Raw genomic sequence first — 62,861 nt, forward strand, 5'->3', positions numbered from 1 at the left:
CGGCCTCCTACGACCGCGCTACTTAACGAGTCCAACAGTGCCACTCGCCAAGCTCCATCACGTCCGAGCTCAATAGCGCTCTGGCACGACTGTGCTCCAGCCAAGTTAGGTCGGTCTGTGGAAGACCTTTCTCGCCGAGCTAATCATGCGAACAACAAAGCCTAGGTTGACAGAAAATCATCCTGGTTGAATGGGCCCTGGACTCCAACCGAGCAAACCAACCCTGGATTAGCCCAGGTTAGCTCGGCCCAAACACGCTCGGACCTCTTTCAGCCCGGCCTTTACCACGGCCCAAGGCCAAATTAAGAATCTCCCTCTCAGTAACCACAACCAATTTTGATTTAACCAGTTATTGTCCCACCACCACAATAGCCTATAACCAAATATAACAATGCTTATAACCAACACAAATTCAAACTATCACTTTAGAAGCATTGGCATTCAAACCATTTTTTATTTTTTATTTTTTTATTTAGTGATTTTTTTACAAGATTTTTAACAAATATTTTTGCTTTAAGTGCATCTAAAAATTAAAAATTAAAATTAAAACATGAAAAAAAAATCATCTCTTACTCTCCAGTCCACCTTGTGTCCTTCTGTCTCCATTTTCTCACCCTTGACACCTCCAATGATCAACCCCTTCCACCTTTGCCCCTCCCCAAGGCTAACTCCTTCCATTACAAGCAAACGACCTACACCACTTTCCCAGTGCAACCCTTGACCCTCGATTCTTCAACGACCTTAATTCATCGCCACATATAGATGACAAGAAGGCGGGTTTACAGTAATTTATCCCTGCTTCCGCTTCATATCATATCAGGATTAGAGCAAATCAAGGGGTAGTTGGGTGAGGGGGGGGGCAAAGGGTAAGTTAATTTTGTAATTTTAAGAATAGCAATAATACTAATAAAAATCATAGAAAATATGATTTATTATGAATAATAATTTATAATTAATGAAAATTAAAGGATATAAAATGATAAATAAATGAGTGAAAATAAATGTTTAAGTGCATTATCTTAGGTTTTTTAATTTTATTATAATATATTTTTTTTTAAAATTGTATATACTATAAATATATTTAATATAGATAATTAGAGTAGAAGCCAAGTAGAACAAAAGGGGAGAAGAAAAACCCATTCTTGATGCCCCACTTCTTTATCGGGGTGGAAAAAACACATGAGCGCAGAGTTGGGAGAAGATTGTCATCCTTATTGCCTCATTTCAAAATCTATTGGTGTTAATTTTCAATGGAAGTTTGCAATGGATGAGAGGAGAGAGGATGGGAGATAATGGTGTAGCGATGTAGGTGGGGTAAGATGGTGGCAGACATGTCACATTCTTTATTCCCAACATAAATTAAATTTTAAATAAATTAAAAATATATTTTTTAAAATTTGTTTAAAATATTGATTGTTTCTTCTGATTTTTTAAATTACAAAAACTTTTTTTTCAAAATTTTTTATTTAGCAAATTAATAGGAAAAAAATAAAATTTTTAACTATTTTCTTATCCAACAATAAAATTATCAAAATTGTTAATTAAAATATATTTATGACATCATTAGAAATTGTTAATTGACTTAATAATTTATTAATAAAATAGATAATTTGTTATGCGATTAGAAATTTGAATGGGGAAATGTAATTTCCAAAACAATTCCGGTTGGTAGCTCGAAAAAAAGGTGGCTCGAATGGCTCGAGCCCAAAATGACGTCATTTTGGATTTTTTTTTTTTTCTTCTTTCTCGTTTATCTGAAGATGAAGCAAATGAAGGTGAAGAAAGAAGAAGAAGAAGAAGAGCAACATCAACACAGAGAGAGAGAGACATCAACTAAGAGAGAATCAACAACATCTTCATCATCAACAACATCTTCATCATCAAAAACCTCACTTTGGCACTTTCGTGCCCTCTGCATAACTACTTGATTTATATAATTCAGGTCAAAATATGAGATTTGTCAAATAAAGATTATTTGGCTTTAGACTACTTATGTGCCCTACATCGTGTCCATTCACATTTTGTGAATTCATAAAAGAAAAAGAATAAGAAAAAATTGTTCACATTTTTTTTTTGCTTTCTATTTGATTAAGTTGGAGAGAGAAACTACTAGAAGTTTTCAAAATATAGAATGCTACAATATATACTTGCATAATAAGAAAGTTAAAAATATTTGTATTATGTTATGCTACTTCGTAATAAAAAAAAAATTATTAAAAACGAATCTATAATGTTAACTTGTGAAGTGAAAGTTACTAATTATTATAATTATAGTATGAATATTGTGGTCATGAACCATTTGATTTCTGTTAATGCCACTTTCCTTGTTTCATACGTACCCATCCATTTGTTTCAAGAATTACAAAGTCAAGTACACTATAACACCAAACTTTATGAACAGCAAATAACAAAAACAGAAAAATCAACTATGTAACATAGTTATACTTGCTATATTTGCTGTTGTCATTATACAAATATATCAAAATATGTTGTGCGACATATATATAATTTGTTAATTGGTTATCACCCCTCAATAATTGATAGAGATGCCTTACTGCCGGAAGATATTTTATTGCATCGTGACCGAAGATCGACATCTGACAAACTTTGAATAGTGAATGTAGGTTGTTTTGGCCGTGGAAGATCTATTTCATTACTTAGCATGAGAACCACAACAGACATTGTTGGCCTTTCCGCAGCGTGGTCCTGAACACAAAGAAGGCCAATATGTATGCATCTCATTACTTCAGACCAGGAACATGAATCGATCACTACCTCGTCTACTAAGTCTGATGCCCGGCTTTCATTCCACAATTTCCATGCCTAGAATAGTTCCACATATGTCCATATATGAATTAGTAGAACCACATATAATGGTGGTGACTAACAATATATGAAAGCATGTAAAGGTGAAATTAGTGCACTTACATAACCAAGGAGGTTCAAATATTTTTCACGATAATGGAAACACGTATTCCTCATGCTACTAACCATCTCTAATAGCAAAACACCAAAGCTATAGACATCCGATTTCTCTGAAAATTGCCCTCCCATTGCATACTCGGGAGACATGTATCCGCTGCATTTGATTAGAAACTATTGCATTTATGCTTACCCAAAATTTTAGGACATCCAGTCAGTAAATATAATATAACTATTCTAAAAACAATTAAAGATTAAAAAAAGAAAGGAGACAAACTTATTTATTGAATCACTTATATTTCCTCAATATATATTCAGTCATTTCACTAAATGATAAACAAAAATAAAATTGATCTACTGAAATGAAAACTACTTAGCCTCATTTGTAACTCTAGTCTCCATCCTAATCAAAGATAAATTTTAAGCTAATTTTTAAAGTGGTGAGCCTGTTGTGAACCTTACTAGTGGTTATTTCCATTATACTTTTATTTGTTGTATTTCAAACATAAAATGTTCCATATCAATACATAATTGCATCAGTTGAGAAAATTTTCGGCAAAAGTAAGCAAAATCTATTGAAGGAAAGAAAGGATCCTTACAATGTTCCCACAACTCTGTGAGTATTTGCCAGTTCTTGTGTCACTTGGAAAGTTCTCGCTAACCCAAAGTCTGAAATTTTTGAATTCATGTCATCATCTAAGAGAATATTGCTAGCCTTCAAATCTCTATGAATAACCCTTAAACAAGAATCCCGATGGAGATAAAGAAGCCCTCTAGCAATACCCTGAATAATGTGGAAGCGTTTAGCCCAATCAAGCTTCACCCTTTTTGTTGCATCTAAAGCATGAACAAGAAGAAAACAAGTTTGAAAATTTCTTTCCTCAGTGCTAGACATAGTTGTAGTAACAATACTGAATGCTATGAACAATTTACAGGAGGAAAGATGAGACTATAAACCAACCAAAGAGAAAAGTGTCCAAGCTTTTGTTTGTCATGTACTCATAAACCAATAGTTTCTCTTCCCCTTCAATGCAGCAACCCAAGAGCCTAACAAGATTCCTGTGCTGCAGTTTGGATATCAATATGATCTCATTCTTGAACTCTTCCACGCCTTGTCCTGAATGCCTCGAAAGTCTTTTCACTGCCACTAGCTGCCCATCTTCTAACTTTCCCTGTAGTCCACCATCTTTGTTAGTTAGTACATCGGATAAATGTCAACTTAATTCATATATTTAAGAACATAATTACCTTATAAACAGGTCCAAATCCTCCTTCCCCAAGTTTGTTTGTTGTGCTGAAGTTATCGGTAGCGGCTAATATTTTATCAAAGCCAATATTAGGTAGCTCTAAAGTGTCCATTGAATCAGCCATTTCAAAGTCCTTTCTCCTGTTTTCTTTGTTTGCTGATGTACAAAAATTGAACCACAGAACTGAAAATTATTTAGATTTCTCAAATTTGAAATATGTTAATAATAATCATAGTTGCTTGTTAGAATTCAATTATGTAGCTTTCTTACCTCTTTGATTTGCTCTCCACCTGTGCAAACCATACATGAAGGCACCCAAGAGGACAACCCCAGAAATTGTTGTAAAGCTGATGATGAATTTTTCATTATTTTTCTTATCTTTTGCTGAAAAAGAAAAAGAAAAAAAAAAGAAGAAAAAGATGATAATGAAAAACAAATTACAAAGTAAAAATGATATTGCTAATCCTAAGATATTAAGGCTCAAATAAATTAACTTTACCCAGCTCTGAATACGAAAGGCGAAGGTAGAGGTCATTCCCGGCAAGTGAAAACTGCTGAACATCCATGAGCCCTCCAGTCCAAACCACACAATCAATTCCAGTCACATATGCATATGCCACACAAGAACAGTTACTCAAGCACCATTGTTGGCAACCTGAGGAATCCTCGCTGTACAAATATTCAAAATGATCCGGCAGCTTCATACTTCTCAACTTCCAAAATCCATCATTTTGAGCCTTTCCTGATGATGCTAAGTTGCTAGTGTTCTTTTGGCATAACAAATCAGTTTTCCTCACACAACCACCTGCCCAATTTCCTTTCTTCCAATCCTCAATTGAGTTTGGTACAAACCCTTTCAAGCACTCACAATTTGGAGACTTATTCTTATTGCAAACCCCAAAAGGTCCACAAACCCCATAAATATCACATCTATTGACCGGAACCGTCCAAGAAACATACGGGTTCTTGACTTGTTCATCCATAAACATTCTCTTCAAAGTTCCATCTGGTGTTATGAACATAAAGTGGACATGAGAGGTGTTGTAAACGTGCCATGTCATATACACACTTCCCTGCTGATTATCGTGTATGAGGTTAAATCCATCGCCGTAGGCATTCTCAATGTCCAGTACCCCTATAAACTTCGATCCATCCCATGGACCGCTTCTCCAGTGTGGCTTGGAACCATTCCAAATGAAAACCTGCGGTGGTGTGTCCATTGAAAACCCGCAAACAAACTTTCCAGGAGATGGGTCATCTTCGGTCAGCCAGGAAGACATGAAGCGTTTCTCTCCTGTTTTGGAGTTCATTCCTAGCATCATTCCCGGTAAAAAAGTGTCATAAGGATAGTTAAAACTCTCCCACAAGATCAATCCCGAGACACTATCTTTAAGAGTAAGGTCTCCCCTGTCTGAAAGCATTGCAATTGAGTGGTTGGAATGGACAGAAACATCTGTCAACCTGACAGTGTTGTTCATGCCATCAAGTAGTCTCAGATTTCCATCTTTACCAATTGTTAAACTTGAAGAGGCAGAGTTTGTTGCTGTAACTGTAAGTGGATTCTCTCTGTTTGCCACCCATACGACTTTTCGATCATGTATTGGCATGTTCTTGTGCCAAATCCCAACATATTGCTTACTGGAATTGCTTGGAATGAAGAAACCTAACTCAAAGATTTGGCCAGAGGATGTGAGAGTTTGTCCTGCTGAGATTGGTTGGGATTGTGTCAAAGTATCAGTTGCAGTGGAGTGTTGTGATGGAATAGTGAATAAGACAAACAAAAGGAATGGTAATGAAAGAAAAGAAAAAGGAATTCTGTATTGGATACCCATTTCCTTTTAAATGTTCTTTCTGTCTTGTGCTGCTTTGCTAAATGGCTTCACATAACTTGATTTTTATGCTCACATAACTTATCTCTAATTACTATTATTGAGATCCACCTTTCATTGTATTTGTATTTCATTGAATATAGTAGTTATACTACGACATCACCACATGGGTGGTGCACTATCATTAAACGATTGCATTAAAAGTGTGAAAAGAATTTTTTTTGACTTTTGTCTTCTATCACAAATTACACTATTAGTGTCTATAGTTTGAGACTCGTGTCACTTTGGTCATTGACTTTTTAATCATGACACATTTAACTTTGTATTTTGAATCTTGTTCCAAATAAAGACAATTGAAGATACCATTGCTTAATTTCAAGGATAAAATCATCAATTTGATAAAATATAAACTAATTTGACAAAAATAAATGTTAAAAAAATATTTTAAAATTTTTAAAATTATTTCTACACTCTAAAGATAAAATTATGTAAAATTGATAAATCTTTTAGACATTTATTTATTTATTTATTTTACCAAATTAATTTTTATTATATGTTTAGATGATGATTATGTAATAGGTAGTGGTTAAACTTTTAATGTGTAATTGATACATTTAATATATGAAATATTTTTAGTTTTGGATTTTTTTTTTTTGATTTAATAGATTGGTTTAATAATGATATCAAAGTTGTTGCCATATTTGACTTTTGAAAAAATAGAAACTAATTTAATGAAAACAAAAACAACCACCCATTACATGATTATTATCCAAACACATAATAAAAATTAATTTGATAAAATAAATAAATAAATAAATAAATGTCTAAAAGATTTATCAATTTTACATCATTTTATCTTTAGTGGGTAGAAATAATTTTTAAAAATTCCAAAATATTTTTTTGATATTTATTTTTGTCAAATTAGTTATATTTTATCGAATTGACAGTTTTGCCCTTAAAAAAATCAAATGGTATCTTCAATTGTCCTTATTTAGAATAAGATTCAAAATTTAAAATTATATATGTCACAATTGAAAAGTCAGAGACCAAAATGACACAAGTCACAAACTATGCGGACCGTTAGCGTAATTCACCCATCATTAATTACTCTCCTTTTCGAACTCAACCACTCTTCTACTTTTAGTTTTTGTTTTAGATTATTTATTTATTTATTTATTTTGAGTGTTTCTTATTTATTTCTATAATAACTTACCATTTATCTCCCTCAATTATTGTTCTGTCACTTCACCTCTTGACCCAATATAACTTTATCCCAACAACTAAAGAATGATATACTTGTCACTTTAAATTATAAATTTATATCAATATAAATATTTTATTAAGAATCCGTCTCTTAAATAGATTAAAATTTGACATATGACTTACATATGACATCTTGAATGGAATTTTCAAAATGATATTATCAATCTGTTTTGTTTAGTTTTTTAAAACTATTGTTGAGTTTTTTTGAAAACACCAAATCAAACAGAGAAAGAATATTTATGAAGAAATTTTAAAAAGTTCACTAACGACAAAAAAAAAATATATATATATATATATATACCAATTTTTTTACTTACTTTTTATTTTCTCATCATTTTAGACATTTCATTTGAGATATCATGTATAAGTCACATGTCAAACTTTCATCTATTTATGAGACAATTCATTAACAAAATATTTATATTGATATAAATTTATAATTTAAAGTAAAAAAGTGAAAATATCATTAAAGGTGTGGAAAATTAAGATGGAGGCAGATCTCCTTCGCTTCAAAATCTGAACTAGAGGTCACTATTTGGGTCCGTGGGTGCCACCATAAGTCTCGTTTCGATAGTCAAAACCGTTCATTTTGTCGGGCATTTTGTGTATTTCATCTACAAAAAAAATTAGATCAATGTGATAATTATAACTTGTTTAATTTATCATTTTTTACCAAAAAGAGATGACAATTGTGTTTTTAAAAAATAAATCACACATTTTTTTTGATGATAAACGTAATAAATTGAACAAGTAATAATTATCGAATCGATCTAATTTTGTGTGTAGATGAAATACATAAAGTAACTAACAAAATAAATTGTTTGGATCATCAAATGAAGGCCCATGGTGGGGGCCAGAGTCTCAAACAGTGCCCGCTAGTCTAGATTTTGGACTGGAGGGATATTCTTTTAATTAAGATAATAGGAGAGAGAGAGAGAGTGAGAGAGATATGAGTGACAGGAAATTAGAACATGAAAGCTATTTAAGATGAGAAATTATTTAATAAAAGAGAAATTATTCAATAAATCAGGTATATCATGTCATTATATTAATATGATGTGTCCAATTAATAAAATTTTAAATAATGTGACAATTATTGACAAAATTCTTAAACTTACTCTGTATTTTGTGAGTTTTTTTCTCATGTATTTTTCTCATTGGTCAAGCACAATATTGATGTGGAATTCCAAAACGATAGAATAACTTATCATTGAATAGGGAACATAAAAGTCAAAGACCTTTTTATCATTCCCTTAAATACAATTGACTAATATTACGAACACACTTTCAGAAATGATTTAAAATTTTTATTATGTGATTCATATTTATGTTATATATAAATTTCATACTATATAAATTTAATTTTTATTATATAGTTATTCATCTGAAAATTTTTAAATGAATAAATATAGATTCCTAAAATTTTCCTTGTATAATAGTGATGGTATTAATTCCGCAGAGGGGTCACATCCGCAGAGGGGTCCCGTTAGACCACCTCAGCGACTGCATCTAAGTCGACTGCTGTTACATCACACTCCACCATTAAATGAGTAGTCTCGCATTAAAATATAACACTAAATAAGACAGTATTATTGAATATTCAAAACTCAAGTAATGTGACTATTATCGTATGGATAAGTGTTTTGTAAAGTTAGGTTCCAAATTTTATTTTTTATTTTTTTTGAAGAAATTAAAAATAATAATAATAAAAGCATCCAGAATTTGAACTTTATAACCAAATAAATTATGAGTTTTTTATCTTGTTAATTTAATCCTAAACTTTTGATTTGTTTTCAATTTAAATCATTTACCTATTTTCGTTATCTAAAATCAATAAAAAAAGGAGTAATTTAGTCATTAAATTCAATAAAAAAATATATTTTAGACATTTTATGTATATTTATATTGAATTTAATAACTAAAATACTCTTTTTTTCATTAGTTTTACTTAACGAAAGTAAGTGAATCGTTTAGATTTAAAAAAAAAAATTCAATAGATAAGGACTTAAATTGACAACGTAGGGTTTATTTTGTTACAAAGCTAAAATCATGAGTAGTTTTTATTTATTTATTTATTGTTTTTGTAATTGTCCCATTTTTTAGCCTCAAAGCTCCTTTCAACAACTTTTCTCTTTTCTTTTTTTTTTTTTATTTTATTTTTAGTAAAGCACGAGATTTACATTACATATCCAACAATAAGTTGTCTAAAAAGGTATATCATAGTACAAAAGATATTTAAAATGGATAAAAAGAACCTCCACGCAAGGAGAATACGCGTCTCGACATAGGAACAAAAATAAACTTCCACACATAGAGAAGAAAATCTCCATGAAAGGAAAAAGCCTCTACACAAACAGGCATTATTGCAACACAAAAAATAAATAAATAAAAATAAAATAAAATAAAATCAAAAAAATGAAAACAGTCACCACTAAACAAACATTACTAATCACCTTCATGGTTCATTTATTATCACAACTGGTAACTGTGATATGATCCATTTCACTCCAATACTTTTGCGGCCCTTTGGGAGAGTAGTTAACTCCCAAGTCTTGTTCTTCTCAATGGATTTGCTTTCTTCATCCATTGCTTTCTTCCATTTATCTTCATTGTTAGCTTCCTCAAAGCTAATTGGATCACAACTCATCAGTAGACAAAATAGATTGGTATCTTCATCTATTTTTCTATATTTTCATACAGATCTTGTAGATAGCAAATCCCTCTAGGCCTCATGTCTAAAATTTTTCGTTGTATTGGTGATTGAGTTTCATTCCTCTATGGTGAAGGAAAAATACGAGAGATATCTCTTGCTCTCTGGGTGATGCTGGCTTCCTAGTCATTTCTCTTGGCTGATCTGATTCTTCATCTTCAATTATCAACTCTGAATTTGTGAAAGATTCAGACTCGTCCCATTTCCAAGACCAATTTTCTTCAAAGATGACATCTTGGCTGAAAAACATTTTCTTCGTGATCAGATTGAATAGTTTGTACCCCATTGTACTGTCACCATATCCAACAAGGGTACACTTCTCTCCTTTGTCTTCAAGCTTTGTTCTTTGTGCTTCAGGGATCTTGGCATAGGCAATGCTGCCAAAGATTCTGAGATGACTGACACTCAGCTTGTGAGTGCTCCATGCTGCATGCGGTGTCTTCGTTGTCAATGATTTTGTGGGACATATGTTCAACAAATGGACTGCATACGAAATTGTTTCAGCCAAAAAACTCTTGGGCAGATTCTTATCTCTTAACATGCTTCTGGCCATGTTAAGGATCGTGCAATTCTTTCGTTTAGCTACTCCATTCAATTAGGGAGTATAAGCTGGTGTAAACTGTCGTTTGATTACTTTTTCCATAAGGAATTCTTCAAACTCATCCGTCTTGTATTCTCCACCTTGATCTGATCGTAATGTCTGGATATAATAACTACTATGCTTTTCCACAAGAGTTTTGAACTCTTTGAACTTTTCAAACACTTCTGACTTCCTTTTGAGGAAATACACCCAAGTCTTCCTACTTTAATCATCAATGAAAGTGAGAAAGTATATGTTCTGTCCATTTAATATTGGTTTCAACAGACCACACACATCTGTGTGAACTAGTTCGAGCGGCTTGGTTGCTCTCCAATTTGCTTCCTTTCCAAAGCTATTCCTGTATTGCTTACTAATAATATAGGTTTCACACATCTCAGTTGGTTGGTGAATGTTGGGCATACCTTTCACCATGTTTTTGGTTCCCAACTGCTTCAAGCCTTTAAAGTTGAGATGTCCGAATCTGAGATGCCAAATCCAGTCTTTGTCATTTATTATCGCACATAAACACTTTGGTGTGTCATGGTGAATCGTAAGAGGAAACATTCTATTCTCTTCCATCTTTACTTGAGTAACTAGCTTCCCTTGAATGTCTAGAATTGTGAGCAGCATATCTTTCAGGCTAATTTGATAGCCTCTTTCAAGGAGTTGTCTAAGACTCAATATGTTTGTCTTCATGTCTGGAACATAATAGACATTGGAGATCAAAGCATAGTCTCCATTCTTCCTCTTGATCAAAATATCACCTCTTTGTCAACGGACTCTATCTTTGCATAGTTATTTCTTTCACTGACTTCATTAGATGATTGCTTATTTTTGCTCTCGTTGCTGTAGTGACCAAACTTGTGGAAATGGTAACACTGGACATTGCTTTTATCAAAATTCTGACGATTGTTGTAACTACCTCTTCTTCCTGGTCCTTTTCCTCTCGAGACATAGCTTTGTTGTCCTCGTCTTCCTTTAGATGAACCTCTTCCTTCTCCTCCTCTAGATTAAGAATTTCTAGAACTTATTCCATGATAGGCTTGACCATGTCCACGTCCTCTTTGCGATGTCCCTCCTTGCTCAGATCTTTCTCAGATGAGGGACAACTTTGACTGTAGGGCTTGTTCCATCCCTTTGTCTTCATTTCTTCTCATCACTTTTTGTTCATGGGCTTGTAGTGAACCCACAAGTTCTTTTACGGAAACTGCCTCTAGACCTTTGGTTTCTTCAAGAGCAACAACAATATAATCAAATTTTGGATCCAAGGATCGCAAAATTTTCTCTGATATTCTCATATCAGTAAGGGCTTCTCCATTTCGCTTTAGTTGGTTTGCAACCACCATTACTCTCAAATAGTATTCGAAAATAGATTCTGAAGACTTCATGTATAGAGATTCAAATTCACCTCATAGAGTTTGAAGGAAAATCCTCTTTACTTTATCAGCACCTTTATGAGTCACATGGAGAGTTTCCCATATTTCTTTCACTATTTTGGAGGAGGCAATGATCTCGAATGTGGATGCATTAAGACCTTGATATATGATGGATTTTTCTTTGCAATCCTTCTTTCGTTCGGCTCAAAGAATTGTTTTCTCCGCTTCGGGTAAGGCAATTTCTTCTACTTTTTAGGAGGATTCTTCATATCTGTCTTCCACGACGTCCATGATGTCTTGAGCACCTAGCAGTGCTCTCATTTGGATGCACCAGCTTTCCTAGTTGTCCTTCGTAAGTTTTGGAATGAGGGCTTGCACGTTTCCGTTTGCCATTGGTTGAATTTAATCATCAAAAAAAATATTGTAAATTTTCAGAATGTAATTTACAAATTCTGACCGTACGAAAGGGTCCAGAATATTCCAAATAACTAGAAAACACTTGGATCATCCAAATCGAACTTCGAATGACTTAGATTAAGCCAAAACAATTTTTGTTGATTCAGATTTGTTGAATCTGTGACCCACAAAGCACCAAATAATTTCTTTTGAATTGTGGTATGATGAAGTTAGCAACGGGGATGATGATGTCAGTGACGGTCGTCCTCTCCGACAGAGTTGACTTTTTTGGATAAACTTTGACTGACCTGTGTAGCTTCATTTTAGATCTATTTTAGCTCTGTTTTTTACGCGATTTTTTCCAGAACATTCGTCTCAATGAGGGCTACACACTGGTATAATTGAAAGTTGATTTTGACAAATTTGAAAATTTCAAATTTTGAAATTTACTCTATTTCACAAGTTATTTTTTCGAAATTCGGCCAATTCTTGGGTTTTCTAGCTCTGATACCACTAGTTGGTTGGAGTAGGGTGTAAATCACATGTTGTGATTCACAAAGAGAGAATTAACATAGAACCAAACTCAATTTAAATTCACTCAAATTTTTTAGAAAAACAAACAGAGCATATATTACAAATCTCTCTCTCTCTCTCTCTCTCTCTCTCTTATTCTTCTTTCTCCCACACTTTTATCAAACAACTAAACACTCAATCTATTTATAGACTAATCCCACAATGTAACCAAACAATCTAAACACAAGAAAAAAACACATAACAGCAAACCAAAACCAAATTGAACTCCTCTTTCCAAGAGGTTCTTCAACCTTCATTCTTGACTTTGCAGCCTCCAAATACACAGTGATGGATGGTGGTGAATGTTCTGGTGAAGGCTTTGCTTGAATCAAGCTTACAATTCAACACTCATGCCACTAACCATCTCTAGTAGCAAAAACCAAAGCTAAAGACGTCTGACTTCTCTGAGAATAATCCTCCCATTTCATGCTCAAGGGATATGTAACCGTTGTATTTGATTTGAAATTTTTACATTTATGCTTACCCAAGATTATAGAACTTCCAATAAATAATATAAATATAATGTAATTGTCCTAAAAAATTAAAAATTAAAAAAAAGGAAGGGGAAAAACTTATTTACTAAATTTAGAACCTAGAGGGAGTTGAACTAGCCTCCCTTGCAAGCACTTATGTCATGTCCTCATGCCTGTAGTCACATTGTAACTCTAGTCTTTGGCTCCATCCAAGATATATTTTAAGCCCATTTCAAAGCAATGAACTTGTTGTGATCCCAACTAGTGCTTATTTCCATTAAACTTTTATTTCTAGTACTTCAAACATAAAATGTTTCCATGTCATACATAATTGCATCAGTAGGGAAAATAATTGGCAAAGGCGAGTAAAATCTGCCGAAGGAAAGAAAACATCTTTGCACTGTTCCCACCACCCTATGAGTGTTTGCTAGTTCTTGTATCACTTGAAAAGTTAGGGCTGGCCCAAAGTCTGAAATTTTTGGATTCATGTCATCATCTAAGAGAATATTGTTGGCTTTCAAATCACAATGAATAACTCTTAAATAAGAATTATGATGGAGATAAAGAAACCCTCTAGTAATACCCTAAATAATGTGGAAGTGTTTAGCCCAATCAAGCTACACCCTTTTCGTTGCATCTAACCAAAAGCATGAATCCAAAAAAAAAAAAATGCATTCATCAAAGCCATTTTTTTCCATACATTTTACCTCCAATGAGAATAAGAGAACAAGGATGGATACAAGTTTTAAAATTTCGTTCCTTAGTGGTAGTAACAATATTGAATGAGCTATGAACAATAAACATGGAGAAAGATGAGACTTTAAATTTTGATATTTGATTTATTTATTGATACATTCTCTAGAAAATAATTTTACTCCACTGAGAGTGTAAATAAAATGTGCCTAGTTAAGACAATTAATAAAGAAATGTTAAGAGTTGTAATCAATTAGACTAAATTAAGACAAAATCATAATTCAAAGTCAAAATCGAGCCAATTGAAATTACATGGATTAAAATGACACAATGATCAAAGTACAGAACTACCATCGTAATTTGCCATTATTAATTTTACAAGGTAAAAGAATGCACCAAGTAAAATTAACTGAAGAGAAAAGTGTCCAAGCTTTTATTTGTCATATACTCATAAACCAACAACTTCTCTTCCCCTTCAATGCACCAACCCAAGTGCCTAACAAGATTCCTCTACTAGAGTTTGGGGATCAATATGATCTCATTTTTGAATTCTTCTACGCCTTGTCCTGAACAGGGCCGGCCGTGGTCTAAGGCCACTAAGGCTTGTGCCTTAGGCCCCAAAATTTGGCCTAAAAATAGGGCCCCCAAATTCATTAGTAGTATATTCAAAATTTAAGTAGACCCAATTTGTTTTTGTTAATTTAGGGCCAGTTTAAAGGATTTCAAAAAAAAATCATTTGGGCCCAATTAAAAAAAGCATTTAATTACAAATGTGGTTAGGCCCAATTGAAAAAAAAATGTATTAAAACATAAACAAGTATAGTTGGCCCCAATAATGGAATAAATAATTTTGTCCTAATTTTTCTCTCTCATAAACTATCAAATTTTAATGGAATAAATAACTTTACCCAAATTTGTTTTCCCTATGTCTTTATCATATTTTAATTGAACAAAGTTTCCCTAATTTTTTTGCCCTAATTTTGTTTCATTAAATTGTGTTCCATAATTTCTTTGTTATTAGATATCAAACAATGAGTGGATTGTGTGTTTCGTGTGGAAAATTGATTATATAGTCATGTTTCCTTTTCATTTATGTTTGCTTCACTTAGCTGGTGAAGCAAAATTATTATCCCACTCTTCAATTTAACACAATGTGAAATCATTTGTGTTTGCTTCAGACCGCTGGAACATTTCATTAATTAGATTTGTTGATTAATTAATTTGTTTTGTTGATTTGAACTATACCTTTTCGTAACTTTTTTTTTTTTGTTTTTTTTTTCTGGTACTTTGGAATGAATACACTATTTTGGTGTCAATCGGCAGTAGTGGTGCCAAACAAGGTTTTTATTTTTTTATTTTATTTTTTTATAGTGAATATAGGCCTCATTTTTTGGTTTCGCCTTAGGCCCTTGAAAACTTAGGGTCGGACATGGTCTTGAATGTCTTGAAAGTCATTTCACTGCTACTTCTTGCCCTTCTTCTAACATTCCTTGTGGTTCACAATTTTTGTTAGTTTGTTTCATGATAAGGTGAGAGTGCCCTCACGCTTATCTACTTAACATTAGTTTAGTACCTAAGTATTGGATAGAACTCAACTCCAAAAACTAGGTAGTAATGTGAGGGTGCCCTCACATTTTTATACTATACATTATACTAGTACCCAAGCAATGGGAGATTTCGCTTCACACTCTCCCTCACGCCCAACGTGTTCACTCGACAACATCTACCACATGCAAGGGACACACACCCTACCCATTCCTAGTACTCCGATTGCAACCCTATCTTGCATGAAGAAAGACAAATAGATAACCAAACGAAAAAGAAACAAACAACTAAATAGAGAAGACGAAACCAAACGGGGATAGAATAAGTTATGCCAATAGAGAGACTTGAACCCAAGACTTCTCTCAAGGTGAGCTCTAATACCATGTCACTCACCCTATCCATCCTTGGCACTTCGTGAGCAACCTCATCTTGCACGTAGAGAGACAAACAGAGAAGAAACCTAATAGGGACAAAATACGAAATGCCACCAAATAGACTTGAACCAAAGACCATTCTCAAGTTGAGCTTTGAGACCATCTTACACGGTCTTGTATAGACCTCAACCCCAAAAGCTAGCTAGTCAGGAGAGGGTACACTTATGCTTATATACTTCACATGAAAATTGATGGCCAATAATTGCTTTAATACCTAGATGTAAGACTTTGCTTCAGAAGTACATGGGATACCTATGCATGTATTCAACTTCATAATTCATATATATACATGCAAGAAAAGAATATAATTACCTTATAAACTGTTCCAAATCCTCCTTCCCCAAGTTTGTTTGTTTTGTTGAAGCTATTGGTCGCGACAAATATTTTATCAAAGCCGATGAAGTCCTCTCTCCTGATTTTTCTCTTCACTGACGTTCAAAATTGAACCATAGAACAACAAATTATTTAGATTTCTGATATGTGCCTTCAAGACCAATATATTTGGAAAATGTTAATAATAATCATGGTTGCTTGTTGAGCCATATAGATTTCTGATGGTCGCTTGTTTTCATTATTGTCGCTTGTTAATTTTTCATCTAATATATTTTTTCTTAGTTATTTTCTGTTTGTTATTTTTTCAATTCTGGTTTTTTTTTCTTACTTCCCCCCCCCCCACTGCTTGTTATTTTCTGTTCTGGTTGTTATTTTCTGGTTGTTTTCTGTTCTTGGCTGTTCTATTTTATGGTTGTACTGTTCTGACTTCACTGGTTGTTCTAATTGTTATACAGTTTTGTTCTGGTTGTTCTGGTTTTTTCCTTAATTTAACTTATACTGTTCTGGTTGTATGGTAAATTATAAAATTTGTGGTTCATTAAACTTAAAGACTCTTTTAATTAATCTGAATATTAGAGTAGAATTGCTGTTGACAACAAAACTGAATTTTTACCATACTAAAAGAATAAAGAGCCCTTTGATGAAATAGAAATCATTATTTACTGTGAGAGGAGAGAGAAAATTGATGGATGTGTCAAATTAGTTTCAGAAGCAAATGGAATGTCCCTGTTGATTTACTCTGCATAAAATACCCATATCAAATACTAAAACATAAAATGAACAATTCAATTACATTATATCTTTCTTGCCTTTCTGATTTTCTCTCCAATACATGAAGGTTCCCTAGAGAACAACCCCATAAATTGTTGTAAAGCTGACATATGAATATTTGACTTCACTTATCTTTCCAAAAAATGAAATATAAAAAGAAGACAAATAAAATGAAGAACAAATTATAAAACAAATGATTTTACTAATCCAAAGTTATTAAGGCAGCAAAACAAGTGACTTTACCCAGATCTGAATAGGAAAGGCGAAGGTAGAGGTCATTCCCGGCAAATGGAATCTTCTGAATATCCATGAGGCCTCTTGTCTAAACAAACTTGAGCACCACTGTTGGCATCCCGAGGAATCCTCATTGTACAAATACTCATAATGATCCTACAGCTTCATACTTGTCAGCTTCCAAAACCCGTCATTGTGAGCCTTTCCTGATGATGCTAAGCTGGTAGTGTTCTTTTGGCATAGCAGTTCACTATTCCTCCCACAACCACCTGCCCAATTCCCTTTCCTTCGATCCTCAGTTGAATTTGGTACAAACCCTTTCAAGCACTCACAATTTGGAGATCGATCTCTATTACAAAGCCCTGAAGGTCCACATACCTCATAAGTATCACATGGATGCACCAGTACATTCCAACCAACATGCCATCTCTTGACTTGTTCATCCCAGCGCATTATGTTCATAGTTCCTGCCGATGCTAAGACCACAATGCTGACAGAAGAGTTGTTATAAGTGCCCAATGTGAGGTACACACTTCCCTGCTGATTATCGGGTAGGAGGTTAAATCAATTGGAATGTCCCTGGGCAGTGCCCAGTATGCCTATGAATTCGATCTGTCCCACGGACCACTTCTACTGTACGGCTTGGAACCATTCCAAATGAAAGCTTGAGGTGACGTCTCTGGTGTAATCCCACAAACAAACTTTTCAGGCGATGGGTCGTCTTCTGTCTTCCAGGAAGACAGGAAATGTTTCTCTCCGTTTTTCGTGTTCAGTCCTAGCATCATGCAGGGCTAAAAAAGTTTCACAGGGATAATTAAAGCTCTCCAATAAGGTCAATCCAGAGACACTATCCTTAAGAGTAGGGTCTCCCTTGTCTGAAAGCACTGCAATTGACTTGTTGGAATGGACAGAAGCATTTGTCAACCAGACAGTGTTGCTCATGCCATCCAATAGTCTCAAATTTCCATCTTTACCATTTGTTAGACTTGAGGAGGCAGGGTATGTTCTTTTTTTTTTTCTTTCTTTCTTCAGAATCATAGAAATGTTTCATCACTACTACGAAGTTCAGAGAACACAAAACTATCTGTATGATAAAATCAAATTGGGGAAAAACACATATCAACATTGTTGATGCATATCATAGAAACAAAAACACAAACACATGAAGAACACTCCCTGAGAGGCACTTAAGAATCTGAATTTGGGGATGAATAAGCTGTTACTACTCCCCCATTTTCTCAAGGATCGGAATTTGGGGATGAAACAATCGGGCTGTAGATTCATTATTTGAAAGCTATGTGCTTTTCTCTTAAACCAACTAAAGTTACTCGGTCAACTCTTTAACAACAGGTGGTTCAAGATCGGCTCAGTAAGTTTGAAGCCTCCGTTTGGCAAGAAAAAGTCCAGGCTTTTTTGGCTAAAATAGCCACAAAAAACAAAATAGGCTATTTTAGCCACAAAAAACAAAACATCAAATCCAACCCATAATCATTACAATCCTCTCTCACAAAAAAAGCCAAAAAAAGCCAAAAAGCCAAAAAACCCTTCCCAAACCAGGCTAAAATAGCCCAGGCTAAAATAGCCAAAAAGCCAAAAAACCAAAAAGCCAACCCACTTCCCAAACGGAGGCTAAATTAGTTTAATAAGATTCTCCTTAGAAATTGGTTATTTTAGCTGGGTTTTTTAGTTTGACTTTTTACCACAAAAACAAAAAATAAAAAAAACAAAAAAACTATGTACAGAAGATAAAAAGAATGATGCGATAACTTATAGTGATTTTTTAATTTTTTGACTACAAACGAAGCTTAAGGCCTCGTTTTGTAACTTGGTTATTTTAGTTGGTTTTTTTGCTATTTTATGAGATGGGAAAAAAGTTTTAATTGGCTTCTTAGCTATTTTATGGAATGAAAAAAATTTGTGTTTGGGATGATTTGTAATTTTTTTTGTAGTTGAATAAATGATTATGAGAAAAAAAATAATTGATTGATGTGTATAATGTGACATTTCGTCTTATGCCTCGCTTGGGAATAGATTATTTGGCTTTTTACAAAAAAAGATGTGTAAAAAACTAGAGAGAGTGATGTGATGTGATTTTTATTTTATTAGTTATTTTAGCTTGGGATGAGCTATTTTAGCCCATCCTGAACACCTCTTTATTGGCTATTTTAACATTTTTTTGTCTTTATTGACTATTAGTGTATGTCCGTACCTAAAGGTACGATGTAAATAATGTTGTGATCTAAAACTAGTTAAAATTTATATGTATATGTCGAAATTTGTGGAGTTTGTAATAGTTTTTATAAAGACATTAAAAAATATGAAGAAATATTCACCTTATTTGGTTTACACTGTTTTTCTGAAAATTGATTTTTTTTCGTTTTTTTATTTATTTTTATTTTTAGTGATTTTTTAATATTTTTCACAAAATTTTTATTTTTTATATGCAACTAATCTATATATATTTAAAAGATATAATATTTGTGACTTTTAAAAAAAAAAAATTCATCAAATACAAAAAATAACAAAAGAAATACAAAACTTTAATACATTTTCATATTTTGTTGTATTTAATTACTTTTGCTAAAGATTTTTGTACAAATTTTATACTTTTCAAGTATATCAAGATTAAATGGATCTAACAATTTTTCTTATACCACACATCTACAGAACTCAATTAAAAATAACAACTCTCTCTAGTCTCAATGCAAATTAAGGAGTACACATATACAATTTAGAGTTAATTACCTAAAAGTCCTATTTATAAATGTAATGGTAGCTCAAGTCCTATGTAAGATTTTTTGAACCAATAAATCCTATTTAGTAAAACTGAAAATATTATCAATTTTTTTTTTCAATTTTTAAAACTAAGAATATTATCAATTTTGTATAGTAATCCTCCAGATAATTATTTCACTAACTGATGAAAAAAAAAAACAGAGCATGAGATTAAATGTTTTTGCCTTTATACTTGTTGGTTTGATTCAATTATTCAATAAAACCGAGAATATTAATAGTTTTTTTTTTTTCAGTTTTAAAACTGAGAATATTATGTTTGTTTCCAATTTTTTGAAAACACTTTTCAGAAAATTCTACTTCCTTGTTTTTGTATTTTTTTTGTTTTTACCGATTTTTTAAAATATTTTAAGCAATTTTTTTTAATATTTAGACACGCCTAACATAAATACAGTTAAAAAATATAATTTTCCTGAAAAAAATCTTTAAAAGATTCACTAAATACGAAAAAAAAACAAAAAATCAATATATTTTTTGTATTTTTGTGTATTTATTAATTTTTTAAAATATTTTTTCACAAATATATTACTTTTTAGATACATCTAAATAAGTTGTATCTAAAGAAGTTTGAAAAAAATGTTTAAAATTTTAAAAATATATCTTTTTTCTTTTTTGTTTTTTGTTTTTTTTTGTTTTCAGTTTTGTACATCAATGTTCCAACATCATGCTCTTTTATAGATACAAAATTTTCAGTTTTGCACAAAAAAATAATTCTGTTTTTTTAATTTTTTCAAAAAAAAAAAAAAACATTGCACGTAATTTTTTTTAAAAAAGTTTTTGTCAATTTGAATGTTGATATTTTAAAGTTTTGAAAATCAAAATAAATGTCAAATCATCATGTTATCTTTATAGATAATTATAAATGATGAACAATCATTGCTTGAAGGGTAATTTCGACTATTTAAAATTTAATGGAACTTGAAGGTCCACAAAATCTTAGTTAAAATTTAATGAAGTATAAATTTATAAATTAAAACTTGTGTGTAAATGTCCCTACAATTTATTGCACACCATAAAATGGCATGCAATATATGGAAAAATATTAATTAAAAAAAAGGAAGAAAAAAAAAGTAAATAGTCTCAACAAAGTTTTAAATTTGCAAAAATTTAAAGAGTACGTTGCAACTTATGACTCACAACACAAACATGAAAGGAACTTGAGCTAAAAATGAACCAGAAAAAGCAAGAACCGAATTAAAATATCAAATTTATCGACTAATAATTTCAATATAAATATATAAAGCTTCCAAACAAAACAATGCACACCTTTATTGTTGTTGTGGGTCTCAAATTTAATTATTTTTTAAAGTTATGAACAATTATGAAACAGTTGCTATTTAGATATGATCCATTGTGATGGTTTTATTATAACTAAAAGTGCTTTGTCTACTTGAGCACACCTATACAGCAAATATTTTAAACTAATTTCATAAATTAAAACCCATTTCATAAATCAAAAGCTTTTCAAAACCATAGGAAATCAAAATCCATTTAAAAAATCAACACACATTTCTCATTAAAGAATCAAATCCATTTCATAAATCAAAACCATGTCAGAAATCAAATTGAAAATAAAAATTCATTTAAGAAATCAAAACCCATTTTAAAAATGAAACCCATTTCTTGATGATCAAGTAACTTCCGAACCAAAACTGTTTAAAAAATTAAATCCATTCAAAACTTATTTAAAAAATAACAGTACTAGAGACCCACATTTTACACTTAAATACATCAACAATCATGTGGCAAGGGTGGTGAATCCTATATCATTGAGTGTGTAACTAATCAAAAACTAATACTTATCAAATCACATCATTGTGGATTGAATCATGAAAAATGTATGAGAGTTTCAAACATTTTCTTTTCAAAAATTAACACCCATTTCCTATTAAAGAATCAGACCCATTTCATAAATTAAACCCATGTTAGAAAAATAAAAAAAAATCGTTTAAGAAATCAAAATCCATTTAAAAAATGAAACCCATTTCATAATGATCAAATATAATTTTGCACCCAAAACCTTTTAAAGAATTACATCCATTTAAGAAACAAAATCTATTTCAAAGTTCATTTCTCATTTCAAAATCAAACCCATGTCAAAAATTAAACTATAAATAAAAACTCACACAATGATTAACCCAACCAAACACCCACCCATGTCAGCAGTGGCGGAGCCCAGAAATTGAGTTAGAGGGGCACTATTAATTATAATTGTTTATTTAAAAAAAATATCATGACGAAAATTAAGATAATAATAATTTTATGAGCTAAATTTAAGCATAAAAAATTACATATTCATTATTAATAGGAACAAATTAAAATTCTATAATAGTATAGAATAGCTCAGTGTGGAATGGTGATGTAAGTTTGTAATTTTAGCACAAAAAATTATGGATCAAAATTCTTAATTTTAGAAAATAAGAACACATCGTTTATAGCACAAATTATTATAAAATCTATTTAATTTTTATTTGATAGAAAAATATTAAAGAGATGACATTGCTTATGAATGATGTGTTTTGAATGAAAATTATTAAACAGTCTTAGAATGCCATAAAGCATTGCCTACGTGATGCTCAAAGTATGAGAAATCACAAATCACACTAAGCAGTCTGTCAATTGCTTGAAAATAATGAGTTTATTATATCCAATCTATAATATTTTTCGCCATACTATTGGTTTAAACTATTATATAAATAATATCACACAGTGTTCTTAAAGTATCAAATAATTATTTGTTATGAACAATACAATAAATTCTTAACCAAAAAATATGTTACAAATAAATAAATACATTTTATATATGACAAAAGACAAAAAAAAAAAATCTCAAAACTTAGGGGGCACGTGACCCCCTTGTCCTTCTTTGCCTCTGCCAATGCATGTAGAAAGATTTATGGTTTAAAATTGATGAATTGTAATTACAACACCAATTTCAAACTGAATACAACACAACTTTTAGTTAAAGACAAACGATCGCATAATAACCGACGCGAACGGCATAACACCTTCTCTTTCACGGGAGGAAAAGTTTGAGAGAGACAGGAGGGAGTGTCGTTCACTTGGATGGAACCAAAGCTTGATTGGTAGGTGTTGTTTATTTTAGGATTGATCTCAACCATAACCATTGATAAGAATTGGTTAGATTCATCTCAACCATTAAAAATCATTGTATCTCTAAGACAATTGCAGGACATTTTCAAAAATCCTCGTCTTATTACATTGATTTTGTAAATGTTCATATCCAGTGGTGGAGCCAAGAAAATAAATCAGAATGGACACTTTTTAATTACAATATTGAAAATATTTACAAAAATATTTCACATAAATTTTTACAAACTTCGAGAAAGATAAAAAAAATAAAATAATAATCAATGTGTTTGGTTTGAATTTTTTGAATTAAGTTTTTTGAAAATTAAGTTTTTTTATTTTTTATTATATTATATTTTATTTGTTTTTAGTGAATATTTTTAAAATTTTAAGCATTTTTTTTAAACTTTTTTAGATGCATGATGTATCTAAAAAAAATAAAATATTTGTGAAAAAATATTTTAAAAAATTAATAAATACATAAAAATACGAAAAATGTACTGATTTTTTGTATTTTTTTAAAATTTTGGGTATTTACTGAATTTTTAAGGATTTTTTGCAAAAATTATACTTTTTAAATATATTTATGTTAGGTGTGTCTAAAAATTAAAAAAATTGCTTAAAATATTTAAAAAATTCAATAAAAAAAAAATACGAAAAACAAAAACATAAAATTTTTTGAAAAGTATTTTTAGAAAACTCAAGCCAAACAAAGTGAATATGTTATTTGTAATTAGTGTATCATGGACAACATTAAAAAAGTCATGGATATAAAGTTTTAAAATAAATTATATAATGATAAAGGAATTTTTTATACAAAATATGCATAAAAATTCAATATAATAGTCATACCACGTAATTATTGACATGTGATATTATCAACCAATAATAAAGAAACACATGGAGGATGAACCTTGCATATTAAATGTAATTAACAATTGAATAAATTTTATATTTTCATTGAGATTAATTATATTTGCATATCAATAATGATAAAGATTACCATTATATTGAAATTTTCATAGATAATAATATCGTAGTATCTTTATTTTCAATCAAAACAATCATTATTGTTCTTATAATTTTAAATATATCATTGACATTTCACTCTAAATAATATTTTTATAAATTTTTTTATATAAAATATTTTCTTTATGTGTGAAAAAAAAAAATCCAAAACTCAGGGGGCACGTGACCCCCCTGGGCCCACCTTCCCTCCGCCCCTGTTCACATCATGGAATTCGTTGACATTTTCTCGTTATGGTATACGAAACCTAAGGGGTTGTGGCACTTTGGTAAGACTTTGGGGCATAAGCCATGAGATTCTAGGTTCCACTCTCCCTAGGGTTAGTCACCCGGGCGACAACACGTATGATGGGTAGAATAACCTTCCAAGTTTGGGCGAACTGTACTCAGTGTCAGGAATGTAGGTTCAAATATCCCTGCCTGTGTGCAAGTCCGTGACTTACCACTATATGATTGAATGGTCATACTATGTAGCAACCACCTAAGAATGACCTCTGGGGCCTCGACTTCTTATAGGGTGTAATCCTAGAAGTTACCCATATGTGGTTAGTTAAACCTTTTTATTGTAAGTTGTCAATCTGAACATTCATATTGTAAGTTGCCAATGTAAACATTCATATTATGATTTGAATAGTTGGGTAAATATTCACACTGTTGCACATTCATATTGTGAAATTTATTTTTTTTTATTTTACATAATTACTTATTCAAGTGAGATCTTATTTGATAGATCTCGTTAAATAGGTTTCAAAAATATATAAATTTCATCAAAAATAAAATGTAGAACCAAAAGTCATGAATTTTTTAAGTTTAATATACAAAAATTAAAAATAAAAAAAAGGGTTCAAATAAGACACTACAGGGAAAAAAGGAATATGGTAACTTTTTTTTTTTTTTTTTTTTTTTTACAACGTTTATGAAAACACCGCTATTTTTCAATTAAAACAAAGTTCAAATTAGACCACATCATAAGCGCTAAGGGCTACAAAATATCTATAAGGGTAAAATTGTTCATAAAAGACCCCAAATTTGAAAAATTAGGATTTGGTAGATCAAATTTCAAAATAATAACAATTATTGGAATACAAAAATATTTTATGGACTAATTGGAATACAATCTCATGAAAGGAGATTTTCTAATAAATTCTACTTTTTTATTTAGCACACTGACACAGTAAAAATGAAATTCCTAAATATTTTTCTATGCATGTAACAACCCTTACTCTATTCTAGTCATGCTTGCATATATTACATGATCTTGTCTTGATATGTTGCATTTTTGCAAACCTTGATTCGTTTTGCTTAAGTGTCTCTTGCATGTTTTGTACCTTGCTTGGTGTGAGTTTAGCCGAGGTCATCTTCAGTCTAGAATTATCTTGGAACCACTTTGTTTGACCTCCACACACGCCCTGACATATTGGCCGAGATGTCATTATCTAGGCCGAGGTGTTCATCACCAAGGCCGAGATGTGTATTATCTAGGCCGAGATGTTACCTTTGCACCTAAGTGACCTTGTCCTAGAGTGGTATGACCTAGACCGAGGTGTGGTACATCTAGGCCAAGGTGTGGCACAGCTAGGTCAAGTGTTGTCTTTTCTAGCCGAGATCATTGTTCCCCTACTTGTCGATGCCCTGTTCTTAGTCGAGATTGTTACTTGCCGGAGTACCTTTGCCATCTTACTTGTTGAACACACTTTGTCATGATCTTGTCTTTTCACTCAGTCACCTTTTTCAGTAGAGCCAACCAACCGTTGCCACGTGTCCGAGCTGAGTGTTAAATCAGCCGGCAGAAAGAGAAATGTATCATTTGTTGTATGTCTTTGTTCTTGAGGAGAGAGAAGCTCTAGAAGAGGGAGAAGGAGTTCTTAGAGGAGGAATAGATTTCCAAGCCTGATTCTTAGAGTTCAAACCGTTGGATTCGTGTTTTGAGGTTAGAATCTTAATCTACTCTTGCTGTTCTTATTGATCATCTAGCTGCATTGCATGATCGAACCTGATTTGCAAGCCATGCATCGATTTAAAGTCGGGTTTAGAAAGAGAAAGTGGTATTCATGTGTTCTTGAATAAAAAGCCTTGTTAGATCCGAGAGTTTGCATCAAGATTCATGTTTTGTGTTTGTTTTCATAAAATCTTCGTGTATGGGTACCCAGGTCCATGTTTTTGAATTCATAGCATGAAATCTCAGATTTTGTAATGATAAGTTATGATCTTTTCATCCATGTTCTTCATGTTCATGTTCTTTAAGAAAGGGAAACCCAGATTTTCCCGACTTCATTTCCTTAAATGTGGCCATCGGGACCACACCTCGGCAAGGAGGTGTGGGACCTCGGCCAAGATCTGGTTGGTGCCCATTATGTCTTCCCGAGATGAGGAACAGTGTTTTGTTTTGGTTCAACTTGGTTTTTGAAGGAATGCCGAGATCATTTGCATTCATGTAAAGCTTGTTTGAAAGTGCATTCAATAGACTTTGCCATGTGTTTGTAGGACTTGGACTCTCGCTTGACCCCGACATTGAAGAACTATGTGAGTGGTATTTTTAATAAAGCTATGTTATACGTTTTGATAAAGGCTTTGCTTTGCTTTGTTTTGAAAGTATTTGTCAAGCATGAATGATATCCCTATTTTGTGTATCAAGTGCTAGTCTTGTTTTGGATAACAACCTTTGAAAGCCCGTACGTGCTAGGGGACTATAAGCATTTGTAGCACAAACCTTTGAAAGTCCGTATGTGCTAGGGGACTATAAGCATTTGTAGCACAACCTTTGTTAACGTCACCCCTAGGAACTTGAAAGCCTTGAAAGACTTTGATTGATGAAGCTTGAAAGATTTGTTAGATGAACTTGATTCCTCCCTTGTTGGTTACAAGCTATGATTACGTATTGTTTTTTTAAAGGTCTCGGATATCATGCATGCAAACCCTTTATTACTTGTACCATTCACTGAGTATCCAAGCTCACCCTCTCTATATATATGTAGGTGATGAGCAGGTCGGCGGCGACGCCTAGATGTGCCTTGCAACTTGTTTTGGATTCGCATTTTGTAGCATCTTGAAGATCATGCTTCTTAGCTTGCATTTCTTTGTACTTCTTGTATGATGGCTCAAGAAGCCTTTTGGTCAAGATGTATTTTGTATTTCATTTTATTGTATCCAAGTCGTAAAGCTATGTAAAGATGTAGGCCATTTCATTTGACTGATGCATTGCTCTTATGGACCACTTGTATTGTAAATTATTGCTTCCGCGCTTGTTAGCCCCATATGTAATACTCTGATTGTGTGTGAATTTTGAAAGTTGGCCTTCGGTAATCTCGGATTACTGGCCATCACGGCACCATTCTACTAGGGGCGGAATGGGGTCGTGATAGATTGGTATCAGAGCATTAGTTTCTTATAGTACGTTACCCACACACTTCGAGTCCGAAAGAGTATAGGATTTCCCTTAGAATTGATGTTAGGATTGCGTCATAATGCTTGCTACTTGACAATGTGTGCATCATCTCGGCATGACTATTTGTTATTTGCATGCATATTATTTGATCGTGTTGTTTTAAAGTCACATTTTGCATACTTTTAGCATCATGAGAAGGGGTAGACCACCAGTTGGCCGAGATCATCCTGAAGACAGATTGGACAGGTTAGAGAGATTGGTCGAAGGTTTGGTCCGTGAGTTGAGACAACCTAGGCCACAAGACACTAGTACTACTTCTACCCAAGCTGAGCAGACAAACGGCTGACATGCTGTTCTACCACCACCTCGTCCAGCGCCACAAGTGCCTCCACAGCAAGCTTTATATGGGGATGACACCATAGCCCTAATCCGAGAGTTTAAGAAAATGAAACCGCCGAGATTCTCTGGGGGTATTGAACCGATGAAAGCCGAAGCATGGGTTTTGGAAATGGAGAAGTTATTTGAGATTTTTCCCAGCACCGACGCCAGAAGGTGTCATTAGCAACATTCACGTTGGACGACGACGCACGAAGATGGTGGATGATGACTAGGGAAGGTAACCCAGGTTTGACTTGGGCTAGATTTTTGGAATTATTCTACAACAAGCATTTTCCCCTTAGTGTCCGAGATCGCAAGACCACAGAGTTCTAGACTCTGACACAAGGCAACAAGACAGTGGCAGAATACGACTTGCTTTTACTGAGTTAGCGAGATATGCGCCTCACATGATCGATGATGAATATAGAAAAGCCAGGAAGTTCGAAAGCGGGCTTCGTGGGCCGATACAAGATCGAGTTAACATGCTCAACATGCCGACCTACGCCGGAGTATTGGATAAGGCCATCCTTGCAGAAGCTAATTTGAACCGATACCAAAATTTAGGAGAGAGCCAGAGGAAGAGACAGAACTACGACACCTGCCGAGTTCCGTTTAACACCAAGAAGAAAGCGAATGTGGGTAGCTCCAGCAACTCGAACCAGGAAGGTAATGCTAAGCCGACGTGTGCAAGTTATGGGAAACCGCATTCTGGAGTTTGTCGTTGGGCATCAGGAGCCTGTTTCGAATGTGGTGAAATGGGTCATTGCGTGAAAGACTGTCCGAAGGCAAGGACTGATGATGGTAAGAAGAATGGGAATTCCTCGGGCTCTGCACAGAGAAATAACATCGGGAGACCCCAGACGAGATAGGGTAGAGTTTTTGCATTGGTACCAGGAGACACTTAGAATGTTGAGACAGCCGTGTCAGGTATACTCCCAATCTGCTCTCAAGATGCATATATATTGATTGATTCGGGCTCCACACATTCATTCGTATCTGTTAAATTTGCCGAGAAGTTAAATAGAGAACAAGAACCCCTTGATTATGTGTTATATGTGTCTACTCCAACTAGGAGAACCATGATTGTTGCATCCATTTATAAGGCGTGTGTTGTTGTGATTGAGGATGTAGAATTATTAGTTGACTTGATGCCGTTGAACATAAGTCACTTTGATGTCATTTTGGGAATGGATTGGTTAATAGCAAATCATGCCTCCATAAATTGCGTCTCTAAGAGTGTCACATTGAAACCCCCAAACCAAGCTGAGGTTATTTTCCAGGGTAAATGAGTACTATCCCCACCTTACTTGATCTCATCCATGAAAGCCTATAAGTTGATCCAAAAGGGATGCCATGGATATCTGTGTAGTATATTAAGTAATTCGAATGGAAATGTTGAGTTAGCTGACATCCCCGTGGTTAGAGAATTCCCCGATGTCTTTCCAAATGACTTGCCTGGCCACTTAGTCGATAGAGAAATAGAATTTTCCGTTGACATCATGTCGGGAACGCAGCCTATCTCCAAAACACCCTATAGAATGGCCCCAGCTGAGCTTAAGGAACTGAAACTATAATTGCAAGAATTGCTGGATAAGGGATTCATTAGGCCGAGCACTTCACCATGGGGAGCACCCGCTCTATTTGTTAAGAAGAAGGATGGCACACTTCGCCTTTGCATTGATTACAGAGAGCTTAACAAGGTGACCATTAAGAATAACTAATCGTTGCCTAGGATTGATGATTTGCTTGATCAACTACAAGGAGCATGAGTCTTTTCAAAATTGACCTTAGGTCAGGCTACCATCAGCTTAAGGTTAAAGCCAAGGACGTTGAGAAGACTGCTTTTCGGATAAGATATGGTCACTATGAATTCCTGGTAATGCCTTTTGGGGTGACTAATGCGCCTGCAGCATTCATGGATTTGATGAACAGAGTCTTTAAGCCGTATCTAGATGAGTTCGTGGTTGTTTTTATTGACGACATATTGATCTATTCCAAGAGTGGTGATGAGCATGAGCAGCAATTGAGACTAGCCTTACAAATCCTAAGAGACAGGAAATTATATGCCAGGCTTAGCAAGTGTGAGTTTTGGCTTTCCAGCATTTCATTTTTGGGCCATGTGATTAATGAAGAAGGAATCTCTGTTGATCCAAGTAAGATTGAAGCCGTCGTGAATTGATCGATGCCGACCAACATGTCTGATGTTCGTAGTTTTCTGGGTTTGGCAGGTTATTACCGGAAATTCGTGAAGGATTTCTCAAGGATTACAATTCCATTGACACAACTAACTAAGAAGGGAACGGCGTATGAATGGACCGATGATAGAGAGTTAGCTTTCCAAGGATTAAAGACGAGGTTAGTCACAGCACCAGTTCTTGTCCTACCATCAGGTAATGAGGAATTTCAGATCTATAGTGATGCTTCACATAAGGGTTTGGGTTGTGTATTAATGCAAGGCGGTAAGGTTATAGCATACGCATCTCGTCAGTTGAAACCTCACGAAAAGAATTATCCTACCCATGATCTAGAACTAGCAGTCGTGGTCTTTGCTTTGAAGATTTGGCGTCATTACTTGTACGGAGCTTCTTGTCAAGTTTTCACAGATCACAAGAGTTTGAAGTACCTGTTCACCCAGAAGGAACTAAATATGAGGCAAAGGAGATGGCTTGAATTACTAAAAGATTACGACATGCAGATTTAGTATCATCCAGGTAAAGCAAACTCAGTGGCCGACGCGTTGAGCAGAAAGTTAGTTGGGAATTCAGCATGTTTGTCAATGATTTCAGTGGAGCCGACCATCATCGAGGAAATAAAGAGCAGACAGATGGAAGACAGATTCTTCAGGAAAGTAATTGATGAGATTATCTCTAAGCCGAGGTCAGGGTATGCCATTGAAAATCAGCTACTTAAGTTTGGAGGAAGATTGTGCGTGGACGACGTCCCAGAGTTGAAAAATAAGATTTTGCAGGAAGCCCATGGTTCCAAGTTCGTCGTTCATCCAGGGAGCACCAAAATGTACCAGGACCTGAAGCAGACTTTTTGGTGGCCAAACATGAAGAGAGAGGTAGCAGAGTTTGTATCCCAATGTCTGTATTGCCAGCAAGTGAAAGCAGAACATCAAAGACCAGCAGGATTTCTTCAACCTTTGCCAATCCCTGAGTGGAAATGGGAGCACATCTCCATGGATTTTGTTGTTAGCTTGCCGAGGACGCAGAAGGGTATGAATTCGATTTGGGTTATCATTGACAGATTAACTAAGTCAGCACACTTCTTACCTGTTCAAACCACATTCAATGCTGACCGACTTGCTGTATTGTATATGAATGAGATTGTGAGACTTCATGGAGTGCCGATGTCCATTGTGTCAGACCGAGATCCGAAGTTTGTTTCTAGATTTTGGCAGAGTTTACAGAGAGCCTTGGGAACTGAATTGAAGTTTAGCACAACTTTTCACCCCCAGACCGATGGGCAAACGGAAAGAACGATTTAGACGCTCGAAGACATGCTCAGACTATGTGTGTTAGATTTCAAGGGAAGTTGGGAAGTACATCTACCGTTGGTAGAATTCGCTTACAACAACAGTTACCAAGCTAGCATTGGCATGGCACCGTACGAAGCTTTATATGGAAGGAAGTGCAGATCGCCGATATGTTGGACTGAAGTGGGAGATAAAGCTTTGATTGGCCCTGAGCTAGTTCACGTTACGACCAAGAAGATTAAGCTCATTCGACAAAGGATCAAAACTGGTCAGAGTCGACAGAAGAGTTATGCCGATCAGAGAAGAAGGGAGTTGGAATTTGAAGTTGGGGATCATGTATTCCTGAAGGTTTCACCAATGAAAGGGACTTCAAGATTTGGGAAGAAAGGTAAGTTAGCACCTCGTTACATCGGGCCGTTTGAAATACTTGAGAAAATTAACCCAGCTGCCTATAGACTGGCTTTACCACCAGAACTAAGTCAAGTTTACAATGTGTTCCATATTTCGATGTTGAGGAAGTATATTCGGGATCCACTGCATGTAATTGATTATTCTGGGATTGTGGTTAACGACGAATTAGGCTACGAGGCGAAGCCAATGAAAATTATTGACAGACAAGTGAAATAGTTGAGGAACAAATCGATACCAATGGTGAAAATTGAATGGGAAGAGCATTACGGCAAGGATGCTACATGGGAAATGGAAGAAGAAATGAAAACCCGTTATCCGGGGTTATTTGTAGAGCAAGGTAATTTAAGTTTGGGGACCAAACTTCTTTAAGCAGGGTAGGATGTAACAACCCTTACTCTATTCTAGTCATGCTTGCATATATTGCATGATCTTGTCTTGATATGTTGCATTTTTGCAAACCGTGATTCGTTTTGCTTAAGTGTCTCTTGCATGTTTTGTACCTTGCTTGGTGTGAGTTTAGCCGAGGTCATCTTCAGTCTAGAATTATCTTGGAACCACTTTGTTTGACCTCCACCCTCGCCCTGACATATTGGCCGAGATGTCATTATCTAGGCCGAGGTGTTCATCACCAAGGCCGAGATGTGTATTATCTAGGCCGAGATGTTACCTTTGCACCTAAGTGACCTTGTCCTAGAGTGGTATGACCTAGACCGAGGTGTGGTACATCTAGGCCAAGGTGTGGCACAGCTAGGTCAAGTGTTGTCTTTTCTAGACGAGATCATTGTTCCCCTACTTGCCGATGCCCTGTTCTTAGCCGAGATTGTTACTTGCCGGAGTACCCTTGCCATCTTGCTTGTTGAACACACTTTGTCATGATCTTGTCTTTTCACTCAGTCACCTTTTTCAGTAGAGCCAACCAACCGTTGCCACGTGTCCGAGTTGAGTGTTAAATCAGCCGGCAGAAAGAGAAATGTATCATTTGTTGTATGTCTTTGTTCTTGAGGAGAGAAAAGCTCTAGAAGAGGGAGAAGTAGTTCTTAGAGGAGGAATAGATTTCCAAGCCTGATCCTTAGAGTTCAAACCGTTGGATTCGTGTTTTGAGGTTAGAATCTTAATCTACTCTTGTTGTTCTTATTGATCATCTAGCTGCATTGCATGATCGAACCTGATTTGCAAGCCATGCATTGATTTAAAGTCGGGTTTAGAAAGAGAAAGTGGTATTCATGTGTTCTTGAATAAAAAGCCTTGTTAGATCCGAGAGTTTGCATCAAGATTCATGTTTTGTGTTTGTTTTCATAAAATCTTCGTGTATGGGTACCCAGGTTCATGTTTTTGAATTCATAGCATGAAATCTCAGATTTTGTAATGATAAGTTATGATCTTTTCATCCATGTTCTTCATGTTCATGTTCTTCAAGAAAGGGAAACCCAGATTTTCCCGACTTCATTTCCTTGAATGTGGCCATCGGGACCACACCTCGGCAAGGAGGTGTGGGACCTCGGCCAAGATCTGGTTGGTGCCCATTATGTCTTCCTGAGATGAGGAACAGTGTTTTGTTTTGGTTCGACTTGGTTTTTGAAGGAATGCCGAGATCATTTGCATTCATGTAAAGCTTGTTTGAAAGTGCATTCAATAGACTTTGCCATGTGTTTGTAGGACTTGGACTCTCGCTTGACCCCGACATTGAAGAACTATGTGAGTGGTATTTTTAATAAAGCTATGTTATACGTTTTGATAAAGGCTTTGCTTTGCTTTGTTTTGAAAGTATTTGTCAAGCATGAATGATATCCCTATTTTGTGTATCAAGTGTTAGTCTTGTTTTGGATAACAACCTTTGAAAGTCCGTACGTGCTAGGGGACTATAAGCATTTGTAGCACAAACCTTTGAAAGTCCGTACGTGCTAGGGGACTATAAGCATTTGTAGCACAAACCTTTGAAAGTCCGTACGTGCTAGGGGACTATAAGCATTTGTAACACAACCTTTGTTAACGTCACCCCTTGAAACTTGAAAGCCTTGAAAGACTTTGATTGATGAAGCTTGAAAGATTTGTTAGATGAACTTGATTCCTCCCTTATTGGTTACAAGCTATGATTATGTATTGTTTTGTTAAAGGTCTCGGATATCATGCATGCAAACCCTTTATTACTTGTACCAGTCACTGAGTATCCAAGCTCACCCTCTCTATATATATGTAGGTGATGAGCAGGTCGGCGGCGACGCCTAGATGTGCCTTGCAAGTTGTTTTGGATTCGCATTTTTTAGCATCTTGAAGATCATGCTTCTTTGCTTGCATTTCTCTGTATTTCGTGTATGATGGCTCAAGAATCCTTTTGGTCAAGATGTATTTTGTATTTCATTTTATTGTATCCAAGTCGTAAAGCTATGTAAAGATGTATGCCATTTCATTTGACTTATACACAGCTCTTATGGACCACTTGTATTGTAAATTATTGCTTCCGCGCTTGTTAGCCCCATATGTAATACTCTGATTGTGTGTGAATTTTGAAAGTTGGCCTTCGGTAATCTCGGATTACTGGCCATCACGGCACCATTCTACTAGGGGCGGAATGGGGTCGTGACAATGCAACAATAAAATTATCAAAATTGTTACTTAAAATATATTTCTGATATCATTAGAAACTGTTAATGGACTTAATAATTTATTAACAAAATTTGTCATTTGTTATGTGATTAGAAACTTGTAGGGACGAAATGTAATTTCTAGAATAGCAAAGAACAATTGCATTTTTAGCAAATCTCAAAGATGTATTTATAATTTACCCTTAAATTTTTTGGTTTGATTTTCAACATCTTCAACACAAGGGCGTGCCTATGGGCAACATATCTTCAAAACACTGGCTTGATATGTGTTGATTCCAAATTTGTATATATATTCACAAAGGGTTTGATGTTGGTTGTCAATGGTGGTTGATGGTGGCTGGTTTTAGGAATGGGATAGGAGAGGCCATTTGGGTTTCAGTATTTAATATATTCACATATGAAATATGGGTATTTTTAGATATAGAGAATTACTATGGAGGGTAAAGTTGATATTTTCAGATAAAAAAGATGACATCATCCATTTTTTTGTTAGGCAAATCAAGGTAAAGGGAACATGTTAAATTGATAACTAATTTATGTTTAAAGGCAGTTAATGTAATTATAAATAATAAACAAAAATGTAAGATTCATTGTATTTTATTCATACCTTAAGAAGATTATATAATTTACCCGTAAATAAAAATAAAAAAATAAAAATGTTCGTGTTATGTATTTTTATAACATTTGAAGCAATGAGTAAAAGGGCATAATATTTTTTTTTTTTTTTGTGACAACGACAGCGTTAGTATGTTAATAATTAAATTATAACATATGTGAATGTCTCTCCATAGACTTCAATTTGAAAACCTCACCCTAGCACTTAAATATCCTCCCCATGATCACTTGAGTTATAGTCCAGGTTAGAATGTGAGGTTTGTCAAATAAAGATTATTGGGCTTTAGACTGCTTATGTGCCCTACATCGTGTCCATTCACATTTTACGAATTCATAAGAGAAAAATAAAATAAAATAAAATTATGAGAGAAAAAAATAAGAAAAAATTGCTCACATTCTATTTTTTGCTTTCTATTTAAGTTGGAGAAAGAAACTATTAAAAGTTATCAAAATCTAGAATGCTACTATATATACTCGCATAGTAAGAAAATTAAAAATATTTCTGTCGCGTTATTCTACTTTGTGGTAAAAATTATTTAAAATAGATCCATAATATGAACTCTTAAAGTGAAAATTACTAATTGTTGTGATTATATTATAAATGAGATGTGCTGCAGACCCCCAATTCACCCCACCCCCTACACACACGTGGGGGTTGGTTAATGGTGAAAAAAAAATAAAATAAAACAATTTCAGCCAATCAGCACCCACTGGGGGTGCTGGGGGTCTCCCTTAGTGGGGGTCCCAATCTTTAGTCTATTATGAATACTGTGGTTACAACCTATTTGATTCCTATTAATGCCACCTGTCTTGTTTTAATATGTACCTATCCCTTTATTTCAAGAATTGCATAGCCAAGTACACTATGCAGGTGTTTGGGAAGTGGATTTTTTTGTAGTTTTTTTAATTGTAGGATATTATTGGAGAATTTTTTTTTTTTTTTTTTGTTTGGGAAGATAGTTGGGTTTTTTGTGATTGGATGTGATGTTTGTGAGAGAAAAAGTGAAATGATTATGGGATTTGATGTGACATTTTGTTTGGATTTGTTTTTTTGGTTTTGTAACCAATTTGTCTTTTAATGAAAAAAAACCAAAAAAAAATTCCTTCCCAAACAGCGCCATATAACACCAAACTTTATGAACCGCAAATAACCAAAAAAGAAAATCAACTATGTTACATAGTTATATTATTATACTTGCTATATTTGTTGTTGACATTATACAAACATACCAAAATATGTTGTGTGACATATACATAATATGTTAATTGGTTATCACCCCTCAATAATTGATAGAGATGCCTTACTGTCGGAACATATTTTGTTGCATTGTGACCGAAGATCGACATCTGACAAGCTTTGAATAGTGAATTTAGGTTGTTGTGGATGTGGAAGGTCTATTTCATTACTTATCATGAGAACCACATAAGACATTGTTGGCCTATCCGCAGCGTGGTCCTGAACACAAAGAAGGCCAATATGTATACATCTCATTACTTCAGACCAGGAACATGAATCAATCACTACCTCATCCACTAAGTCTGATGCCCGGCTTTCGTTGCACAACTTCCATGCCTAGAATAGTTCCCCATATGTCCATATATGAATTAGTAGAACCACATATAATGGTGTCAACTAACAATATTTGAAAGCATGTAAAGGTGAAATTAGTGCATTTACATAACCAAGGAGGTTCAAATATTTTTTATGATAATGGAAACACGTATTCCTCATGCCATTGACCATCTCTAATAGCAAAAGACCACAACTATAGACATCTGAATTCTCTAAAAATAGCCCTCCCATTACATACTCGGGAGACATGTATCCACTGCATTTGATTAGAAATTATTATATTTATGTTTACCCAAAATTATAGGACTTCCAATCTATAAATATAATGTAATTGTTCTTCAAAAATTAAAGATTAAAAAAAGCAAGGGGACAAACTTATTTATTGAATCACTTATATTGCCTCAATATATATTTAGTCATTTCACTAAATGATAAACAAAAATAAAATTTATGTACTGAAATGAAAACAACTTAGCCTCATTTGTAATTCTAGTCTCCATTCCAATCAAAGATATATTTTAAGTTCATTTTCAAACTAGTGAGCTATGATCCCTACTGGTGGCTATTTTCATTATACTTTCATTTGTAGTATTTCAAACGTAAAATGTTCCATATCAAATACATAACTGCATCGGTAGGAAAAATAGTTGGCAAAAGTCAGCAAAGTCTATTGAAGTAAAGAAAGGATCCTTACAATGTTCCCACCACTCTGTGAGTGTTTGCTAGTTCTTGCGTCACTTGGAAAGTTCGAGCTAACCCAAAGTCTGAAATTTTCGGATTCATGTCATCATCTAAGAGAATATTGCTAGCCTTCAAATCTCTGTGAATAATCCGTAAATAAGAATCGCGATGGAGATAAAGAAGCCCTCTAGCAATACCCTGAATAATGTAGAAGCGTTTAGCTCAATCAAGCTGCACCCTTTTCGTTGCATCTAAAGCATGACCAAGAAGAAAACAAGCCTAAAATTTTTTTTCCTCAGTGCTAGACATAGTTGTAGTAACAATATTGAATGCTATGAAAAATTACAGGAGGAAAGGTGAGACTATAAACCAACCAAAGAGAAAAGGGTCCAAGCTTTTCTTTGTCATGTACTCATAAACCAATAGCTTCTCTTCCCCTTCAATGCAGCAACCAAAGAGCCTAACAAGATTCCTGTGCTACAGTTTGGATATCAATATAATCTCATTCTTGAACTCTTCCACGCCTTGTCCTGAATGACTCGAAAGTCTTTTCACTGCCACTTGCTGCCCATCTTCTAACTTTCCCTGTACTCCACCATTTTTATTAGTTGGTACATCGGATATATGTCAGCTTAATTCTTATATTTAAGAACATAATTACCTTATAAACAGGTCCAAATCCTCCTTCCCCAAGTTTGTTTGTTGTGCTGAAGTTATCGGTAGCAGCTAATATTTTATCAAAGCCAATAATAGGTAGCTCTGAAGTGTCCATTGAATCAGCCATTTCAAAGTCCTTTCTCTTGTTTTCTTTGTTTGCTGATGTACAAATATTGAACCACAGAACTGAAAATTATTTATATTTCTCAAATTTGAAATATGTTACTAATAATCATAGTTGCTTGTTAGAATTCAATTATGTAGCTTTCTTACCTCTTTGATTTGCTCTCTACCTGTGCAAACCATACATGAAGGCACCCAAGAGGACAACCCCAGAAATTGTTATAAAGCTGATGATGAATTTTTCATCATTTTTCTTATCTTTTGTTGGAAAAAAAATGGAAAAAGATAATGAAAAACAAATTACAATGTAAAAATGATATTGCTAATCCTAAGATATTAAGGCTCAAATAAATTAACTTTACCCAGCTCTGAATATGAAAGGCAAAGATAGAGGTCATTCCCGGCAAGTGAAAACTGCTGAACATCCATGAGCCCTCCAGTCCAAACCACACAATCAATTCCAGTCACATATGCATAGGCCACACAAGAACAGTTACTTAAGCACCATTGTTGGCAACCTGAGGAATCCTCGATGTACAAATATTCAAAATGATCTGGCAGCTTCATACTTCTCAACTTCCAAAATCTATCATTTTGAGCATTTCCTGATGATGCTAAGCTGCTAGTGTTCTTTTGGCATAGCAAATCAATTTTCCTCACACAACCATCTGCCCAATTTCCTTTCTTCCAATCCTCAATTGAGTTCGGTACAAACCCTTTCAAGCACTCACAATTTGGAGAGTTATTCTTATTGCAAACTCCAAAAGGTCCACAAACCCCATAAATATCACATCGATTGAGAGGTGTCATCCAAGTAACATATGGGTTCTTGACTTTCATCCATATACATTATCTTCAAAGATCCATTTGGTGTTAAGAACAGAAAGTGGACACTAGAAGTGTTGTAAATGTGCCATGTCTTATTCACATTTCCCTGCTGATTATCGTGTGTGATGTCAAATCCATCGTCGTAGCCATACAAACCGTTCGGTATCCCTATAAACTTCAAGCCGTCCCATGGACCACTTCTCCAGTATGTCTTGGAACCATTCCAAATGAAAACCTGCGGTGGTGTGTCCAGTGAAAACGTGCAAAAAAACTTTCCAGGAGATGGGCCATCTTCGGTCAGCCAAGATATGAAGCGTTTCTCTCCTGTTAATTTGGTGTTCATTGCTAGCATCATTCCCGGTAAAAAAGTGTCACAAGGATAGTTAAAGCTCTCCCACAAGGTCAATCCAGAGACACGATCTACAAGAGTAAGGTCTCTCTTGTCTGAAAGCACTACAATTGAGTTATTGGAATGGATAGAAACATTTGTCAACCAGACAGTGTTGTTCATGCCATCAAGTAGTCTAAGATTTCCATCTTTACCAATTGTTAGACTTGAAGAGGCAGTCTGTTGCTGTAACTGTGAGTGGATTCTCTTTGTTTGCCACCCATACGACTTTTCGATCATGTATTGGTATGTTCTTGTCCCAAATCCCAACATATTGCTTACTGGAATTGCTTGGAATGAAGAAGCCTAACTCAAAGATTTGGCCAGAGGAGATGAGAGTTTGTCCTGTTGAGATTGGTTGTGATTGAGTTAAAGTATCAGTTGGAGTGCAGTGTTGTGATGGAATAGTGAACAAGACAAACAAGAGGAATGGGAATGAACGAAAAGAAAAAGGAATTTTGTATTGGATACCCATTTTCTTTTAAATATTCTGTGTCTTATTTTGTGTTCACATAACTCATCTCTTATTATTGTTGAGATCCACCACTCATGGTATCTATACTTTATTGAATATAATGGTGATACTACCCGGCGGTATTTGACTGAAATCACTTAGGTGTAGTTGCTGCTATCATTGACGCAGTCCAGTGTAATTGGCATATTAAAAGTGTGTTAGAAGAATTTTTTGACTTTTCTCTTCTATCTTTAATTACTCTCCTTTTCGAACTTAACCACTCTTCTACTGTTAGTTTTCGTTCTAGATTTTTTTTTTTGGGGGGAGGGGGGTGTTTCGTATTTATTTCTTTTTTTTTTTGGGTGTTTCTTATTTATTTCTGCAATAACTTAGCATTTCTCTCTCTCAATTATTGTCTAGTATCGCTTTACCTCCTCTTAACCCAATATAACTTTATCCCAACAACTAAAGGATGACATAATTGTCACTCTAAATTATAAATTTATATCAATAAAAATATTTTATTAAGAATATGTCTCTTAAATAGATTAAAATTTAACATGTGACTTACACATGACATCTCGAATCACTACAGGAAATATAGAATTTAGCGGCGTTTATTTAGCGACATTTTTTTAAACACCACTGTTTCTAACCTTTAACAACATTTTATAAATGTCGCATTTTATTTTGATTAAAACGGTACCGTTTAAGGAATAGAAGTCGTTTTTTAAACGCCTTCACGTGTTACAATAATATTCCTCCCCCTCTCTCTTTAGCTCTGTGAGAATAAGAACCCTTCTCTCTCTCTCTCTCTCTCTCTCTGCGCCCTCATTTTGAATCTGGGAAACATTCAGAGTCTTAGAGAAGCCAATCTCTCAAATCTCTCACTCACTCACTTGATCGCTCGCTCTCTCTTTAAACCCTTCAGTCTCAGAGATTATGATTCAACCTTCTTCAGCTCGGTATCATCTCAGATCCAATCTCACAGTGATTTCGACTTTCGAAGTTCTCTCTCTCTCCATCTCTCTTTCTCGATTTCGAAGCTCCACAGCCACTACCATCTGCATCGTTGACTAAGGTGAGCACACCGTCTACAATCTCAGTTTCATATTCTCTCTCTCTCTCTCTCTCTCTCTCTCTCTCAAGCTCTTTGTTCCGTCGATTTTTCTCCTAGGGTTTACATATGTTTAAGATTTCAGATCTGTGTTTTATCATTCAAAAATATATGTTTGAGATCTGAGATTTCTCATTCAAAAATATGTTTGAGATTTGAAATTTCTTACTCAAAAACATATGTTTCAGATCTGAGATTTTCTCATTCAAAAAATATGTTTATGATTTGAAATTTCTCATTCAAAAATATTTGTTTGAGATTTGAAATTTCTTATTCGAAAATATATAGTCTTTCCTCATTAAAAATTTTCATTCGAAACAATATCCTTTTAGATATGAGATTTTCATTCGAAAATACATGCTTTTGTTAAATGATGATCAACTACCATAGTGCTTTATTTTCAAAGGCGTTCTCTGACTTAATTCACTCTAGCAGGATGCCCCGATTATTGGAAGGCCTACGATTTTTGCAGCAGATCATAAGGGGTAAATCACTTAAATGCTCAGACTTGTATTCAAAGTCTTTCAGTTTGATTTTATTTTCTTTCGCTAGTTGTGGAGTTTTTATCTGTGCGAGGAAGTGTTTCATTGCACAGAATTGACCTCACCCCAAGATAATATTTCCCCTTTCAATGAACAATCAAATTAATATTGTATTATTAGGATTGTATAAACTATTTGAAAGATTATTCTAGCATAAAATTATTTGCATAATGCTGGTGCTGGATTCTATATTTTTCTTTTGTTTTCTAATTTTTGTATGAATTTATGGAGTTAAACTATTTCAATTGCATTGAATGTTGAGCGATGGTATCCTGAGTTTCATTAAATGTTGCATCCTGCAAGTATCTACAGGTTTCATTTCATCCATATTTGGTCTCCATTTTAGGAATGTAACGTTAGTTCTTTCATTCTTTTGTCTTGAAACTGAATTTCATTTATATTTCTTAATGCTATACCATATCTCAAGGTCTTGTTACAACTTTTAAATGGACTTGTTATTGTGCCTACATCTTTTTGGGCCAAGTAAATACCAATGCTGTTTTGAAACTGTGTCAGTGAAAAGATCCAATGGGCTCAATGTGAAGACTGTTTTAAGCTGCGCAAAGTTCTTGCTGATGTTTTTCTTCCCTCAAGATGGACCTGTTCTTAAAATTGGTGGTATAGCGATCCCGGGTTTACCCTTGTTGTACAGTGATCCGGACATGTGTCCGTGAATGTTGGTAGTTGTTTATTTTCTAGTTTACATCCTCTTTACTTTGCATTTGAGTTATGGGATGTGTTGGGCAGGTTTGTTACAGGTTGGTTGTGCTTGGGAGCCTAGTGTTGCTGCCCAGATTTTTGGTCCTTCGCTCGAGCGAGGAGTTTGTCGCTCGAGCGAGAGTAGTGTTGCCCCGGTTCTGGACCTGAGAGTTGTAGTTTCTGGCTCGAGCGAGCTTTTCGTGGCTCGAGCGGTCTGGGTTTTTCTTCGCTCGATCGAGAACTTCTTGGCTCGAGCGAGAGTTTTCTGTGTCTGGTCGCTCGAGCGACCAATCCTTCGCTCGAGCGAGGGTGTTTTATATCAGCGGACAGCAGCGTCTAAAACATCACTTTTTCAGTCCTTTTCTTTGATTAAACCCTAAATCCGACACCCTCTCTCTCTAAACTTGCACTCTTTCTAAGATTTGATCTCCCTAGGGTGTGAATCTAGCCTAGGGCCTTTGTTAAAAAGATAGAGGGCGTTGAGAGCTTCGATTTAATCTGAAAAAGTTTGGATTTGGAGCAAGTTGATCTTGGAGTCTTCATCTCCTTTTGGGCTAAAACTTCAAGGTAGGGATATCCTACTCCTCTCTATGGGTTTTGTCTTTAAATTTTGGTATTTTGAGATGTTGGGCTTGGTTTGGTAATTTTGTGAAAGTTTGGGGCTTTTGTGTAATTTTACAAAAGTTGGGGTTTTATTCATAATAAACCTAGATGCATGTTTGGCATAGAAAAATAGAATGATTGTTGAATCATTGATGAAAATGGGACCTAAGGGTTGAAATGGTAATTATGGAAAATGGCCTAATTACATTGTTTAATTAATTGGGATAATTAATTGGTGAGAAATGAGGAAATGAAATGTTGATTGAATATCCATTTGTGCATTTATTTTCTGTTTTAGAAATAACTGCTTTGGGCTATCGGTGGAGGATAGTCGTGATTGTTGTAGACAATGTATGTTGATTAGGCAAACTGAAACTAATCAATGGAATGTGTTATAAAACTTGACAGTTGCTAGAATACATTAATTGTTTGTATTGTGTGATTGTATATAGAACCAATGTGTTTATATACGTTATGTGTAGAGGAGGAGATAGGGGATGTACTCCGCGGTTTAGGGGAAGATAGGGGATGGACCTCTAAACCGGATAGGTATTTGGAGGAGATAGGGGATGTACTCCGTAGACAGAGCTCATATGCTTGTCTAGAGAAGTGAAGATAGAGCTCATATGCTTATCTTTGTGAAGTGTGGATACAGCTTGTATGCTTATCTGTGGATATTGTTGATATACATATCTGTTGTAGAATGTGGATACAGCTTGTATGCTTATCTGTGGATATTGTTGTTAAACATATCTGTTGAGAATGTGAGATATAGTTTTTATACATATCTGTGGAAATGATGATAGAGCTAGCATGCTTATCTGTTGAAAAGGGAAAATGAAAAGTAATTGGGACTTGTAAGTCGTTGACATAAATATGTAATTTATGTGATTGTATCAGTGTTGACCAACTATCAATTGCTAATGTTTTAGTCATTGTCCATGGTTGGTTTAGTGTATTTCTACTGGGCTGTGGCTCACCCTATATGGGAATATCATTTTCAGGTGCAGGAAGCATGCCACCTCCAAGGACATAGCTGGGAGGCTTGTGGCGGGCATAGTTTTGTCGTTTTACTTTGATTTATTACATGTAATTTCAAGCCAAGGGCTTAATGTGTAAACGAGTTAGAACTCTTTGTTGTAACCAAGTGTTAACTTGGAAAGCTGTAAGCCCGTAGGGCATTTTGTTATGAGGTTAACATGTAATACTTATGTAACGGAATTCTAATGAATGAAAAGAATGCGGTTAGTTTATATGTAAATGCATGCCTTATTTAATGGGTTTAATGTTATTATTTTGAGGGCGTTACAGGTGGGATCCAAAAAGGTAAAATTGGTATCCATTTTTGCTTCTAAATCCTGGACTTTTTGTTCCTATATAAAAATTTTTGTTTTTGTTTTGAGCTATCTTGTTGATTGCATTCAAAACGAGCAATGAAGCCAATATATATTCCTCATCTCATTGAGGGATGTGAATGTGGATACAGGGCAGGTGCTCTTGCTCCCAAATGGTTTTATAGCATCATGTGATGATTGTGCTTTATGTTTCAAGGCTTTGTGCTCTGATTCCAAGGGTTGCCATACTGATCTGAATGGTTCGTGTGACAGGCTGTAATGCTTGCATCACTTTATGAACTTGTACTTTCTTGAGTGCCTGGCTTTCAATATGATAAAGAATTTATCTTTTTTTCTTTCTTTTTCTTTGTTTACATGTTCTCTCAATACTGATATGGGTAGATCAGAGAAAATCTGAAAGCACCTACCTCACCTTCATAAATTTCAAACTAGCATCGTCAGCATGTAAATTGGGAAGCTCTAGTACAGTTGTTCACGTTGGATTCTCTTGAGCTGTACTTCATGGACAGGGGTTGGTCTAGGTCTCATGGATGCTGCTACGAAAGGTGCTTTGCAAGCGGGAAAGCCAGTTGGTAGATTTAAGATAAGCAAAGAAACTGGCGAATGGACTGCTACAAATTTCCATCTATACCTACCTTCAGAAATGTATCTTACATGCAGGTAAATACAAAATTTTAGGTTCTATGGGTTATTTGGAACGGTGTCTTCTTTTCACTTCTATGGGTTATTTGGTAGGAGCACAACCGGTAATGCGGCATCGAAACAGCAACTGGAGCAACTGGTGGAGTTTCCAAGGGCTAATGGGTCAATTATTATTTATGATTCTGCTTATGCTGCTTATATTACTGATGATAGCCCCAAATCAATCTTTGAAATTCCTGGTGCCAGATAGGTATATGTTATTGTTTTAAATTTTATTTTTGTTTTTTATGTTTTTAAAAATTAAAAACAAGTACAAGTTTGGAAACATTCACAGTTTTTAGAAGGGTCATTCAAATCTATTGAATGAAATTATTCATGAAAGTGTTTAATTTCAACTTAATTCCAATTTCACAAAACTAAACCGTAATTTGTCATTTTGTTGGTTTCTTATATTGACTCCCAAGTAATGAAAAAAAAAGATTAAATTGACTTCAAATGATAAATAAATATATCAAATTGATCACAAAATCTTTAGTTACTTTTTTTTTTCTTTTCAATTGATGCCTTAGGTGACGATATAAGCTTATATGCTAGTACCTAGTATTGCCCTTGTTTTCTAAAAAGGGTATTTTCAGAAATTTTGTCTAAACCATTGGTTGAACAAGTGGTTTTTTTATTTTTTTATTTTTTACAGAGAACCAAACAATGAATTTGATTCATGTACCACAGGTTGCAATTGAAATTTCATCTTTCTCCAAGTTTGCCGGGTTCACGGGGGTCTGACTTGGTTGGACTGTGGTACCTGAGGAGCTGTTATACTCGAACCGGTATCCAATAATAAAGGATTTCAATAGGTTAGTGTGCACCTGCTTCAATGGTGCTTCCAGTATTGCCCAGGCTGGTGGCCTAGCTTGCCTTTCCCTAAGGGCTACATGGTTAGGATCTCTCTTTCTCTCTCTCTCTTCCACTTCTCTCTAATAGCTTTAACTGTTGATAATGTAGGTCTTAACTGATGTGATGTCCAAATACTTCCGAATCCCCAAAACCTTGATCACATCATGGGGGTGTGCATTTTGAATCCCTTCTTTAATTCATGCTATGAAGTTATTTATTTATTCCTCCTGGTTACTACCTTTGTATTGAGTGTGGATTGTTTACAATGTGACAGTTCGAGCGATAGTCTTTATTTTTCGTTGGATGTTCAAAAGTTGCGACCAGAGGTTTGGAGCAATATTTGTTAATGTTTCTTTTCCCTGTTTCTGTCTTAGTTTTTATTTTTTAGCTTGTAGTTTATGTACAAGTTGAGATATGTGTACCATTGTTCAGATATGGTATATTATGTCTGTTTTACCTCAAAAGTGCTCAATTTGTGTTTGAAAGGAATGGCTGGAGTTAGGTTTCAAGTTCTTATGTTGTGGGTTCAAACATGAGGGTAGCCACTTTATATATAATAATGCCAAAAGTTAGGTCTGCACTCAATTTACCCCTCTTAGAACCCCATCTAAGGGGGATTAAACTGGGTGTACTTCGTTTTTTTGTTTGGTTCTGTTTAGTCAACTAGAATGGTTATTTAGATTAATCAAAAAGTAATGAGATTTAATGGCCTTTTTTTAACGGCGTTTTTTTAAACGCCACTTTTCTTAATTTTTAACGACGTTTTATAACCGCCACATATTTTTTAATTAAAATGGCACCGTTTTATAATTAAAGGCGTTTAAAAATGCCTCCAAATGCGGTGGGTACACGCGCTTCCTCCGTGCTCTTTTTGAAACCCTTATTTTGATTCTGTGTGAGAGAAACTCAGAATGCTACAACTCTCTCTCTCTCAACCCTTATACGCACATCTCTCTCTCTCTTAACCCTCTCGAAGCTCCATCGAAGCTCCATCTACACCCGCGATTTCGAAGCTTCAGAGCGATATCGAAGCTTCATCGCCACCATCATCTGCTCTCTCTCTCTCTCTCGATTTAGATCTACTATGCTCCATTTTTCCAAATTTCGAGGTAGCGAGCTCCACCGTCTCTCTCTCTCTCTCTAGATCCATGAAATCAATAAAGAGATCTATGAAATCAATGTTTGAAGGCATTCTCACTTGATCCTTATTTGTAGCGACTCAGAGATTCAGTGATTTTAGAGCGATTTCGATTTCGAAGCTCCATCGCCACCACCATCTGCACTTGTGATTTCGATTTCACTAAGGTGAGCTCCACCATGTCTCTTTCTCTCTCTATACATATATATATACCTACACTTTCTCTCTCTAAAACTCTCTCTTCTCGTCTTCCAGAAGCTCAGATTGAACTCTGACCCCTCAATTACTTGCATTTCAAGCTCCAATGGCGGCGAATAGTCTACTTTGTTTCTGAACTTTAATCGGTACTCTCTCTCTCTCTCTCGCTCGCTCGCTCTCTCTATTTCTTTCGAATTTTACTACATGTATAACATTTGAGTTCTTGGATTTGTGATTCAAAACACCATCTTCAAATCCCTCTTTTCTCTCATTTCTTATCTGTTTATATATATATATATGGTTTGATTTGTGTTCTCATTCTCAGATTGCATCTTATAAAGAGGGGTTCGGTTTGATCTTGTTCTTTTCCTTGCAATTTCAATTTGGGTGAAGAAAAATTGGCTATGGTAAAAACCTTATTGTTCTGATTGATGGAACTTGATTTATATTTAATTTACTACTGTGGATTTGGGTTTTTCATTATTTGATTTAATTTGCTGGCTCTGTTATGCTATTTGTTTATTTTTCACTTTTGTTCCACAAGTTTGGTGATAAAAGAGAGATCTTCATTTTACAATTTCGACCAGTGTTTTTGGTGTCTTGTATCAAATAAAATGAACTTGAGATTTCAATGACATTGTTTGGTATTGTTTGATTTTGCTACTTTGGAATATGATTTTCATAATTTTGCTTATGTTTGGTGTTTCATGGAATGAAATGGACTATAATTGCTTTAATTGCGTACAATTTTTTTGAAATTACAAATTGAAATTTCTTCTCTTTATTTTTGTATTCATGTCTGGCTTCTGATTCTAAATGAACAACTGTATTGTCCTCTTCCTACTGCTTTTGAAATCCTAAAGAGCCTTCAGCTTTTGTTCTTCACTATGAAGTTGGGCAGAAATATGAGCCTCATTATGACTGCTTTCTTGATGAGTTCAACACTAAAAATGGGGGCCAACAGAATTAGCACATAGATTCCTCCGAGAAAAAATTATGATTTCTAGGTTATTTTCGAACCTATTACAGTTATGGAGAAGCTGAGGCATTGACTGGTGATATTGAAGAAGATAGTCAGATTTTTGGGGAGGTCTCGAGGATCAAAAAGATTATTGATTATTGTCAAGATGAGGTTTGTCTTCATAACTTCTATTGAATCTTTCTCTTTTATGTGAATTTAGTTTTTATTTCTGTATGCTTTTGAAAGTTTTTTTTTTTTTTTTGTAAGAACTTTAACTGATAAATGAGAGATTAAGCAGAAATTCCCTGTTACATTTTGATCCCAGAGTGTCTAGAAAATCCCTGTTACATTCTTATTGATAATTGTCAAGATAATGTTTGGTATTCTCTCTCTCATGAGAACATTACTGAGGAGGGTATAGACTCCTAAGAGTTTTTGAACATATATGAGTGTGGTCATTCATGTGTAGATTAGCTTTTAAGCTATTAATTTTTGTGATGTGAGTCTGGGATCAGAATGCAAAGGATATGCTCTCTGTTGTAGCTAAGAAATTAAGAAATTAATGGCATACTCTATGCTGTTGGTGGATATGATGGAAGAAATTACTTGAGGCTATTTATGAGATTGCCATCTTCATTCATCGCTTTCATAATCTCAACCTCTTCCGACAAGGGTATGTATGCTTCTATTACTTCTTCTTCTTCTTCTATTATATCCATTTCTATTTCTATTTGATCATTTCTTTCTGATTTTTTAATTTTATGTGCATTGTAGATGGTATCAGATTACGATTACAATGAGACGGGAGGACAGTGACGACACTTGTCTCGGAATGCCAGCTAGAGTGGTTCAATACGAAGGTATTTCATTTTTATTTATTTACTTCCCAATTTGAAGTCTTTATATACATACACACACACACACACACACACTCAACGTGATTGGATTTCTTTTTCTCACCAAACCCCTTTGTTGGGTTTTGGATAAATAAAGCCATCTAGTGTTTGAACAAAGTGCCTATTGCTCAAATGTGTTGGCTTTTCATTCATACAAAGGCATATCTTATATCGGGAATTGTTTATGTTTTTAGTTTGCTATCTGGTATTGCTATGAGCTGGTAATTTAAAGGATAATCCATCTATTTTTCTTATCCAATTAGGACATTGTGCTATATGGAAATTGATGTTGACAAGGGAACTAATACCTCATAATTAGTGGATTACATGTGAATCTCAGGTGTGTAAGAATTTAAAACATGTCCACTGATAGGGAAGTTGTGCCAAAAAGGAGTGAAGTTTGCAAGTTCACTGAATGAATTTTATATGTTGCATAAATCTGGCTATCAGTCTCTTGCCCTAATATGAAAAGCTTAATTGTAGTATTTGAGTGCTATGTTTGGCCTTTAATTTTAAAGGCAAATTACCCTTGTAGTTATTGTAATTTCACTCTTATGTTGATAGTTTGGTCATTTAGTTCTATTTTCCACAACCAAAAAAAAAAAAAAAAAAAAATTGAATTTCTTACCATGTTACAATTTAATGCAATTGATTATGCCTTTTGTAGAAATTGGGTTGAGATGAAATTTGGGGATTATGGTGTTAGACATCCAATTTGAAAAGGGATACAAGCCTCTTGTTTTTGAAAACAAGGATGTTAGTCTCAACAATTTGGATGCTATTTTCGATGAATCAGGGGTAACTATATCTTGTTTATAATTTCAGTCAAAAAACATTTGATTATCTACCCTTTCGGTTAGTATTTGAGGAATAGGGCATTGGGGTGACTTTAATTGTGATTTTTGTTTTGATGTGCAGGACACTCAAAACCTTGTCGTGGAAAGACGGGAAGAACAACCTATGAATCCTATCTTCATGAACGCTTTTGAATACTTATATCTAAATCTTAGGGTCTCAACCTAAATTCTTTGTTTGAAAAGAAAATGGTATGTCAGAGGCTTATAGTTTTTTGATTGTTATGTTTTGGTAGTTGAGCTATCAGATGTAGAGATCTTTAGAATCTGAGCATTCCATGCATTTTTGTCAGTTAAGTCAGAGTTCCTATCTCATATCATGAATGAACCAGCTGATATTTAGTTTTTTAACTTGTTTGATGATGTATGTTTCCAATAGTTAATAGTTGAATGACTAATAATTGTCTCTATTATATTGGACAGACCTTGAGCCGAAGCTTCAAGGGGAGCAAACTGGGCGCAAGGGTCATTTATCTGTTGCAACAGAGGTATGATCTTTCAGGGGTCACCTGTTGAGTGAAAAATCAGGAGATGAATTTTGGTCACAAGTCATTTATTATTCGCAATGATTATAATTTGCTAACTTTTTATTTTATTTTATTTATTTTTTTGTGGTTGGTTTCTCTATTTGAGCTTCAACAATTTAACTGGACAGATTCCGGATGCACTATTCAATTTGAGTTCTCTCTCTTACTTGTAATAAACATCTTCTGCCCTGTTGTTTCAAAAAAAACTCCCAGCATGTACTCTTTATTCCTTGAATTAATTTCTTTATGCTTAGGTTTCTTGGGAATAATAAATTAGCCGGTACCCTTCCTGCCCAAATGAGTACATCTCTCCTGAATATGTAAGTATTTCTTATATAACCATTCATAGCTTAATTTAAACACGTGTAAATGGGTGTTATCAACAAACTTCTTTCGTAAGTTTTGAAGTTCATTCCTTCTTTGGTCTATAACAATTATCAAGAGATGTTTGTTTTCTAATATAGTTTCTCAAGTTTCATGATTATATATAGATTCAAAAGCATAATCAACTATTGAACTACAATGATACATCAGAGATTAATCATTTTTTCCATTTGATTTTTTTATCAACAGCAACATATTTTTTAGACAACCCTGCTATGTGTGCAAGAAAATCATGTAATAGGCAAGGCAACAATCCTAGTACCCTTGAAACTAAAACTGAAACTGACAGTTTCTACATTGACTTGTACCCTTGAAACTGAAACTGACATTGAGATTTGCTGGGGTGTAATATGCAGTAATTTAGTGGCCAACAACTTCACAATGGAAAGTTCAAACAACAGGTGATTCTCTCCCTGCTGTATGCTTTTGTTTTTATTACATATGATTCTGAACATTCAGTGAAACAACAACACTAAATGAAAGTTAGTTTCTTTCTCGTTAAATTGTTTTAGCATTGAACAACATGAGTTGGTTACCAGCACCTGCTTGAGCAGTCAAACATACTTGACAGTGCTGCTGAATGCAATAGTTTTTTGAACTTTTCATAATGCTGATGTGTGCTCATAAATTTATGTGAAATAATGATGATGGCACCTTTCTAGTTTTGAAGATATGGAATTTTTCATTGATCTTATCTGTAGCATGCTGAGATGACTCGTAGAGGAAAGAAGAGCTTGCCAAGAAACCAAACATGACATGCTTGGTCTCCTAACGAATGGGGGTGAAAAAAACAGATATAATCTAACAGATGAAGAGATAATTGATCAAATGATAGCAATTTTGTATTCTGGATACGAGATTGTTTCGGCTACTTCTATGATGGATGTCAAGTATCTCCACGATCATCCCAACGTTCTTCAAGAACTCAGGGTAAGTGGATTTGACAACATGTTTTGCACTCGTAGATAGTAATCTGTGTGTTCGAGCGCTCTTAAATCTAACTAGGATGTTTGTGCTTCAGAAAGAGCATTTGGCGATAAGAGAAAGGAAAAGGGCAGAGGATCCAATCAACTGGAACGATTTCAAGTCGATGAACTTTACACATTCTGTGAGTATTTTTGAAGTTTTGACCCTAGCTAGCAACTGATCACAGAACCGGGCACAATGTATATGGAAAGACATAGTTTTTAAAATAGACAATCAAACAAATCTAGTAAAATTTTGTCAATTTATGTGGTGTTCTATGCTCGTTACTGTGTTTGCATAACTGAGGAATTGAAAAAGGGGTTTCAACTTGAAGAAAATTTATTAGATTAATCTGGTGTTTATTGGGTGCAGTTGATCTTTGAGACATCAAGATTATCTACAATTGTTAATGAGGTTTTAAGGAAGACTACGCAAGACATGAAACTGAATGGTGAGTCTCTTATGTTATCTTCTAAACACCGATATAAATATAATGGTCCCTACTATTAGCTAGGTCAATCATAGAAGAGGAATGCACCACCATTATAATACCCTTTCAGCATGAGATTTATGTTATTGGCATGATATGATTTTCAATGGTCTGGATGAGCCAATTGGACATGTCAAATATAAGATTTCATCAACAAATAGATAAATCAAAGCACTTTCTTTGTGTTTCTACAGGGTTTGTCATTCCCAAAGGATGGAGAATTTATGTTTATACAAGAGAAAACAATTATGACCCGTGTTTATATCCCGACCCCTTAGCCTTCAATCCATGGAGATGGATGGTAAGTAAAAATCATAAATTCCTATGTTACCCATTTAGATTTATTTAGCTTAAAATTTGAAATTTCATGTGTAAGCAGTTGTAAGTTGATTGTAGGCTTGATAACAGCGTAAATGAGTAAGGAAATAACTAATATAACCTTGACTGCCAAATGCAAGACAAAAGCTCGGAGTTGCAGAACTACTTCTTCATGTTTGGAGGAGGCACTAGGCAGTGTCCGGGAAAGGAACTGGGAATAGCTGAAATTTCTACATTCCTACATTACTTTGTTACTAGATACAGGGAAACCACTAATTCAAAATTGAAAATAGATAGTGTAATAAATTACTTATGTATTTTTTTGGATGAATTTTTATTAATACCTTAAATGTGATTTACTTTTTTTTTTAAATCCAGATGGGAAGAAGTAGGGGGAGATAAGCTAATGAAATTTCCAAGAGTTGAAGCACCAAATGGGCAGCACATTATGGTCTCAAGTTTGTAACTGACCTTTTTTTGTTTGTAACTAACCTTTTTTGTTATGTAACCAAGTGTTCTTAAATTATTAATGGTGTATTTTCACACCCTACAGGTCGACAATACAGCATCTGACTGTGTTTTACTTTGATGTTCACACAGGACCAAGGATTGGAAGTGATATCAGAAGGTTTGGATAAATTGAAAGACATGGCTCGTGATTTGAATGAGGTTTGCTACTACCTTGTGCATTTGTATTTGTTGTGTTTGTCCCATTTTGTGCACATCAATTTTTGACTTTGCAATTCATACAGGAAATTGATAGGCAAGTTCCTTTAATGGATGGATTGACACTAAGGTTTGAGAACACATCTTGTCCTAGTAATATCTGAAGCTACAAGTATTCTTAAGTTATTAATGGTGTATTTTCACATCCTATAGGTCGACAATGCAGCATCTGACCTTAAGAACACCAATGTGAGACTTGTGGATACTGTTAACCAGGTGATTAAGCTGCCACTGTATATTCTGTAGATTTGCATCACTTTGTGTGCTGCACAGAGAGAGAGAGAGAGAGAGAGATTCAGCTATGCTATGTCGTAGATCTCTTTGCTGGATTTGACAGAAAGTTTTGATTTGTTTCAGCTGAGATCCAGTCAAAATTTCTGTATTGATATTATACTGTTGTGCATAATTCTTGGGATTGCCGCCTATCTATACAAGTAAGTTTCACTTTCTCAAAAAAATGGAGAGGAAATGTTTTATCTAATTCTTGGTAATAGCTGACATGCTTAATGGACTCTAGAAAATAATTTCATGCATGGGTGAAGTTATAGTTAGAAGCCAATAATTTAACTTATAAACTAAAGCTGAGTGCATGGTTATTCTGGTTTGGATCTTCTTCTTGGTTTATTATTATGTTTTATGATTGGCAGAGACCGAGAGGATTGAAGGCTATGGGAAGCAGCATGGAGAGCGATTCAGAATGATAATGAAGGATGGATGGGGGCTTTCCTTCGGATTCTTATTTCTGTTTTTTTTTCTTTTTTTCCTTTGATTTGATTGGGGAGTTGGGTGTTTTGGTTCACTGTCTTCTTATTTTTTGTGTTAACTGGGGGAGGGAGTGGTGAGAGAGAGAGAGAGAGAGAGAGAGAGAGAGAGAGAGAGAAGAGAGTAATATTATTTTGTGGCTTTGTATACAAAGTAGTAATTAATTTTTTGGTTGAGAATTGCGTATACAATTTTTGGATATGTTATTTTGGGGGTAATATTAAAATATCATTTGTGGATATGTTATTTTGTGGGTAATGGTGATTGGTGAATGGGAAAGTGAATTAATGATGCATTTGCTATTTGAATGTAAGTTATTATTTCATATTAGTGTTATTCATTTTTATTATATGTATTTTTTTAGTTTAATCACATAAATTAGCACAATTTCAAAAAAAGAAAAAGAAAAAGAGATATCACGGCGTTTTTTTAAAAACGCCACTTAAACCCAAAATATTAACGGTTAGATTTTTTAAAAAAGATATGACGGCGTTTAAAAAATGTCGCTAAATATCATAATGACATCATGGTATTGTCAAGTAAGACATTTAGCGGCGTTTTTAAATATAACGACGTTTTTAAAACGTCATAAAGTTATAGCAACAGCCGCGTCCTCGGCGCTTGGTGCTAAGCGTCGCAAAAAGAATCAACGGCGTTTTTGACACTTATAGCGGCGTTTAAAAACTAAAAGCTGAATTTCCTGCAGTGAATGGAATGTTACAAATGATATTATCAATCTATCTGGTTTAGTTTTTAAAAACTATTATTGATTTTTTTTTTTTTTTGTATTTTTATCTTTAATGAATTTCTTTCGTTTTTTGTTAATTTTTTAAAACTTTTACGTACATCTTAAAAAGGAAAAAAATTTGATTTGATTTGATTTCATAAAATATAGTTTGACAAAATAACCACTCGAAATATATTTTTAATTTTCTAAAATTTATTTTTACCATCCAAAAAAAAAAAAAGAAGATAAAACTATATGAAAATGATGAATATTTTTTATTTTATTTTTTATTTTCTCACTAAAATAATTTTTAGTTTTTTAGATGAAAATTAAAAATACAAATTTTGAAATCCAAACCCAGTAGAGAAAGAACATTTATGAAGAAATTTTAAAAAGTTCACTAAAGACAAAAATAAAAAAATATGCCAATTTATTTACTTATTTTTTATTTTCTCATCATTTTAGACATTTCATTTAAGATATCATGTGTAAGTCATATGTCAAACTTTCATCTGTTTAAGAGACAATTCGTTAACAAAATATTTATATTGATATAAATTTATAATTTAAAGTAGAAAAGCCAAAACACCGTTAAAGATGTGGAAAATTAAGATGGAGACAGATCCCCTTTGGTTCAAAACCTGAACTAGAGGTTACTGTTTGGGTCTGTGGAGGCCACCATGAGTCTTGTTTCGATGATCAGAACTGTTCATTTTGTCGGGCACTTTGTGTATTTCATTCACAAAAAAATTAGATTGATCTAATATCTATAACTTGTTTAATTTATCGTGTTTTTCACAACAAAAAATAAAATAAAATAAAAAAATAGACAACAATTGTGTTTTTAAAAAATAAATCACATTTTTTTTATGACAAACACAATAAATTGAACAAGTTATAGTTATCGAATCGATCTAATTTTTTGTATAGATAAAATACATGAAGTAACTAACAAAATAAACTGTTCGGATAATTAAAACAAGGCCCATGGTGGGGGCCAGAGTCCCAAACAGCGCCTGCCATTTTACATTTTGGATTGGAGGGATCTTTTTTAATTAGGATAATAGCTGAGAGAGAGATAGACTACGACAGATGAGTGAGAAGAAATTGGAACATTAAAACTATTCAAGATGAAAAATTATTCAATGGAGGAGAAATTATTCAAAAAATCAAGTATATCACGTGATCATATTAATGTCATGTGTCCAATCAATAAAATTTTAAATAATGTGACAGTTATTGACAAAATTCTTAAAATTACTCAATGTTTTTTGAATTTTTTTCCTCATGTATTGTTCTCATTGGTCAAGCACAATACTGATGTGGAATTCGAAAACCATAGAATAACTTCTCATTGAAAAGGCAGCACAAAGTCAAAGACCTCTTTTATCATTCCGTTAAATACATTTGCATAATGAGTAAAATTACAAACACACATTTATCAATTTGGAAATGATTTAAAAATTTTATTTTATAATTTAAATTTATTATATAAATAAATTTTATATTTTATAAATTTAATTCTTATCATACAATCATTTACTTAAAAATTTTTAGATGAATAAATGTGAGTCCCTAAAATTTTTGGTGATGATATTAATTCCACAGAGGGGTCACATTAGACCACCTCAGCGACTGCGTCTAAGTCGACTCCAGCTAAATCATACTCCACCATTGAATGAGTAGTCTCGCATTAAAATATGGACTATGATTTGTGTACTTAATCTTATCAGTATCGTTTTATTACCCAATAAGACTATAGAATATAGTAGTATTATTAAATATTCAAAACTCAAGTAATGTGACTATTATCATATGGATAAGTGTTTTGTTAGGTTAGGTTCCAATTTTTTTTTTTTTTTTTTTTACAAAATAATAATAATAATAATAATAATAAATAATCCAGAATTTGAACTTTATAACTAAATAAATCATGAGTTTTTAATCTTATTAATTTAAAATCTAAACTTTTGATTTGTTTTCAATCTAAACAATTTATCTAATTTCGTATTCTAAAATAAATGAAAAATTAATATTTTAGTCATTAAACTCAATAAAAAAAAATATATTTTAGACATTTTATGTACATTTATATTGAATTTAATAACTAAAATACTTTTTTTTCATTAATTTTGCTTAACGAGGGTAGGTGAATGGTTTAGATTTAAAAAAAATATATCAATAGATAAGGATTTAAGTTGACAACGTGGGGTTTATTCTTACCAGGCTAAAACCTTGAGTAGTTTTTATTTATTTTTTTGTTTTTGTAATTGTCCCCTTTTTTTAGCCTCAAAGCTCAAGCCCTTTTTTTTTTTTTTTTTTTTTTTTTTTTTTTTTTTTTTTTTTTTTTTAAGGAAAACATGGGATTTATATTACATATCTGACAATAAGTTGTCTAATAAAGTATATCAGAGTACAAAATAGATTTTAAAATGGATAAAAAGAATTTCCATGTAAGAAGAATATGCATCTCCACATAGGAACAAAAATAAATTTCCACACATGGGGAAGAAAATCTCTATGAAAAGAGAAAACGTCTATACAAAGAGACATTATTGCAACACAAAAAAAAATAAATAAAAATAAAACAAAATAAAATCAAAACAATCACCACCAAACAAACATTACAAATCACCTTTATGGTTCATTTATTATCACAATTGGTAACTGTGGTACCTTAATTTCTGCCTGTACATTACAAAATAAAAATTTTAGTCTAAAGTGGTTGTCTAAAGAATAAAAGCATGTTAATTAGTAGTATTGGATCTTGGTGAAGAATAAGATCGAAGTCTAGATCTGAAAATTTTCTCGATGACAAACTGCCGATAATAGAGATGAGATTTTTGACAACTTCGAAACTTTTTTCTCTTTCAATTATTAACCAATTTTTATAGTTGAGAAAGATTTAATGAAAAACCTATATGATAAACATTAAATGACCATCTATTTCTTCCTACACTTATTTTCTTTCTCTTTCCTCTATTAATACTCTCTTTTTACTAAATTTTCACCTAGTTTCAAACTTAATCAAATACTAATTCAATTAAACATAAATTTAAGTCAAATACTAAACTAATTTGTACGTTTGTAATAATGTGAATAATTAGTTTTAGTTAGAGTTTTGGATAAAAAAAAAATTTCATTTCTGTCTTTTTGTTGTGAAATTTGATTATTTTTGTCTCCCTATTCCGACTCTCTCTCTTCCCATCGTTGTTGTCATCCTCATCTTGTTCGTCAACCCCAGCTTGGTTTCTACACCATAACCGTAGCATTGGATCTCTCTCTCTCTATCTCTATCTCTCCCTCTCTCTCTCTCTCTCTCTCTCTCTCTCTCTCTCGTTGTAGTGGTAGATCAAAGCGGTATGGGTTGTGATGGCGGTGGGGGGCTACGATGGTGGCCGAAAAGGAAAGTCGTCATTGTGGTAGCTCGGAGACAGCAGGCGAAGGTGAAAAGGTAGTTGTATCGATTTCCACAGCCACCATAGCCTAATCTCTTCTTCTTCTTGTAACGCCCCCAAAATTATATAGTAAATATAACCCATAAGAGGAAAGTTAATAGAAGTAATATGCTTTCATCTATCAAAATTCGTATACAAAAGATAATACATGCAATATACATTCACAAACTGTTCATCCTAAATCTACAGCATGTGTTACAATGATAAGAGAATTGAAAACTAAACAAGTATTCATATGCCCTATAGGCTTACATCGTTCCAAGTCATTGCTTGGTTACCACAAAATGAGCCTAGCTAAATATAGTTAAAGCTCTTGGCTATACAAAAGAATGCACGCTCTTGCTCCCAAATGTCCCTCCAAACTATTTTCTTGGCGAAGGCATATCACTGACACCTGAAAATGGTTTTTCCCAAATAGGATGAACCACAGCCCAATAGGAATAATCTAACACAATATATGAGATTTAAGAAAGATATAAGTACAATATGCATATACAATGCCTGTGACAAAGCATTCACATTTTTATATAATCATAAAGTACCAAGTTCATATCTTATTCGATTTTCCTTCAATTCATTTCAATTCATGAGCCAATTTCATTATCTTTCAGCAACCCAACTGAGACTACAACTCAGTGGTTATCTAATCAACACAGTTACCACACAAACACTTCAATCTGCCATTTTACGAAAATTTCGTCCGTGGGATCGGCACCCATGTATACACAATGTTTCCGTGACTTTCACCTACAATATTCCGACCAACTTAATTTCAATGGAGTCCATCTTCTATCTCCTCCCAAACATGGAGTACATCCTCTTTCTCCTTCCAAACACCACACATAGACAATGTATTAAAAACATAGTCATTTTCAATGACAACCAACAATAGATTAGTTTTAATTCATTTAATCTTCATGCAATCTCTACAACAAATCATAGTTATCCTCCACCGATAGTCTAATATAGTTATTTCCAAATAGATATTCAATCTCAAGATAGATAATGGATTCAAAATTTCCAAAGGTGTGAGGTAATGCATATCCAACTCTACCATTTATTTCAATATTCATCCAATTTCATATTTACAACACCCATTTCATTTATTTATACAAAATAAATATTTGAATCATTTTAAGGCAAACTCCATTTTCCCAAATATCAACCCAAAAGCCAAAATCAACTATTTTGTAACCATACAACCTTATATTTAACCTCATAACCATTTCCACAACATACAATTAGAACCCCTCTTTTGATTTCACAACCCATACCCTATGTTTGTCCATAATACACCCAAAGCCCGCCATTGTTGCACAATCATCAAATAACTAAGTTAAAAATCATATGAAAGTGTAGAAAATCCCTACCTTAAACTTAGAAGACCAAAGCAACAAAGGAGAAACTTCAAAGACGTCAAAATCAACTTCTACGCGGATCAAAACGGAGCTCTTGAGACGCTCTACCTTTTCTCAAAGGCACTAGGGTGAAGATCCCAATGGATCTAGGTGAAATAGTAGAGAGAAGATAAGTTTTAGAGAGTGAAACTCAAGATCTAGGTTTTCGGAAAGTTTTAGGGAGAGAGAGGAATGAAAAATTGATGAAAAATGTCATTTTCGCGATCTGTTATACACGTAGTCTACTCGAGCGTGAAAAGTGACGCTCGAGCGTCAAACACAATATTTCACTCGAGCACAAGAAGTGACACTTGAGCGCAGAATGCGTACTTTCAGAAGTTTTGCAAACGAAGAACATTGCTCAAGCTCAAGATCGGACGCTCAAGCGTCCACCCGCTCGAGCGTAGAATACACTCTTCTAGTATTTGCAGGACTGCAAAAATACTGGGAGTTTACAAAGCCCACTGGAGCGCGATAATGGCCGCTTGAGCGGAGGAGCAAAAATCTAGGCAACAAGGTTTGGAAAATCAAGCAACCAACCTGTTCCAAACACACAACTACAATTCCATAACCAAATTTAAGGGGGATTAAGGGGAAAAACGACAATAAACAACATTCAGAAACTATAAGCTCAAGTCTGGAATGCAACAAGAGTCGGGTTAAAACCGGAATCGCTATACTTTTTCTTTTTGTTCTTCTTATCTTCTAGATCTGAGTTTTCTAGATCTCACTCTCTCTCTCTATTGGTTATGGCAGTGTGGATTGCTAGTGATGGTGGTGGCCGGCGGTAGAGATCAGACTGCAATGGTAGCTGGAGATGAGGTTGTCATTGTGGTGGTGGAGGACGACAGCCGAAGTTGGCGAAGGCTTGTGGGGTGGTGGTGATGATGATGGTGTGAATTGAGAGATTAGGGTTTAGAAATTTGTCTTAAGAAGTAACTTAAGTGTGGGTTAAAATTGTAATAAAAAAATAGAGGAATGGTGTGTATTGAAGTATGTAAATAGAATTTCTCATTTTTTATTTGTTTGGACTGATTTTTTTAATGAAATAAAGCAAATTATTAAACAATCAAAACCACAAAAGGACTCTATGCCTATGATTGAAATACAAGTGAAGTACAAATGACCCAAATTAAGGAAATAAAGTGGATTTTGCCCCATATAATTTTTTTGAAAAACAAATGTATAAAACTGAACTTATGGAATTTAATTTTTTAAAATGAAACAGTATAACTGTCTCTAAGTTGTTTGTGTCTCTCATGTTTTAATAACATAAGAGTATTTAAGTCAAGCAATGCTGAGACTTGTTAATATTCTGTAAGTTAATGTACTAAAACTATGAAAGTATGAGATCTACAAAAATTTCCCTTATTTCAAAAGCCTCTAAAGAGGGAATACCTTGATTTCTTTTGAGTCTCTTATTCACAAACTCGTAACCCACATAAATTATTATAAGGGTGGTGTCAGCAAAACATTATTACAAATAAATGGTAAATTTTATAATTTTAATTATTAATATTTATAATATTTACCATCTATTTGTTATTATTTTTTACTAACACCATAGTGGTGTGATTTGCCCAATTATATTTATGTCCAAAAGACTATATAATTTTGTGTCCAATTAATAATATTGATATTTTTTCTATGAATGTTAGAAAGGAAGTGTTACATTGTGCAAGACTTGAAAGTTGCAAGATTTGAGCCATTGAATTTGATTGAATTAATGTAGACCCTTGAACATTTTACACACTTATTACAACTTACGTCTAAATCGGTTAACTATTTTAGAGTACAAGGTACAATTTTTGTGGACGGATTACGAAATTTTATAATTTTATTATGCCATAACTTATGGTTTTTTAAGATTAAATGTTTACATTACGACATGCTATGATTTCTTATGTATGTTTATGGTGCATTACAAGATTTTCTAAAAAAAAATTGAAAATATTTCACTAAAGATAAAAATATACTAAGAAAAAAGGGTAAATTGCAAAAAAAAAAAAAAAATGACAACAAATACAAACAACTGCCAAACAAGTAAAAATCTAAAATATTTGCAATTTACATAAAAACTTAAAAATAAAAGGGATATTTATTAATAAATCTTATCTCACAAACAAGTACTCCAATTAGTCCCAAGTTTTTTTTCTATTGATCTGTTAAGTCCTATGAGTGGAGAGTTTCTTTCCGTGTGGTCCTATTTTTTATTTTGATAGTGTTTTGGTGTACAGTTATACCTTTTTATTAATGTGACAGGTATGATGTAATACTTCAATGTGACAGGTATTAATGTGATACTCTAACGATGTGACACTCCAAAAAAAAAATAAAAACTCCTTAGTGTACTTTTCTCAAACGTGACAACGTGGCGGGTATGATGTAACACTCTAAAAATTAATTAAAAACTCCTTAGTGTACTTTTGCCAAACATGACATGTGACACTCGAACGTGGCAAGTATGATGTGGCACTGTAAAATTTTTTAAAAACTCTTTAATTTACATTTTCCAAATGTGACACTCCAATGTGGCAGGTATGATGTGATACTAAAAAAATTCTTAGTGTACTTGTTTTAAACGTGACACTCCAATGCGACAACAAATGAGTCATTACACATCCAAAAGAACTAAATGGATCACAGAAAAAAAAAAGGGCCTATATGGATTACAAGTCCAAAATATGGAACTTATTGGTCAATCTTCCAAAATAATAAAGCACTGTAACAATTACATTATTTCATTCTAGCTCCTCTCTCTTCCTCTTTCTTTCTTAACTCTCTATAAATCATATTCTAGCATTGGCGTCCCTTTTTACACTTGCCCTATCGTCGTTAGCCATTTCTCCAGCCTCAAGATAGGGTTTGTAGATGGAAGAGGAGAGAAGAGGGAAGAATACGAAGGAGAGGCAAAGAAAGGAGGAGATTGTGAGAATTGTTGGTGGTAGTTGGGGAAGGGATGCAGGCCCGGCCCTGGGGCATAGGCCACAAGGCCATGGCCATGGGCCCCTCAAAATAGACTCAAAAAAGGGGCCCCCTCTTATTATAATTTAGTGTAATATATTAGATATGTTTTAAGTCTAAAAAAATTTAAAAAGGCCCAAACTAACTTAAAATAAATTGACCCATTAAAAAATTGAAAGCCATTCAAAAAAATTAGCATTGTTATCCATTGGAAAATAGACCCAAAAAAGGGGTCTCCCTTATTATAGTTTAGTCTAATATATTAAGTATATTTTAAGTCCAAAAAAAATTAAGGAAGGCCCAAATTAATTTAAAATAAATTAATCCATTAAAAAATCAAAAATGATTTGGACCCCCACAAGGGAGGCTCCCCCGCGACCC

At 34.0% G+C, this 62,861-nt stretch overlaps 3 protein-coding genes, 1 long non-coding RNA gene and 1 pseudogene across 5 annotated transcripts; 2 read left to right on the forward strand and 3 right to left on the reverse strand.

Moving 5' to 3' along the window:
* Positions 1 to 2,405: 2,405 nt before the first annotated feature.
* Positions 2,406 to 6,070, reverse strand: LOC145798837 (G-type lectin S-receptor-like serine/threonine-protein kinase At1g61550). Of its 2 annotated transcripts, none has more exons than XM_082887952.1 (7): positions 4,669 to 6,070; positions 4,440 to 4,553; positions 4,171 to 4,352; positions 3,884 to 4,094; positions 3,522 to 3,759; positions 2,929 to 3,079; positions 2,406 to 2,823 (listed from the first exon to the last, which is right to left on the reverse strand). In XM_082887952.1, exons 1-7 carry the CDS (start codon positions 5,999 to 6,001, stop codon positions 2,524 to 2,526), a joined length of 2,529 nt encoding a protein of 842 aa, XP_082744078.1. In that variant the 5' UTR covers positions 6,002 to 6,070; the 3' UTR covers positions 2,406 to 2,523. The 2 variants fall into 2 exon arrangements, with proteins under 2 accessions (XP_082744078.1, XP_082744079.1); XM_082887953.1 differs by having other exon boundaries at positions 4,171 to 4,325; positions 4,669 to 6,069.
* Positions 6,071 to 36,431: 30,361 nt separating this feature from the next.
* Positions 36,432 to 38,221, reverse strand: LOC145799890 (G-type lectin S-receptor-like serine/threonine-protein kinase At1g11330; annotated as a pseudogene).
* Positions 38,222 to 38,358: 137 nt separating this feature from the next.
* LOC145799891 (G-type lectin S-receptor-like serine/threonine-protein kinase At1g61550) lies at positions 38,359 to 39,681 on the reverse strand. Its single transcript, XM_082889532.1, has 3 exons — positions 39,012 to 39,681; positions 38,555 to 38,908; positions 38,359 to 38,450 (listed from the first exon to the last, which is right to left on the reverse strand). Exons 1-3 carry the CDS (start codon positions 39,679 to 39,681, stop codon positions 38,359 to 38,361), a joined length of 1,116 nt encoding a protein of 371 aa, XP_082745658.1.
* Positions 39,682 to 47,453: 7,772 nt separating this feature from the next.
* On the forward strand, positions 47,454 to 52,530 carry LOC114294784 (cytochrome P450 85A3-like). The gene is made up of 11 exons (XM_082889533.1): positions 47,454 to 48,684; positions 48,786 to 48,871; positions 49,575 to 49,705; positions 49,826 to 49,953; positions 50,185 to 50,608; positions 51,029 to 51,073; positions 51,374 to 51,602; positions 51,694 to 51,780; positions 52,011 to 52,089; positions 52,323 to 52,429; positions 52,525 to 52,530. Exons 7-11 carry the CDS (start codon positions 51,429 to 51,431, stop codon positions 52,528 to 52,530), a joined length of 453 nt encoding a protein of 150 aa, XP_082745659.1. The 5' UTR covers positions 47,454 to 48,684; positions 48,786 to 48,871; positions 49,575 to 49,705; positions 49,826 to 49,953; positions 50,185 to 50,608; positions 51,029 to 51,073; positions 51,374 to 51,428.
* A 61-nt stretch (positions 52,531 to 52,591) lies between these two features.
* LOC145798836 (uncharacterized) lies at positions 52,592 to 54,261 on the forward strand. The gene is made up of 4 exons (XR_014340559.1): positions 52,592 to 52,904; positions 53,047 to 53,115; positions 53,199 to 53,388; positions 53,820 to 54,261. It is a non-coding gene; the product is annotated as an uncharacterized LOC145798836 (long non-coding RNA).
* Positions 54,262 to 62,861: the final 8,600 nt, after the last annotated feature.

The sequence above is a fragment of the Camellia sinensis genome, chromosome 9 (genome assembly GCF_055761805.1).
Source record: "Camellia sinensis isolate YWXY chromosome 9, ASM5576180v1, whole genome shotgun sequence".
Classification (NCBI taxonomy): domain Eukaryota; kingdom Viridiplantae; phylum Streptophyta; class Magnoliopsida; order Ericales; family Theaceae; genus Camellia; species Camellia sinensis.

Coding starts and splice junctions, on each gene's coding strand:
- LOC145798837 (XM_082887952.1), bottom strand. CDS start 6,001: ATGGGTATCCAATACAGAATTCCTTTTTCTTTTCTTTCATTACCATTC. Junction 3,080..3,521: donor CACAGAGTTGTGGGAACATT/GTAAGGATCCTT, acceptor AATCAAATGCAG/CGGATACATGTCTCCCGAGT. Junction 2,824..2,928: donor ATTTGAACCTCCTTGGTTAT/GTAAGTGCACTA, acceptor GAACTATTCTAG/GCATGGAAATTGTGGAATGA.
- LOC114294784 (XM_082889533.1), top strand. CDS start 51,429: ATGCTTGGTCTCCTAACGAATGGGGGTGAAAAAAACAGATATAATCTA. Junction 51,603..51,693: donor ACGTTCTTCAAGAACTCAGG/GTAAGTGGATTT, acceptor TTTGTGCTTCAG/AAAGAGCATTTGGCGATAAG. Junction 51,781..52,010: donor CGATGAACTTTACACATTCT/GTGAGTATTTTT, acceptor TATTGGGTGCAG/TTGATCTTTGAGACATCAAG.
- LOC145799891 (XM_082889532.1), bottom strand. CDS start 39,681: ATGTTGGGATTTGGGACAAGAACATACCAATACATGATCGAAAAGTCG. Junction 38,909..39,011: donor TGAAAGTCAAGAACCCATAT/GTTACTTGGATG, acceptor AGTGCTTGAAAG/GGTTTGTACCGAACTCAATT. Junction 38,451..38,554: donor CCTTTCATATTCAGAGCTGG/GTAAAGTTAATT, acceptor TTCCAACAAAAG/ATAAGAAAAATGATGAAAAA.